The sequence below is a fragment of the Marmota flaviventris genome, chromosome 17, assembly GCF_047511675.1.
Source record: "Marmota flaviventris isolate mMarFla1 chromosome 17, mMarFla1.hap1, whole genome shotgun sequence".
NCBI lineage: Eukaryota > Metazoa > Chordata > Mammalia > Rodentia > Sciuridae > Marmota > Marmota flaviventris.
The window spans coordinates 7,743,641-7,815,729 of NC_092514.1; the positions used below are offsets into that span (position 1 = coordinate 7,743,641).

Consider the following 72,089-nt stretch of genomic DNA (forward strand, 5'->3'; position numbering starts at 1 on the left):
TCATTGATTTGAACTTTTTACAATAGTTAAAATGGTAGAGATGTTATATTTTACATTATGTGTATTTTCTTGCAATAATAAAAAATCACTCAGGAAAAAATACAGGAAGAAGGGGCAGGCTTATACAGGAAACCACAGTTTGTCTCGAGTGATATTTTTTATAAAGATAAGATCTCTTGAAGCAACAGGTCTCTATAGTTGATCATGGTGTCAAAATTTCTATTATATGCAACTTATTTCTAAATTGAAGTAACAACTACATCTAGAAGAAACTTTAAAATGTTTCCTGAACAAACTTAAAAATCTTTGGAAGAAGCAATACATTTAACTGCTTCCAATTCAGTGGATGTTAGTCTAATAGAGAATGATCAGTCTTTCAGAAGACCATGGGTGTAGACAGCTTCTCTCTTGAAGAAAGTTGGTCAAATTCTTCCAAGTCTGGAGCATCATGTGATGGCAGAGAGCAAGGTATTCCCTTGGATGGGCTCTGTACCTGGGGAGTTCTTGTCAACCACTGTAGAACATGGATATGAATAGCTGATGGAAATAAAAAAGAAATTGAAATTTAAAGACATTTTTGCACTTATATAAAATATCTGGAATAAGTATATTTTTAAAGATAGAAAATAGATGAGAAATTTCCCACAATTAGGAAACAGGACATGAGAAATTTTTGACTGGTGAAAACAGAATTTTTGTTAGCTGTATGATAAATTTTGTGAAAAAAAGATAGTGATAGTTATAGAATACTGGTAGGAAAATTAATGTCCTTGAACTTTATAGTTAAAAATGATAAAATAGTAAAATTTATTTATATGTATATATTACCACAATTTAAAAAAATGAGGATAGGTGCTGGGTGGGGTGGCTCACTTCTCTAATCCCAACAACTCAGGAAGCTGAGGCAGGAGGATCACAAGTTCAAAGTCAGCCTCAGCCACTTAGTGAGGCCCTAAGCAATTTTGTGACACTCAAAATTTAAAAAAATAAAACAGAAAGGGTTAGGAATGTGGCTCAATGATTGAGAGTTCCTGCATTCAATCCACAGTTTTGACCCCCTCAAAAAGAGAGAGAGAGAGAGAGAGAGAGAGGGAGGAATGGCACTGAAGGGTGGGTCTGCTTGATCTCATTTTGAAGTTCTAGACTGAACTCCCCTATCAGTCAATACTGGTTGTGGCTTCTTTCTTGCCTGGGATAGCAATGTATAGGTGCATTCTGCTCTTGCTTTTATGGATCCCATAGTCAATTAGATTATGAAATATATGAAACAATAGGAAAAAATATTATTCACTGAAGTGGGATGTGAAGTTTAAAAATATCATGTTTGAAATATTGCCTTAGATGGTAATGTCTACATGTTACTCAACTTGAAATACAGAATGTCAAATATGTTATTTTGATCTGAACCAGGATCAATTAAATGGGTAAGAAAACAACAACAACAACAACAACAAAACTTACCATTATTTTCTTTGAAAATTTATTTCTTTTCATTTTAATATTTTAAAGTAGTATATTCAGAGATTATTGTTCTGATACAGCATATTCACATGATCAGAGGAAGTTATTTTGTATGTAATACCCCAATGTTCACCCTGCACCCTTATTTTAGGTATGTATTGTGTATACCCATGCCTAAATATATATTTCATGTGGACAATTATGGTCCAGAAGAAATTCAATTTGTATGTTATCAACAAGTGGAAACTGAAGTGGAAAATTGAAGCTACTTTCTGAATAATTCAGTATTCACCACTTTCACTGAAAATATAGATATTTGATTTTAAAATGTAAATTTGTGTGCATGCCTTAAGAATTGATTAAATATATTTTATTTGGAAAATCACTTCATTCTTGAAACATGATTTTTATACATTATGTTTCTAAATAATCAATATTCCTAACATCTTGTGGTATTTTCAAATTTTCATGCATTATTATGAAAAAATAAATTACCAAACAGAATTATTCACATTTCCTTGTTCTCAATACACTGAGTTATTTAGCTATGGTCCAAAATTTAATTCCCATGTATTTACAGAAAAAATAAGGGGAGTCTTTGTGGTATTTCATTAACTAGAAATATTATTTATTACTGTTCACAGAAAACTTAGATTAGAAACATTCAATTTTGTTCAATTTTAAGATGTTAATTCTTTATGACCTAAGTTGTAAAGAAGAAAAATTAGTCATATTAAGCTATTGAATTAATTATCCAGATGATTTAGCCTCTCGAATACTTAAAAAATTGGGGCAAAAAAATTAGAGTATATCTACTTGCCTCCTTTCTACTTCCTTCAATAGACACTACAATTTATTCTTTTTTCTGTTCTTCCTTGCAACTTGGGTTGACTGAAGCCCATGAATCCAAATAAACCACACGCTAAAGCAAAAGGGCACAACCTGATGTTTCTGGGACTAATGCCTTTTTATTCCATTCCACATTCTACTGAAAGAATCCCCCAAAGCTCATTATGTGTTCATCATTATCATGGCGCAGAAGGTCAGGTCCACCCTCATTATTCACAGCAGAATTTTAGATGGGAGAAGAGAGAAAGATTTGCCCTGTCGCTCAGCACTGCATGACCCCCTGTGGAAAGGTCATCAGGACCTCTCACCAGGGGAGGTGCTCCTCTACTCTTTGCTGTGGCAAACCTTGTCATTTCTGTGTCATTCACAGCTGTAGCTTTATGAGCAGACATAACAGGTCTGCTCACATTTAAAAGCTTCACTAGGTAAATAAGATGAATTTTATTTTATTCTACTCTGCTACTGCCTAAAGTTTTGGCTTCAGCTGGCAGGGTCCAGTGGCCTACTTAGATATTCAGATTATTCAGATTAAAATAGCATCTAAATACTACAGAGACCTCTCTCAACTAGCACTGATATACATAACACACACACACACACACACACACACACATAAAAAAAAATCTTGTACATTGGGTTCTAATTCATCTTAACCTTGGCTCCCAGAAACTTGTTCAAACTGAATCGTATTCACAAATTGTCACCAAATACAAAAAAAAAGTTACTGCCTAAGTTTTTCAAGCTAAACAATAGCTGCATGTAGAGTAACAGGAAGTGCCTTCATCAGCTGGGTCTAGTGTAACAAAATAACAGACTGGGTGGCTTAAACAAGAATAATTGCAAACTGAGGAGAAAGAGTCAAATACAGGTAGTCTAAAATTCTCATTTTGCAACACTGATGAAATTGAGGGAGAGGGTGGTGAGACCTTAAAGACCACTGTCACATTATAGCCTTGCGATTGCTGTTATTGTGCTACCACAGAGGCTATGCATGGGGGTTATGTTGATAATGATTTAAGGACGTTCAGACCTGATGACTGTAATCCCAATTGAAATCACAATCTCATTTCTTAATAGAAATGTTCAATGTAGGTTAATGTGGTTTACTCATTAGCCATTCTCACCCCTGAGTTATTACCAGGCTTCTGAGAAAAACCATTCATCAAGATAATTATGCTTTGCAGTTTAGTGCAGGATTAAAACCAACTATCTGATTTTTTTAGGAAAAAAATAAGTTTTTCACTTTCAAGAACATTGACATAGTTATATATAGGGACTTGGACTCTAGTGTAATTAAAAAAATCAGATAGTATTTGTTTCAAATATTTAAAAACTTAGTGAAGCCTTTGTTGAAAGAGCAAGCTATTTCTCCTCTAGAAAACAGCAGAAAAAAAATTCAGAGGAAAAAATACATATTTTAAGTGAAGATGAGGAATCTCAATTAGAACACAAAATTTACCAAAAATCATTTAATACATGGGCTCTTGAAGTATTAACCTTGCTTTGCATGATGTCTTGGCACCTCCAGGGCTCCTCTTGATGTGAGTGTACAGCACCAATGGTGGGAATGGCATGCATGACATCAGGTATGTCCCTTTATTTTCTTTTTGTGTCAGTTGGATTTTTGTTGCTGTGATCAAGATACCTGGGAACGATTTAGAGAAAACAGGTTATTTTGGCTCATGGTTCAGAGGTTCGGTCCATGGTCAATGGGCTAAACTGCTCTGATCCCAAGGTGAGGGGAACATCAGAATGGAAGGAGGTGGTGGAGAATCTGTGCACACGAAGTCAGGAAGCAGAGGGAGAGAGGGAAAAGGACCACTGGGAAGATGCAGCCTCCCAGGGCATGTCCCAAGGACCCACCTCCTGCAGTCACAGTTACCATCCGCCTGCAGTTACCATCCAGTGAGTCCATTCAAACTACGATGGACCAATTAGGTTACAGCCCATATAATCTAATGATTTCACCTCCAAATATTCCTGCACTAACACAGGAACATTGCGGGGATTAACATCTTAGATCCAAACCATAATTCTCTTTATCTACCCCCATCCTTCCCTCTTTCTTTCCTTTCTTTCTCTCTTTTTCTTTTTCTCTTTATCTTCCTTTCTTTTCCCCTTTCTTTCCTTTGTCTTTCTCCCTCTCTCCCTCCCTCTCTCTCTTTCTCTTGCTTGCTTTCCATGCCAGAAATTGAACTGCAGCCTCAGACATCCCACGTCCCTGCTGTACATCTGAATTTTCTAATTTGTAACCTATGAAAATATTTATTTATCCTGAAAGGTTTTTTTTGGCATCATGAAAAATAAAAATATGATACTTTATTAGAAAGTATCTGAAATAAATTGTATCTCTTTCTATAATTAACTTCAGATAATGCTTTTGAATCTCCCCATTTGACATTGAAGTCCTTCATGAATTTATTTAGCCAACAAATAGCTCTTGATCATTGTCTATATTCCCGGGAGCTCTAGCATCACTGACTTGGCTCTCCTGTCTTACCTCCCAACACACTGGTCATTGTAACCAAGGCTTTCATATTCCTGTATTTAGGTCTTAACAAAAAGAAAGAGGATGCTCTTTTTTTAAGAGAGAAAGAGAGAGAAAAGAGAGACAGAGAGATAGAGAAAGAGAGAGAAAAAATTTTTTAATATTTTATTTTTCAGTTTTTGGTGGACACAACACCTTTATTTTATTTTTTTTAATGTAGTGCTGAGGATCAAACCCATCACCCCGCATATGCCAGGCAAGCGTGTTACCATCTGAGCCACATCCCCAGCCCAAGGATGCTGTTTTATTTGAATTCTCCTGTCATTTTTATATTAAATGGATGATGTATTCTAGAAACCTTGAATGCTTGTCCATGTTGATCTCTTCTCTGAGATGGCCTGTCTCCACACACATTGTATCTCTTACATATTTGTGAAGTCATTTTATGCCAGTTGCAATCTCTAAAGCAGATAAAGACCAGCTAGAAATGTCTTTTTTATTCCCAGGCTAGATTTCTTGTTATTGCTTTTGTTGTTTTTGCTGTTGTTGTTGTGGTTGTTGTTGCGGTTGTTATGTGGTATGCAGAATCCAACCCGGGGCTTTGTGAACACAGAGCAAGTGCTTTAGCAGAGAACTACATCCCCAGACCCTGTAAATCTTCCTAGCAGTGTGGAATCCATACCTCTGTTCTCAGAACAGTGATTAGGGTAGAACTACATATGTAGTACACATAGAAGCCCGGAGGATGGTCTGAAGGTAGACCTAAAAAATTATCTATACACTGTTTCCTTGTCTTTTAGTCATTCAGGGTTCCATATCGTCCCAAAGAAGATATAACTCCCCTGACAAAAGAGCCCATATCACAATCTTTACACATCAAAAATACCTGGAAGATGGCTAAATTGGCTCTGCTTAAATACATTTTGCAACCCTTTTATAAACCTAAATTTCTTTGTGTTTTAGAATGAATACCTATAAATAAATCAAAAGAATAATGTTTATAACAATAGGGCACAGCATGTTTAAATTCTACGTATTTATTAGATGACCTTATTTCCAATTATTTATTTACATTTTAGTAGCTTTCATGGGATCTTCTTCTTATCATGAAACATGATATTAAAATATAATCATATGTTATAAAATATATTAGGCCTGTAAATGAAGAATGTTAAGATTTTTCCAATTTCTGCTGGACTATACAAATAGTATTTGATATTTAAAACTATGTTTACCTGAGATTTTTCTGTTGTATTATTATCACTTTGAAACAATTTGAACACTGGCTTTCTTATTTATGATCTACACTAATGTGTCTGGGTATGTCTTTGAGCCTCAGTTTGTTAATATTTGTAACGGATTCTGCATTAGTATGTTCCTCCAAGGATTTTTTTATTGATTAATAACACATAAAGTGTTTTGAACCTGCTTGGTTTATGATAAGCAATATGCATATGACTATTAAATAATTGGACATCCACAGGTGACAGGGAGGCATTGGTTAGAACTGAGGTGCTGGGAATTTCAACAATGTTTTTTTAAGTTGACCTCTTGCAACTAGGGATCACAGTAGAAGTACTATAAACCACTAAATAGGTCTTCCCCAACTGACAAATGCCACATTTTCCAAAATTTCATTCAGTGATCCTTCAGTAGGAATCAAGAACACAGAAAATTGATGTAATGTAGATTGGTTCTAGAAAGTCTACTATTTATTTAACCACAGAAAATATGTTACAAAGAGCCAAGTAAAATTTTGAAAATTTACTTAGTATCATACATGCATGAACGAAAGACAAACAACACCCCCCCAAAAAAAAAGATTAAGTAAAATATGTCCCGCTATTGTTTAATCCATTTCATTAATCCCAGATATAATTTAAAGCTAGATAAATTCACCTCACATATCTTCCTTTGCTCTCTAAATATTGTTCCTTACCTTTCAGGTTCCCGGGGTAGCTGAAGTTTTTTATAAAACCTGAAACATTCCATTGCACTTTTCAAAGCCTGTTTTACAATTAAAGAGCATTTCTTTCTTTTAAAGTTATTCATTCCTTTCAAACTGGCATAATCAAAAAGGTGTCACTTTCTTTGCGTCCAGAGAAGTACAGTTTTTGAGTGCTCATCCTACTGAAGGCTGTTGACTTTTGAAAGTGAAAACAGGATAATCAAATGCCTTTCTCCATGGGGGGCTGGGAGTGGGGGGGATTGACACACAGTCCATAGCTAAAACCCTCACTCTTTGTCCAATAACAATTGATGTCTTTTAACTATGACACGGTAGCTACCGTTTCAACCCTTTTTTCATGTTTTAATTTATTATAGTTAATTATACATGATAGTAGAATATATTTTGATAAATTTTACATATATGGAGTATAATTTCCCATTCTTCTGGTTGTATATGATGTAGAATCACATTGGTTGTGAACTCATGTTTGCACATAGGATAGTGATGTCTATTTCATACTACTACCTTTCCTATTCCCATTCCCCTTCCCTTCCCTTCATTTCCTTTTGTCTAATCCAAAGTACTTTTAGTCTTCCCTAACACAACTCCTCTTATTGTGAAATTAGCATTGACATATCAGAAAAAAGACTTCGATTTTTTTGGGACTGGCTTATCTCACTTAGGATGATATTCTCCAGTTCCACCCATTTACTTGCAAATGTCATCATTGTATTATTACTTTTTTGTGGCTGATTAATATTCCATTCCATTTGCATGTTGAAGGGCATCTAGGTTGTTTCCTTAGTTTATCTCTTGTGATTTGAGCTGCTATAAACATTGATGTGACTGCATCACCATAATAATGATGATTTAAAGTTGTTTGGGTATAAACTGATGAGTGGGATAACTGAGTCAAATTGTGGTTTCATTCAAACTTTTCTGAGGAATCGTCATACTACTTTCCAGAGTGGTTGCACCAATTTGCAGTCCCGCCAGCAATGCATGAATGAACATTTTTTCCTACGTCCTCACCAACATCGATTGTTGCTTGCATTCTTGATAAATGATTTGCATTTCTCTAATTGCTAGAGATGTTGAATATGCTTTCATATTTTGTTGACCAATCATATTTCTTATTGGGGGAAGTACCTGTTCAGTTCCTTGGCCCATTTATTGAATTTTTTTTTTTGGTGTTAAATTTTCTGCGTTTTTATATATCCTGGAAATCAATGCTATATCTGAGGTACAGGTGACAAAGACTTTCTCCCATTTTGTAGACTCCCTCTTCACTTTATTGATTGTTTCCTTTGCTGTTAAGAGGCTTTTTAGTTTAACTCCATCACATTTATTAAGTCATGATGGAAATTTCTTGCAGAAAGGACTCTACCAAGGTGCCAGAGACCCTAAGGTGAAAGAGGTTCAGGATACTCTTGGGGGCAGAAGGTAGATTGTCTTTCTGTGTTCATCAACAGGTCACTGTATCGAAGCATTCAATAGCCTGGACTTCTTTTGTTAGGCTTGGCAGGAAAATCCAGAAAGAAGTTAGAATTTTTGTCCCAAACATTTGGTTAAAACTCTTTCTTAAAAGAATCAGTTGCTTTTTTGATATGGCAGTTAATTTTGCTAAAAGTAATTGCTGAATCCTCCTTCTGTGATTTGGTTTGACTCAACATCTTACTGTACAAGCCCATGTTTGAGGAATGAAAATCATCAGATTTCATAGGTACTGCCCTGAGGTATATTGTGGAATTATATATAGAGACAACCCTTAACTTCTCTTTTATTGTGAAATATCTTCAATTTATTAAATTAATTGATGAGGTGTAGAAATAATTTGGCTGAGGTTTTATGCTATAAATTTAGCTGTTAAAATATCTTGTTGAAAAAATGTTTATAAATCATTAACTACAATATTAATGTATAAAATTGCGTGCTTTTTTGATTGACTTTACAAGTGCAATGTTATCATTCTATTATTTCATTTTCCTTAGCTTATCAAATTGTAGCTAAATGCATTAAATTCTAGCAACCATTATATCATTAATCAAAATGCAAAATATGTTAAAATATGGTATAAATCTTTATGGAGCTAAAGTACAGATACTAAGGCACAGATCAAAAATATTTTCCCCAATTTAACAATGTCCAACTTTCTTTGAATTAATAATAAAACAACATTTTAGGGCACATTTTCAAAACAAGAAAGGAAATTATCCAATACAAATTTCCATTCTTTGTTTGAAAAAAAAAATTGGCATTAGTTTTGTCTAAAGCTTGTTAATAGTTTTTACAGAGAAAACATGTACTTTTTGTTTAGTTTTTACAATTATATTTTCCAAGATTTCAATGTGGCCTTATTTTTTTGTTACAGCAAAGAGAAGATATTAAATGCAAAATATTGTATTTAAATGCAAATGTTAGAATTGAATGTAACAGAAGGCCATAATTTGCCATGGGATCCTATGAATACTCATTAAACTGAAGAAGTGCTAGTTTATTATTTATGAATTCATTTTAAGAGTTGGTACAAATGGGAATATTCAGGTAGTTCACTGTCAGAAATATGTATTTGTATGAATGTACACATATTACGTATGTAATATATATGTATATACATATATATCTACTTATTGTCAAAGTATAGACAAAATAGCTTTACAGAAATGTAACAGTACACATAGTGAATATTTCAGCTTCATTTTCATATTCCAAGAAAAAAATTTATAGGTTAGAAAACTAAAAATAAGAAGATGGCATTTATATACTTTTTAATAAAATTCCTGAAACTAATATTAAATTTTATTTAAATCTTTCCAGAAAAGAGTCTTCAAAAGCCATTCCATCACACACTTAGGAAATTTCACTGACTCACAATTTGTCATGTCTTGATTTTTAGGGCCAACTCATCCCAGTCTTTTGCTCTCATAGTTGCTTGTTGAAAATCAAATATAATAACCTTGGACTCACCCTCTTTGCCTGACTTTCTTCTAGCCTCAGAGACCAAATCACTCATTTTCTTCTACATGGTTATGCTAAATCATTTTCAGACATCAAGGTGAAACTCGGGCTAGGAGGGTCATCATGAGATTGTGTGGGCAGGTAGGCAGCTTGGGCAAGTTTACCTCACATGAATATCTTCATTGCCTTGATCATAGTGATGAAAGCAGTTTTCTTAGGGTTCTGGGTTTCAGTTGTGATCCAGCTTCCCAAGGTTGCAGAGACCTGAAATATTCATCAATCCAAGGGTGTTGTGCACAAAAACAGGCTGCACCTGGGATATGAATTAATCCAGTCTTTCAAAATTATCAGATGTCTTTATATTGTTGTTATTTTCTTCTCTAACAATTAAATTCAAGTCACTGAGGTGTACAAACATGTAGACATATGTTCTTACAGATTCTTGATAAGATCAAATTTAAAAATTTGAAGCATGCTATACAAACACAGTGAAGCAAAAATAAGCATACTTTTCCACATGTGAAAATATTTGACCCACGTCTCTCTCTTCTCAGTCTATACCCAAGGACTTAAAAACAGCATACCAGAGAGACACAGCCACATTGATGTTTATAGCAGCACAACTCACAATAGATAAACTGTGGAACCAACCTAGATGCCCTTCAATAGATGAATGGATAAAAATAAATGTGGGTTATATACACAATGGAATATTACTCAGCAATAAAAGAGAATAAAATCATAGAGTTTGCAGGCAAATGGATGGAGTTAGAGAAGACAATGCTAAGTGATGTTAGCCAATCCCAAAATACCAAATGCCAAATGTTTTCTTTGATATAAGTAAGCTTATTCATAGTGGGACTGAGAGAGGGAGCATGAAAGGAATAAACAAACTCTAGATAGGGCAGAGGGGCTAGAGGGAAAGGAAGGGGCCTGGGGTTATTAAAAATGGTGGAATGTGATGATCATTATTATCCAAAGTACAGGTATGAAGACACAAATTGGTGTGAATATACATTGTATACAACCAGAGATATGAAAAATTGTGCTCTATATGTGTAATAAGAAGAGTAATGTATTCCGCTGTCATATATAAATTAAAAAATTTAAAAAGTAAATATCAAAGGACAACAATAACCAAAGAAGTAGAACATAGAATGTACTAGAAGCTTCTTATTATTTCTGTGCATTGGCTACTGCTCCACAAAGAGCTCTACCCTAATCTCTCATTCTGTTTTTTACTTTTGCTACTTTTCCAAATTCTTATATGTGAATTGTACAGAGCACGTTCTTCAGTTTCTAGATTTTGTTTCTTAAGATTTTTAATGAATTTTATTTATGTTACCACATGCAGAAAGCATTTGCTTATCCTCCTTATAGATTGATGCTCTGTTAAGTAAATATTCCACATCATAGTCAACCTATAAAAGTGTTCATATAACTAGATAAAATTGTTAAAAAGTAATAATTGCTTCTAATTTTGGCAGCTACAATTAGAACTCCTTGAGCATAAATATGATTTTTCATTGAATATGTACATAGAAGCGCTGCGACTTGGGATATACATGTGTTGGATTTACTAACTTTTGACAATAGGGCTTTTTCTCACATAGCTGAATCTATTTGCTCTCCTATGTGCAGAGTCCCTGAGTTCTTATGCAACATTCAAATAAAGACTTGGTTTTGTCTATACCATTTTAGCCATGCCACTGTATTTGCATCAGTATCCCATTGTGACATTCATATGCTTTTCTTTATTGTAAAGAATTACTTCTGGATAAATGTACTCATAATTTTGCATTATCTCTATTGGTTAATTGTCTTTCCACTATTATATTAGGTTGCTCTTATTTTTTATTTATTAGTTTATGCAAAGTTAAACTATATTTTAGGTATGAATTATTTAGGTACTTAGCATGTTGCAAATGGCTGTTCTGATTCTATTGCTCACAATTCTTTCCTTATTAATTTTGTCTTCTGGTGAACTTTCCACAAACTTTGAGAAAATCTTAAAAATTAAATGTAATAGATAATATTAACATGGTCTTTCATTTTTGACTAAAATTTAGGAAAAATATTGCACTAATATCTCAGCCTATTCACATAGTCAAAAGCATGCTGTTTTTCCTTCTATAAGATTTACAGTTTTGTCTTTTACATTAAAAAATTATTTAATTTTGTACTAAGCAATTTTTGTATATCATATGTTTGGCATTGAAATTCATTTTCCCATATAAAATTTTACTGATATAGAACCAATTTTGGAAAATAGGACCTTTCTGTGTTTGTTTCCATTTTTGTGTCCTGAATCAAGTCTCCACAAACCTGTACACCAGGATCTAAGATATCTATTCTTTACCATTTGTCCATATATGTATCCAGTACCACACTGTATTCATTACTATAGCTTTAACCATGAGTTATCTATATATAATTTTTGATATCTAGAGAGGTTGCATTGCAGTAATAAAACATGTATTTTGTGGTTTTAATTTGACTGAGGGTCACATTTTTATGTTTTTTATTTCTCCATATGTACTTTATTTTTAATATTTTAGTGCATAGTGGAAATTGTGGATGATACATTATAAACTGTTTTTTATTATGTTGCTCTGAAGTTTATCTTGGGTTTTGCCTTGGAGGGCAATTAAACTACCAGCAATTATTGTACATTTTGTGAAATTTTTGGTTTCGGATTTTTCAAAGTAAGTCTCTTTCCTTTTGAAGTTTTATCTTAGGCATATACCTTGGGTTCACTTGTGGCCCATATACCTATGTTCTGCCTCTTCTAGGCATTCAATTGAAAATTTATGAAGCCCCTCTTACTGGGCAGGATTAAATCCCAGAATATTTTTCTAATTTCTAGAAAGTTGCTTAAATCTTTTTAATTATAATTTTTAGTCTAATATTTGTTGTTTTACCTCTGATCTTCTTTGGAAAAATTGAGTTTAGACATCAGGCAATTTTATCAGATACTAGAATGAATATTTTGAGAATTTGTCTATGTTGCTTTCTCCTTTTTCCGGTGTTTCTTCTCTCAACTTTATTATTATTATTTTTTATGGAAGCTCTAACAATTCATGCAATTGCTGATCCTTGAAGCCAACAAATTTGCAACTTTGGGCTGCAATATGCTTATAAGTGTATGACTCTGTAGAGCTTTCTTCCTCTGGAACTTCTGCTGTCTTTGTCATGGCCCGATTTTCATACTCTCTTATTATTAGTATATGCCAATCACAGTCTGTAGCTGGTTCGTGTTTCCTGTTGTTTAGTCAGTTTAGATTCTTTACCTACACTTCAAATAAGCTTTCTTGGAGATAAGAATGATGTTAAGAATTATTTTTCTAACTCAGAGAGCAGTCCAGTTTCCTTTCCAAATTGTTACAAATACCCACTGTTATCTACAGTGACCATGCAGTCTGAACATGGGTGTTCATCCTGACTCAAACACTCATCATACCACACCTCTTTCAAATTCTTATTTCGTGAGTATGTACAGAATTTTGGTCCCTTAGCAAAACTGAATAGAGAACACACACTTGTTTATATATGGTTTAATGCTTCAATTAGTGGTATAATAATTTGAGCTGGACTTAACACTTTTCCTCAAGAATACTCTTTAGCCTTCTCATACTGATATTATCCATACTCCCTCTTCCCTTTATTGTAAGTAATCCTTGCTTTCCTGCTTCTCTAAATAAAGCTCTGCTCATGCCTCAAAAAAAAAAAAAAACAAACAAACAAACAACAACAAAAACACAAAACTTTGGAGCTTTCATAATTATTAACATGCACATTTCCTAAATACTAAAACCAAGGAGAAATATGCTATACCGAAGGCATGCATTTTCACTGAAAAAAAAATAGATTTAGATTGTATAAGTATGTTTTGAATATGCAATGATACCAACAAAAATATGGCAAAATCAAAATTGGAATATTGTCATAAATGTAAATTCCTGGATGGGATTCATAGTAGGAAGAGCAAAATGAAATTGTTGAAGATGATAAAATAATCAATCTTGATGCAAATTTGAAGAAACATGAATGAATTCATTAGAAAGGAAGTGAAAGCCATCTCTTTCTCAGTTGAATATTGAAGTAATTAATTTGTCTTCCTTTGATAAAGTGCATTTCCAGAATGGAGTCTAGTTAGTAAAGGGTGCAGCTTCTGCAGCTCTTTTTGCTCCTGAGATGCCACCAGGGCAGCAAATGGAAGAATTCCGGTGGTGTCCAGTGACTGAAGGCTCCACAATGAAGTCTACAGTTTGGTCAATCTAATCTCTGGTGAGCAGCTGCTTTTATGATCTTAGACTTGTCACTTCTGTCTGTTTTTTCTTTTATCTTCTCACAGAGCTATTCACAATTCTAATCACATGTGCCTATGTCATTGCAGCACCAGAAGATTAATTGCTAAATGTCTCCCTGGAGCTCAGGAGGAAAAGGACATTAATAAAAAAAAGAGCTGCCAAAAGTGTTGCACTGTCACATTTTTTTAATATCAGAATATCTAGTAGGCTCTTCCACACATTTTCATTTGTCAAAGTCTTGCTCATCTTCCAAGGCTAGCTTAAATTTCACCCTCCTTTGTGAGGATTTTCTTCATATTCAGTCAGAATAAATCAAAAGTAAAATCTCCTCAAAGCGCCCTAAAATTTAGTTTTCACTTTGGATCCAAAATTGTTCACAGTCCTTTTATACCATGAAAACACTTTGTTTCTATTTCAAATACTCTCTTAGGGTTCCCAGTTAGGTAAATAAGACATTTTAAAACATTCTTAGTTAAGTTTAGGGAAATTTTAGCTCCATTTGTCCTTTTGTGAATCCCATAGACCAAAAAAAGTGAAAGCATCGATTGCTAGAGTATCATCAACCCTGTGTCCTTCATCTACCTGCACTCTAAGATCAAACTAAGAAAAAAGTGAGGGTGAGAAAAACATCTGGCCAAAGAACAAAGAAAGAATTGCAAGGATTGAATAAGAACTTCCTTCATTGTGACTCATGTGGCAGAGGTGACCTTTGGCAGACATTTCCTTAGGAGTGAAGGTATTCTAAAGCTCCTCTTTGTTTAGTTTTGTTTTCTTAGTTGTAGTTGGACACAATACCTTTATTATATTTATTTATTTTTATGTGGTGCTGAGGATGGAGCCCAACACCTTGCACGTGTTAGGTGAACGCTGTAGTGCTAAGCCACAACCCCAGCCCCCCACACTTTGCTTATTACACCTTTTAACAAGGTTGTGTTGGGTAATGTTATGGTTTGGATGTGAAGTGTCCCCCAAAAGCTCCTATGTGAGAAAATGCTAGAAGGTTCAGAGGAGAAATGATCGGGCTCTAAGAGTCTTAACCCAATCAGTGATTTAATCCCCTGATAAGGATTAATGAGTGGTAGCTGAATTGGTGAGGTGTGGTTGGAGGAGGTGGGAATTGGACAGTGGCTTTAGGGTATATCTTTGTATCTGGCTAGTGGGCTCGCTCTCTCTCTCTCTCTCTCTCTCTCTCTCTCTCCTATCTGATCGTCATGTGAACCACTTCCCTATACCACACTCTTCTGCTATGACATCCTGCCTAACCTCAACCCGGAGGAATGGAGTAGGCCCTCTATGGACTAAGACCTCTGACACTGTGGCCGCCTAAATAAATCTTTCCTCCTCTACAGTTGTTCTGGTTGGGTCCTTTAGTAACAGGAGTGAAAAAGCTAACTAAAGCAGGTAACAATAATAAAAATAATGGTTAAAACTGGACTCGTAAAGTATTGGAATGAGTACATATGAAGGACCATTAGCAGTCATAAGCAGTGTCTATTCTGCTCCTTTGTGCAAAGATGCTCTATTAGAAAGTATATATTATTCTTAATGTTAATTTACTGCCCTGCCAAATCTCTAATATGGACTATGAGCATCTTCTTTTTCTCCAAATAAGTCTTTTCCAAAGCTACCTATTTTTTTTTTCCATTTTCAGGGAGCTTACTTGATATGCAAAGATTTTAGAAAATTTTGGAAGGGGAATAGAATTATTTTATGATAGTATACAATTCATCCATCAGTCCTTCAGAATAAGAAGGGTATAACATACATAAGTAGGTTCATAAAGTGCATTTTTTAAAATATCAGCTTTTCCATGACTAATTATTTATTCAAACACCAAATTCCCACATTACAAGTGAAATTAAACTAATAATTTTGTTTGAATAAAAATAGAAACCCAAAGGCAGTAATAGGACATAGACAAAACATTAAACATTCATAGAACTCTGATAAGGAATTATGAATGTCAATGAAGAATTAAAGATAATATTCAGAAGGAAGACATGCCAAATTATTTATTTATCAGTACTGGGGATTGAACCCAGGGGGATTTAACTGTTAAGCCACATTCCCAGCCCTTTTTATTTTTTATTTTGAGACAGGGTCTCACAAAGTTGTTTAGAGTATCACTAAATTGCTAAAGTTGTCTTTGAGCTTGCAATCTTCCTGTCTTAGCCTCCCAAGAAGCTAGGATTATAGGCATGCACCACCATACCTAGTAATACTTTAATGTAAATTATTGGAACAAAGTTTCCTGCCTTATGGAGAAATATTCTGATGTACTATGATGTGCTAACCTAGTCTGATTTACTTGAATTAATAAATCAGTATGCATGTGTATGTGTGGTTATGTATTCTTTTTGGATCTACATGATAGTAGCATATATTATATTATACATACATGGAGTATAACTTATTCTATTTAGGATCCCATTCTTGTTGAATATGATGTCAATTTACCCTAGTCATATATTTATATATAAACATAGGAATGTTATGTCTAATTCATTCTACTAAGACATTTTCTTAGAGCCATTTTATGTTCAAAGCAAAAAAGAAAGGTACAGCTGTTTCCTATGTATCCCTTGCTTCACACATGTGTAAGCTCTCTTATTAGCAATATCCCCTGCCAGAGTGATACATTTGTTACAACCAATGAATGTGCATTGAAAATTCAAGATCACCCAGACTCCAATTTACATTATGGTTCATTCTTTATGTTCTAGGTTCTATTAGCGTGTAATGACATTTATCAACTATTTTAATGTTATATATTTTTACTGCCCTAAAAATCTGTGTTCTGTGTCTTCATTTGTCTTCTACTCAAAGTCTCAGACCACCACTAATCATTTTTACTGTCTCATAGCTTTGTCTTTTATGAAATGTCGCATGTTTGGAATCATACAGTACACTACATTCTCAGGTTGTCTTTCACCTAATAATATGCTCCTAAGGTTTTCATGTCTTTTCCTGGCTTGATAGCTCATTCTTTTGTAGTGCTGAATGATGTCTATGATATCTTGTAGTCTAGATGAACCTCATTTTCTATCCATTTACATATGGAAGGACATCTGTTTCTTCCAAATCTTGGCAATTATGAAAGAAGTGCAGGTATTTGTGTGGCGATGTGGTTAAAACACTCTTGAGTAAATACTAAGGAGTGTGCTTGCTGGGTTGAATAGTGAAGGTGTGTTTCATTTTGTAAGAAACTGCCAGTCCTCCAAAGTGGCTCTGACTTTGTGTGTTCCACAGGCAATGAACACAAGTTCTTGTTGTCTCAGGTCCTCATCAGCATCCCTCTTGTTGGGGTTCTATATATTTTGACATTTTGATGAATGTGTAGTAGGCTCTGAGATTTGAATTTGCAATTTCTTGATGACTCATGATGTGGAGCATCTGTGTATCTTGTTTGGTGAAATATTCTTTCAGGTCTTTGGTTCTTTTCCTCATTAAATTGATATCTTATTGAGGAGTTTTAAGAGTTCGTTGTGTATTTGGAATACAGTCCTTCATTAGATGTGTGCTTTGCCGATATTTTGTCCCAGTTTCTGACTTGTATTCTCATTCTGTTGACATTAACTTTACAGAACAGTAGATTCATATTTTAACGAAGATGAGTTTGTCAGTTATTGTGGTGGATTGATCATGTCTTTGTGTCTTTGGTTTTTTACTTGATATTCATCACTATATCCAAGCTTTTAGTAAATATCTGCACATGGTTTTGGAGAGTTGAATGATCTTCTATGATACATTCCTAGGGGGAACTGGGATTCCTGGTAAATAATTTTGATTACTACATCCTTTCCCATATTTAAATGTTTAAGAAATATTTGGAGAGGTTTAATGATTTTCTAAATCTTGTCTCACTAATGAATGAGAGATAAAAATCACCTAGCCCATCAAATTAGACTTTAATGGTTTCCTTAGGTGAGGAAGAACACAAATAAAACAGTATAGAAAGTGTAAACTGACACCAACTTTGAGAAAACGAGCCAATTAAATAATTGGCCTATGATAGATTTTACTCCCTACTAATATTTGTGGTTATTTGGGAGCTTTGTTTTTTCTTAGCCTTTTCAGAAAGTGCCAGAAGAAAATATCTTGAAAAATAATCTACTAGTTATTGTTGCCTATTGTTATTAGAGGGCATGAGTATTATAATTATCAACAAAACTCTAGGGCATTCTAATGTAAGAATGCCTCAAACCAACTACACACACTTTATACATACATACAAATTGATTTTTTTTCCTCAATTAGTTTACCTGGACTTTTGAGTGACGTTTAATTTTACTTTCAAGTTAAATACAGAATTGATTCATAATAAACATAATCACATTTTCTAATTTAATTATGTTATTTATGTATAGCAACAGCAGTTAAAGAAAATGTAGTAACCAGGGGCTTGGTAATTATGGGGCATTAATTTTGGGATCTTACAAATAACACGCCTCGGGGAATATCTGAACCCATATTAAAGTTTCAGAAAGTCAATATTATAGTATAATTTATTTCCTTATATTGCCACTGGACTGAGTTTTGCCTGATTGCTCACAGACTGGTTCCCTCTTAACCAACTCTTTCCCACTCTTTTGGTAGGCAATGGAATGCACTGGGGCCAACTGAGGATGAAGGATGAGAGAAACACGCATCTTCTTCTCTGCTCCAGGAAGCAAGTTTGGAAGTAGCCAAGTCATATCTGCAGCTCTCATTTCCATCAGAAGCCTTGGATGCAGGCCCAGGACAACTCACCTCCCCCTAGAGGTGGCAACAGCTTCCTGTTATTGCTTACACTGGTTGCCACTGGATGTCTGCTGTCACATTTTCCATGTTTTCACTCCTCAATACTCTTCTGTTCTATTCTATTATTCAACAAATCTTTTATTTTTTTTCTGACTGGACTCTACCTGATACTTTGATTTACTAATTCAAGTTTTTTTTTAAATATAACATCATTGTATTTGCACGGTACCAACAAAGCCAGATGGGGTTGGAGTTTTCATAGTACAGACAGAAAAAAATAATAATATTCCATTTATTTGACACAAATTCAGCAATTTAAATTCCCAACTAAAATTATCAACCTAAAGCAAGCATAAATGTGTCTGAGCTCTTACAAGTTGAAATGATTTTCTTTGCTTTGTTCTGCAAGAATCATCTATGTTCACTCCAGTTTGCCTTGTGTTTTAAAATGAGATTTGGCTAGCTTTTTTGCAGTACTTCATCTGTAACAGAGTATTGAATTCAATGTCTGCAGGACATCAGTAAAACTATATGTATTGAATATGTGGGAAAAAGATTATCTTCTAGCACATCAATGCAATCTGGATTATTTTATTAAAGAAGAACAATCACATACCAATGAATTCTGAGATTCTTATTCCTTTCAAGGTTTCACAACAGATAACCATAGAAAAAAGAACTCTCACTCTCACCTAAGCCTGGAGGAGAGGCTTAACTTCAGGTACTTACTTTAATCAATTAGATAGAAAGAAATGCAAAGATCCCCAAAATATAATATAAAATGTTTTCATGCTTTAGTAATAAACTTAAATAAAATCACATCAAATATGCTTTTATTAGACAAAATGAATTAAAACCTTGAGATATCATTACTTACATATAGTTGGAAGACCTCAAAAACCTTCAACAAGGTATATTCAGTGGCAAAGCATTCCTGGGTTCATATATTCATATACTTGAATATATGAATAGAATCAGAATCACATTGAAAGGAAACTAAAGAGAAAAATAAAATAAGTGAATTCAAAACTAATTGAACCAGTTCAATAAATTAAATAATAACTGAAATCAACATTAGTTAGTTTAAAAATAAATTTGTAGAAATTATCTAGGACCCAGCACAAAAACATTAAGATTTTTTTTAAATTCAAGAACAATGAAAGTCAAAATGAGGAGAAAAACACACATCTAATCAGTATTCCTGAGAAAATAGAGAATAGGGAAGAGGAAGAGGCAAAGTTGGAGACATGACAGAATATTCCAGAAATAATTGGAAGTGCAAGAATAACAAGTAGGATAAATAAAGAGAATGCCTGGCCCGAGTATGTCAGAGTGAAAATAGAGATTATCAATGAGAAAACTCAGCTTTACAAAAAGAGCAAAGGCAGAGTATCTTGAAAGACAGGAGAATCGTCCTGCTGCTCACTTCTCCAACACAGGAACAAAACTCAGTGGACTGTGGGAAAAACTGTCTTAAATAGCTTACACTGTGGAAAACGAAAACAGAGCTTACAGATATGTCAACTGGAAGTATCACAGATGATAGCAGTGCAAAGATATTTTCAGGCAAAATGCTCAGATTTCACACCACAGCCACTCTTTAAAGCAAATATTTAAAATTTTTCTGAAAAGCAAAATTAAATTGATCTCACATGGAATTTATGGAATGAAAAAAGGGAGAGGTGAACAGAAAAGGTGGCAAACATTGGCAAATCTGAATGAGCAGACTGGAAAACATAGGCAGGTACTGATCAGTTACAAGCCAAGAGGTTGTGGATGAACTTATGCTAGTATGAATAAGTAATTTTAATTAGCAAAAAGCATCATTAGGAATAAAAGAAATCAGTGCTTAAGTTAGTTTCAACTCAGGGCTGGGGTTGTGGCTCAGCAGTAAAGAGCTCACCTAACACATGCGAGTTGCTGGGTTTGATCCTCAGCACCATGTAAAAATAAATAAATAAAATAAAGAAGGTATTGTGTCTAACTACAACTTAAAAAAAATGAATGTTCCAACTCATCAGAAACAGAGTTAAGTTGATGTACCTAACTACATAGAAAGCAAATTTTTTCAGAAAAAAACACATTAATAAGATAGTAAAAAATTCACAATCACAGTGGGGGTTTTCGATAGACTTTTAAAAAATTTATTTATTTATTTATTTGTTTTAATTAATTATGTATGACAGCAGAATGCACTTTGATTCAGAGCACCAAATGGAGCACAATTTCTTATGTCTTTGTTTGTACACAGAGTCACACCATATCCATACATGTACTTAGGGTAATGATGTCCATCTCTTTCCACCATCTTTCCTACCCCATGCCCCCTCCCTTCTCCTCCCTCTCCTTTGCCCTATCCAAAGTATTGGCTAGACTTTCTTAATAGTTGTAAAACAAATAAAACTGAAAATATCAGTAGGGTCACAAAGGATTTCAATAAACCAATACAAAAGTTAGATCAAGTGTTACAACCATAAAATATGAAGTTTGTGTGGGAATTGGGACACAAAACAACTCTCAAATATTTTCAAAGCAAAATGAAATGTTCTGTGATTATAATGAGTTTGAGTTTAAAGTGAGAGAGATAGAGATCTAGAAAAATCATGTTTGGATACTAGAAAAATAAGCCAATGATCAATAATTTCGGGATAAAGTAATGGAAACTAGGTGACTAGACATAAAAGACAAAATTCTGCTTGTCAAAACCAGCACCTTTAGAGATGCAGCTAAAGCAACATTTATATGTAAATTCATAGTTTGAAATAATTAAATTGGAAAAGAAAGGCTGAGCATTAATGAGTCAAGAACGTAACTTTAGATGTTATAAAGGAAAAGAAAGAGAATAAATCCAAATAAATTAGGATTACATAAATAATGTGAATCTGTGATGCCATGGCCTGTCCTAAGCAGTTTGTCCAGTTTAGTTCAATCAGGACTAGGGTTCTGTGAAGGCTGCCTCTATACTCTGTCCTGTTCACTTTTATTCTGTTCTCTCTTCATCAGTGGAGAAACAGAGAAAGATAGCAATGAGATAGAAAGCAATGTTAAAATAAGGTCAAATTCATCAGTAACTTTGCCAAGTACGTCAGGATTATAAACTGCTTGATAGGATTCAATACTTATGGTTGTCCAGTGTCCTCTTGAAAATTGTGAGGGGGCGGGTGGCTAAATCTTGAAGAGCAATAAAATGTAAAAATTCAGATGTCAAACCATCTGGTAATCACAACTGTACAGGTGGGGTAATAATTACAGAACTTAATGTTTTGTTGCTTTGAGGATTAAAAGAGAGAGTTTCTGTTACATATCCGCCATGTTCATTCACTACTTTTAAATGGGCAGTACTGTGCTTGCCACAAACGGCTTATGGGATGGACCAAAACTCTTTGTAATTTGGCATTCTAATCCTAATCACTTCCTTTGATTTCTCTTTAATTTTTCCATTTTAAGATACTTCTTTTTTTTCCAAGTTGTAATGAAGTCATTAAATTTTCATCTAACAAATGAATTCATTGATAAAGGCAGAACTGACAAATCCTTAACCTTTTAGGGCCAGCATCTTGACTTCTTCATTTTCCTCATAGTGGTGATCATATCAGAGTTCACATTCTTTAAAATCTAATTTAAAGAGTTCTAAAAGGTCTATGATTCTAATGAGCTCTACAACACCAATCTACCTCATAGTGCTTTTGAGTTCTAATTACTTTTAGCCCCAGCAGACTCTTAACTTTGAATATAACTTACACCATTCACTGAAAGAGTTTGCCAAACTCTATTAATGCTTTTTCACATGTTTCTATGATTCTAAATGGAAATTACTCTCACAATTTGTCCAGTGTATAAATTAGCCCACATTGTCCTGGCTGCTAGTAAAACTCTCCAAGATTTGACCAGGAGTAAATTAGCATTTTTGATTAACATGCAAGAGGTTATTTTGTGCCATATATTTTTTAGGGTGACCCTTTATGTTGTTGCAATAGATATGATCTTTTTCTATAATAAGGGCTAGCATATCTGCATCAAAATTCACCCTTTCTAGTATATTATTCTGTGATTTAAAATATGTGTATACAAGTTATACAATCACTACCACAGTCAAAATATTGAACAATAACACATTATCTAAATAGTGCTCTAGTTCTATTTGTAAAAATTTCTCTGGTAACATCTGACTTGCTTTGTGTCTGAATGAGTTTGTCTGAGAATTCAAATAAATTTAAGTACACCAGCTAGCTTTCAAATTTGACTTTGTTGCTAAATGCAATGCATTTGTGTTTTATCATTGTGTGTTTGTCAGAAGCTCATTTCTTATGACTGTCAAATGTTATTTTATTCGACAAATTAACCACAGTTGATAAATTTTCTAGTTCATATAACAGTCATCCCTTGTGTTTGTGGCAATGACAAATAAAGCTACTATAAAACACTATTCTTATCAATTACTATTCTCATATCAGCATTTGTGTTAACAGAATTAATTCTACTTGGGAAATGGTGAGTGTTTACTTAAATTTTTTTAAATGCAGTTTTATTTTGAAGCAGTTTTAGATTAATAGAAAAATTGAAAATAGTTACAGAGATTTCCCATATACTTGAACCTGTTTCCCATATTATTAACATCTTAATTTAGTATTATACATTTGCACAATTAATGTATCAATATTCATATCATATTTTTAACTAAATCACATATTTTATTGAGATTTCTTCATTCCTTTTTAATATTTGTTTTAATTAGTTATACATGACTCATTTCTAATACTTTTCTTTTTAAGAGATCAATAAAAAGTACAAAAATTATACACACGTATGTGGTACTTGAATAAAAATCGTATACATTTACATGATGTTTTGATAATGTATATATTATATAATATTTATGATTAAACATTTCTGTATATTTCAACATTTTCCATTTCTTTATGATGAAAATATTCAAAACCTTTTTTCTAGTTTTTTGAAGCATATTTTCATTATATACAATCAGCCTGCTGTGCAATAGATTGTCAGAACATTTTATTTCTTTTAAACTCTAAGTTAATAGCCATTGGTCAACCTCTCCCCATCTGGCCTTCCTCCCATTCTCCCCAGCCCCTGAGAATCATTGCTCCACTGTCTCCATGAGATCATAATTTTAGATTCTCCATGAGTGAGATTATGTGATGTGCTTGTCTTTCTGTGCCTATCTGGCTTCATTCAACATAATTATCTCCAGTTCTAGCCACTCTGGCAAAAATGACACAGTTTCATTTCTGTGGATGAACAAAATTCCACTGGGTACATGTACCACAGTTTAGACTTTAGACTCTGATGGACACTTAGGTTGTTTCCATTTCTTGATTATTTTGACTAGTATTCCAATGAACATGGCAGGGTATGTGTCTCTCTGACATACTGATTTCATTTTCTTTGGATACATTCCCAGTAGTGAATTGCCCGATCACAACAGTAGTTTTGTTTTTAATTCTTTAGAGAAACTCCATATCGCTTTTGTTCTATAATGTGCAAGAGTCCCCTTTTTCTCCCTAACCTCGACAGCACCTGTTATCTTTAGTTGTTTTGATAATAGTCATTCTTAATTAGGTGAGAGGAGAGGATAGCTCAGCACAGTTTTTATTTGCATTGCCCTAATGATTAGTGGTGCTCAGAATTTTTTTGTTGTTGCTTTTGTTTGTGATGCTAGGGATTGAAACCAGGGCCTTGTGCATGCACTCTGCTAACTGAGCTATATCCCCAGCCCCAGTGCTCAGAATTTTTTCCTGTAACTCTATGTCATTTATGTGTCTTCTTTTAAGAAATACATAATTTAAATGTATTGCTTTTGTATCTTGGACATTATTTCCTTGTCAGATGTACAGTTTGCAAATATTTTCCCCATTCTGTAGGTTGTTTATTCATTCTCTTGATTGTGTCCTTTGTGGAAGAGAATCTTACCAATTTAATGTAGTAATCCCATTTGTTTGTTTATCTGTTTGTTTCCTGTACTTTTTGGATCTTGTCAAAATATCTTTATCCATTCCAATGTCCTGAGATGTTTATATAGCTTCAGGTCTTACACTGAACTCTTCAATCCATTTTGAGCTGTTTTTTTTCTAACTGGCAAGAGACACAGGACATTTGTCCTTACTGTGTTCTCCTGTTACAGCATCTCATTCAGGCTGCCTCCTTCCACATAGCACAGGAGGCATCCCAAGCTCCTCCTAGCTATGAGGTTTCTCCCACTTTTCTCACTGTTACGATTTGGTGGTTTTGAGCAGTAATGGACAGGTATTACATAGTCTGACCCTTAAATATCATAATTCAGATATTTTTTTCTCATGAATTGACTTGTGTTTTATGTTCTTGGAAGGAAGACCATAGTGATGAGGGACCATTTTCATTGCATCATAAATGTGACACCACAATACACTGTATCACAAAGGCAATCAATGAAATGTATTTTCTAGCATATTTACTTAATTATATTTTCACTGACATTCCATGATACTTATGAGTAATAAGCTAAATGCTGTTTTTATTCATATGCAATTACCACTTTAGGATTCAAATTGCCTTTCTTTAAATTTAAAGTCTCTATGTGATGATAAGCATGCAATGTCATCTTCCAGTTTTGTGTTTATAATTTTTAAACACTATTATTGTGAAAGGAGAGAATGCTGCGTCCGGCTAACGGAGCCCAGTCCTGCGAGGGACGGCGGGGTTAAAAATACACAGGACACCAAGGTTCTTCATCCAGGAGGGAGCGTGTGCACGCTTTATTGCCAGATTTGTTCTCCTTATATATCTTTTTAACAACTGCGGGAAATTACTCAAAAGTGAGGAGGGAAGAGTGTGGTGAGCCGCTTCTGCCGTTTCTGCAGACTATGGTCGCCATTACGAGATGGCGCTGGCTCCGCTGTGGTATGTGACAAACAACTCCTTATCTGAGAGAGTTGGCACATGATTTTCACCACCCTGTGAGAAAGCTCCACGCGGCAGCTTTGTATTGGGGCTTGGGATGCTTTATTAAGGCTGGGAGGGCATCCGGGGGAGAGAGAAGAGGAGAAGAAGAAAGAATAAGAAATATCAAGGGACCTGAATAAACTGCTGAGAGAAGATTCCTGAGTGTTGCGTCTTCCTTGCGGGCAAGGGGTCGCGACAAGTGGTGCCGTGACTCGGATACCAGAACTTTCAGCAGTCAGGGGTGGTGCACCGGTTAGTCCCAGGTAAGTGGGATCCGCGACCAAAGCGGGGTTAATCCCAGGTAAGTGGGATCCGCGACCAAAGCGGGGTTAGTCCCTAGTAAATGGGATCCGCGACCAAAGCGGGGCAGCTCCTCTGTAAACACAGAGAGAGCCTTACATTTTATTGCAGCTGCACTGTGTACTTTCGCTTCTACTTTCGCTTTTGTTTTTTGTGCTTCTTTTGTTGTTGTGTCATGGGTGCCGCATCTTCAAGTCCGCTTCTCCTGGCCCTAGATGGCCTGTTACGTTCCAAGGGCCTGGAAGTGAAACATAGTACTTTACAGAGATTTTTACAGAAGATAGATATCGCTGCACCGTGGTTTGCATTTTCGGGCAGCCTTACTGTACCTAGTTGGGATAAATTAGGCAAAGATCTTGACTTTGCTTCTGAGCAGGGCATATTAGAGGGTGGGGTGATACCCCTTTTGAACATGGTCCGTAGTTGCCTTACAGATGGTAAATGCCAAGAAGCTGTGAGTGAGGGTCAGGCCGTTCTTGAACAACTACATGAGGAAAAATCTGAAGGATCACATAGTGAAGTGGCAGAGAGTATCAAAAGTAACAGTAGTGAGAAGGCAAAAGAGCCTGAAGATAAAAATAGGAGAAGGCTCTATCCAGACTTGACCGAATTCAAAACATCTGAGGACACAAGCGGCTCAGAGTGTTCTGAGGACCTTGATATATTGTTGCAACAACTACATAAGATAAAAATGAAAAGAAGAAAAAGGAGACACAAGACGCGCATGCCTACTGTAAGAAGGGGGAGGGATCTAATATTGGTCAACAGAATTCTGAGGAGGAGGAGGTTGAAAATTTAGAAGAAGATATGATGCCTGTTGCCCCACCCCCGTATGTGGGGGGGAGCCAAGGTTCCGGGAGATCTTTTCATGCACAAGTTTGGAGGACAGTTAATACAGATATGGGACTTGCGTACCCGGTGTTTCAGGACAATAATAGAGGAAGATATCATGAGCCTTTAGACTTTAAGATAATTAAAACCTTGGCAGAATCTGTCCGCACTTATGGCATAGATGCCGCTTTCACTCTCACTCAAGTGGAGGGACTTACTAGATTTTGCATGACTCCCTCAGATTGGGCTAGTCTGGTGCGCGCTTGTGTCTCCCCAGGCAAATACTTGGACTGGAGAGCATTTATGCTAGAGGGCGCGGTAGAGCAGGCTGCACAAAATCATGCAGCAGGACACCCTGCCTGGGATAAGGATATGCTTTTTATCTAATGCTACTTTGCCCTCCGCAGCAGTCTGTCTCCAATCTCCGTTCCTGTTTCTTTTGGCTAATGTTACATTACAGGGGATGCTTAATTGTTCTAATGTTACTTGCTACTTGTCTGAGTGTTGGAATGGCTCCTGGACTATGGCAGTGATTATGAAAATTCCAACCTTTGTCCCGATCCCAGTTACTGCAGATCCAGAATCCTTTCCTATTGTTGAATTGATTAGAGCCCGTAGAGATTTTGGAATTACGGCAGCTATAGTGACAGCTGTGGCGGTATCTGCTGCTGCAGCAGTTACAGCTGGAGTAGCCATGGCCAGTCAAGGACAAACTGCTGCCACTATTAATCAAGTTGTTCAACAAACTTCCACCATACTTGAATCCCAAAATACAATTAATCAACATATTTTGTCAGGGATTTTAGCTGCCAACCAAAGAATAGATTTACTCCAAGCTCAGGTAGAAGAATTGGCCGACTTGGTGCTTTTGGGTTGTGTTGACCAACGTGCACATTTATGTATAACCTCTGTCAGATTTAATGATTCCAGGAATGCCTCCCGCATCATTGGCGAATATTTGGCTGGAAATTGGTCCATGGCAGCGGAAGACATGATCCAGTCTCAACTAACCCAGATAGCTGTCTTGAACAGTACCTGTGTCGAACCAGTGACTTTGGGTCGATTCACCGATTGGATATCTTCTGCTTTTTCCTTCTTCAAAGAGTGGGTGGGAGTAGGCATTTTTGGTGCAATGTGTTGCTTCAGTGTTATACTTTGTTTGTGGTTTCTCTGTCGCCTTAAAACTCGCCATGCACAAGAAAAGGCTATGATCATACAAGCTCTTGCAGCTTTAGAAAATGGCAACTCACCTCAAGTCTGGCTTGCGCATCTTAAACAGTAAACCTTTGTCATGGTCGTTGCACCCCAAGTTATTATAACATTGCACTGGGATCGACATGACTTTCCTTGTTATTCTCTTAGTGTTGGAAAGCCCTTGCACTCTGCTGGTCTTGCTGCCATTGCACGCAGATGGGTTTCCACACTAGTGCTTTTCTATCGCTTTAAAGTCCGTGCCTTTCTTTCAGGGTGCTGTCAACTTGTTTGTCATTAATACAGCCACAGTTCAGCCTCAGCTATCCCCCTTCGTCCACCATCGTCACGATACAGGATGCGAGGCAAGGCACTGCACTTGAGTGATCCTTGACGTGGACCTCAAGGAGAGCATGTCCTATTGCATGCGGGTTAGACGCGTCCACGCCCCGCCCCACGAAAAAAGGCGTTGGCTGATATGGCCTCAGATCTGGGGAAGGGCCCTCCTTAGGACTGAGCCATACTATGCAGCCACTTCTGCACAGTGGGATAGGACCTCTACTCTCGCCTGTATTGTTTTAATAAAACAGAAAGGGGGAACTGTGGTGAGCCGCTTCTGCCATTTCTGCAGACTATGGTCGCCATTACGAGATGGCGCTGGCTCCGCTGTGGTATGTGACAAACAACTCCTTATCTGAGAGAGTTGGCACATGATTTTCACCACCCTGTGAGAAAGCTCCACGCGGCAGCTTTGTATTGGGGCTTGGGATGCTTTATTAAGGCTGGGAGGGCATCCGGGGGAGAGAGAAGAGGAGAAGAAGAAAGAATAAGAAATATCAAGGGACCTGAATAAACTGCTGAGAGAAGATTCCTGAGTGTTGCGTCTTCCTTGCGGGCAAGGGGTCGCGACAGAAGAGTAATAACTGCGTCCTTGGGTTACCGTCAAGTCACCGTCCCCTATCAGGAGGCTCGAACAGGTCAAGATGTTCCCGAGAGACACATATGTGCGAGGCAGATAAACAGGGAACCGCAAGCCTGCGTCATGGCCTTGTGAGCTGGCCACATTGACATGCATAACAAAGAACTGGGGGTTGAGTCCCCAGGGGCCAGGGCGGGCCTGCTATCAGCAAGAGAAGACATTTTTATTCTTAGCTCATTGTAATGTTAGATACCCAAACTTGCATTATTAACTTAGCTTGTCTGAGAGTCATTTTTATACTTGCCAAACTTGTCAGAAAATATAAATAGCCACTTTAATGTCTAATACTAGTAATGAAAATGCAGTGAAAAAATGATTGGTAAAATACAGTTTAACATAGATAATACTGTAAAGATATATAATTGTTTTCACCAAAATTGGGGAATACACTCTGCCTTATGTAAGACATAGCACTCACAGTGGAAAAATTATTTTGCATATGGATTTATGGAATATGTTTAGATTTATATAACTCTTGAAGTTACCTTCCCAGGCATAATGATGGTTTGATGGAGAAATTAGATGCAACAGAAATTTTTCATTCACTTCAAGGATGAATGGAAGAAGATGAGTGTGTTCACAGAGGAGACTGAGAAACTGCTGCCTAGGGGGGGGGGTGCTCCACGAAAATTCACTTACAGTTTGCATCAAGAGTGTCAGGTTCCAGGGGAAAGTTCAGATGAAGAGTGTGGGAAGGGTGCCAGGCTGTAAGTCTGGGGAGCTTGGAGCTAGTGGTCCTGAAGTAACACAGAGAGGGAAGAGAAGATGGAAAAGCACAGACTGTAGGCCACATATATCTTCAAAGGTAGGTTTCTAAGCAGGCATACTCTGCATGTAGCTCTCATTGAACATTTAAGTTTTTAATAGAATTTCCTTTTAGGGTGTCATAAACCTCATTTTCTCTCCCAAGTCCTTTGAAATATTTATGTGGCAACAATGCTTCCAGTAACACGGTGCCCGCTCTCCAAAGCCTGTGTATTGACAAACATTACATTTGCCTGAAGCCAATGAACACTCCAGGTGATATGGCAGTGTCCAGCTGAAATGGTCAAAGTGAAAATTTTCATACTTTAAGTGGCTTAAATCCACCCCCTTCTATTGCTTACTGAGAATTTATCTGTGAAATCGCTCAATTTGACAATTTTGTCTCTTCATAAGAGGTTTCCAACACCTCTGACTAATATCTCTTAAGTCTTCAAACACTATCCAGGGGGCAATTTACTGTGATCTCTTTTATGCTGAATGTTAATTTATCCTTTACTAAGCCCAGTCATGAATGTAAGCAGAAGTCAAACTCCCTGTAGGATCTCACTCAATCAAGGAAATCAAAGCTGGAGTTAAAAATCATAATTTGAAATTACCCAAATAAGATGAATATGGATGATTATAAATTGAGATAATGTTATATTTAGATATGGGGTGCCCCTTCCAAAATTTTTTGTGAGACAATTCAAGAATGTTCAGAGGTGAAATGATTAGGTTATGAGAGCCTTAACCTAATTAGTGTATTACTGCTCTGATATGGGTTAACTGGGCAGGAGTTGTAGGCAGGTAGTGTGTAGTTGGAAGAAGTAGGTCATTTTAGGTGTACCTGTGGGTTTATATTTTGTCTCTGGTGAGCAGAGTGCTTTCTCTCTGCTTCCTGGGGCCATGAGCTCAACTGCTTTCCTCCACCATTCCCTTCCACCATGATATCCTGCCTCATTTTGAGCCCAGGGCTATGGAGTCTGCTGTCTGGACTGAGACTTCTGAAACCATTAGCAAAGTAAACTTTTCCTCCTCTCATCATTCTTCTCAGGTCTTTTGGACACATCAGTGAAAAAGTTGACTGAAACAAATACGCTGCCCTTACCATGCAGGTAGAAGGCAATGCCCCCGATCCTCCATGCTGGGACAGTGAGCACAATTGTCATCCTGTCCCCTTGATGCATGTTCTTATTGCTTTTAAATAAAATGAGAAAAAAGAAGCTGTAGATTGTTTTAAAAAATCTGTTAATATGCTTGATATTGAAATTTGAGAAGGAAAAATTACATTGTAAACGTTTTATAGGTAAAACAGTATCCAACCCAGTGTTCTTGGGCTCATATTGTCAAAACAAAAGAATTGCTATTGCTGACCAGTTTTCTTTATTTTATTGGTATTACTTCAGCAATTTTTTAAGTACAGTACATGAGTAGGTAAACACTGACAGATGGTTTGGACCATGGCAGATTTTAGTGACAGGAAAAAAACTTGTTCTCCTGAATAATGCACCATCAAAACAGCCTGAGGCTCCTGCACATGTTCATGTTATTTGATAGCATTCATAATTTGTTTTATCTTACATAAGGTGAGCCAAATGTAACAAAGATATTTTGTGACACATGAGCCTGAATATTGTCTTTAATATTTAAAGGGTTTTTTTCTCTTTCTCTTTCTATTCCTTTTTTCCTTCCTTCCTTCCTTCCTTCCTTCCTTCCTTCCTCTTTTCTTCCTCCCTTCCTACTTCTCTCTCTCTCTCTCTCTCTCTCTCTCTCTCTCTCTCTCTTCTTGATGTGCTAAGGATTGAACCAGACACCTTGCACTTGCTAGGCAAGCGATGACAAGTGTTCTCCTACTGACTACTTCCCCAACTATTTTCTCCCATCTCAATTATTCTGTTTTGACACATGGTCTTGCTAAGATGCAGAGACTGGTCTTGGACTTGTGATTTTGCTGCCTCAGCCTCCAAAGTAGCTGGAATTACAGGTATGCAGCACCATGATAGTTTTTATTTAAAATAATTTTGTTTAGACAGAAAATAGGAAACTATAATGTTTTATCGCTTGCTTACTTTATTAATCAGGAATTCTGAACCTCCTGAGATGTTGAAAATAATTTCTTTTGTCAATTGGCAGAATTAGTAATTTTCTTTTTTTTTTCTGTTTAAAATTACAACCTGTAATAGCAACAACATTTTTAAAATGTCCTGCTTTGCCTTTCTTTGTAATTATAATATTTAACTTTGAAGGACAATACAAATTAGCATATATGAAGGAGGAGTGAAGGGATGGATTAAATTGTCAAAGTAAAAATAAACTCTCAAATTTGCACTCAAAGAAAATTTGATTTTTGTTCAAGGACAAGATTTTCAGAATTATTTACTAATCACCTAAAAGATTCATAAGAATAGATTGTTAATATTGTTTTTCAGTCGATAAATCCTTTTCAAAGACTTTCCTAGGAAATTTATCAAATGCTTAATGAATTTAAACTAATAAAAGAATTTATCTAATAAATGAATCTATCAAATGAGTTTTGCTAGAAATAAGAATAGGTGTTTAGCTTCTAAGTGACAATATTCTTCCTATTCCCAAATATAGTGTCCATAGTTGTCTATACTCATTTTTCTTCATCCAATGATATGGGGTATAATACTGTCCCTTTAACCATTTCTCCCCCAAACAACAAACAAAAATAAAACAAAAATGGACAAAAAATGAAATGGAAAAAAAAAGTTATCTAATCTTGTATATAATAAATAGATGTCAGTCCTTCAATCATACCTTATAATTGTATTCACAAAAAGTTAACATGGACTATATGTTTTGGAAGGGATCATTGGAATCTTTATCAGTAGCAGTCTTTTCCCCACATTTTCTTTGCTATATTATGAAGGTTTTACAATTCACTGCTCTTTTCTTTATCTTCAAAAACCGTATGTGGCTTCTTATATACTTGACTCATATACACATATAATATAGTATTGATGTTAACTATTAGTGTAGTGCCTCCTATGTCTTGCAGATATTAAAATTTGAGAACTTAAATTTGTAATATGCCAGAAAACAATGGTTTTCTAAAAATAAATCTGGCCAAATTATTATTAAAGTAGAATCACCCTGGAAACCATACCATTAGAGAAATAATATTACATTTAATTGTGTAAGTCTTAACATGCTGATCTTCCCTTGAAACTAATATAGAACTTCTAATTTGCTATCTGTATTACATTTAGTATACTAAGCTTACAAAGGGGAAGAAAAAGATTTATGCATTAATTACTGGAAATTGTAATAAGAAATATATTTAATATATTAATTCCAATGCTCTTAAATTTTTTGATCTCAGGATGCCTGTACACTATAAAATAATTATTGAGGTTTTTAAATAGCTTAAATATCTCTCTCATTATGCTATTGAAAATTAAACGTAATAAGTTTTTAAATAATATTTATTTGTATTTTATGATTTTATTATATGTTACTTATTATTTTATATATCAAGAAAACATATATCATGTTAATATAAATAACATATCTTTCACATAAACTATATTGTCAAAAAAATAACAGTGACAAGGAAGGCAGAATTATACTGCTGCAAATGTCTTTAATATCTGGAGTAATATAGAGCAATTGGAGTTGCTGATCTGGCACTGATTGTCTATTACTACTTTTACTTTTGGGGGCATGCATGGAATTCAGCCTTACACAGATAATGTATTTGGAACTTGCAGGAATGTTTGAAGTGCCTTTACAGGTAATTATGAACGTTTGTCTTTGATACTACAACAAAATTTGACGTGTTGCAGTTACTTAATGGTCATTTGCAGTTGTCTGAAACTGCATCAATTAGCTTCTCATACTTTGCTGTTTTAAGATTCACTGGATTATCCTGAACTCTGGATGAATCTTTCTCCTGTGCATGATTATCATGCATTTGGCATTTAGAAAGAATCAGTTCAATGAAGATGCAGATTTTCTGAATATTAATGTATCTCCTTTAAATGTTGATAGCCATCAAGCTCATGGTGACAGTTTTAAATCTTCAAAAATTCTAATCTTCATTAGGAAGTAGAAACATTGTCATTAAAAAGCAATATCATCATTTTTTTAGTGTTAAGCTCACTTTGACCATTTTCTTTTTAAAATTTTTTTGATAGACGAATTTCCTTTATTAGTCATTTTTATATATATTTTAATTAGTTATACATGATAGTAGAATACACTTTGAGACAGCATACATAAATGGAGTATAATTTCTCATTCTTCTGGTTGTACATGATGTAGAATCATACTTGTCATGTAGTTATATATGTACATAGGGTAATAATGTCTGATTTCCTCTCCCCACACCCTTCCCCTCCTGTCATTCCCCTCTGACTAATCCAAAATAACTCTATTCTTCCCTAGCACTCCCCCCCCAAATTGTGAATTGGGGGATTGGCCTATTTCACTTAGCGTAATATTCTCTAGCTCCATCCATTCACCAGCAAATGCCTTAATTTCATAATTTGTTCATTTTATTTTAAAATATCTTCTGAGAGTCTAAGCTGAATTATCATAGATTAGCTGTTAGTCTTCATTTCCAGCAAAGCTGGTACTGCTTAGAAAATGTGACTTGTTCAGTTCCAACTCAAACACTTATTTATGATGTTTACCCCAAGATCCATTGCACTTGAGAGGGCAACAGAATGCTATATGTGCACTTTGAACTTTATCATACTGAATGTCGAAAGGTAAATGTACTCTGACAAGTACGTTCTTAAGACATGCTTGTTATTTTTCCTTTTTCTTCTAAGTGAGGTTGTTCACCTAGATAGTAGTAAAGTAATAGTCACAAGGCAGTCAAGTGAGCTACTGACACCATGGATCTTAATAGTTCTATCTACTATTGATTTTGCACAATTAGTACAAGTTCAGAAAGATAGGAAAAGTCATATAATAACTTGTTTCCATTATGAAGAGAGTCTGGTCTTTGCCTTGCTAGTGCACTCAGCAGACACTTGTTTAAAACAGATTGGGTTTATCACTCCTCTTAGTGAAGAGCTTGGATGTCAGTAGGGGATCTTAGGAAAAGCTTTTTATTGGATGTGGCCTTGTGTTTGGTTTTTGGAAAGGTTTGAGGAAGTGAGGATTAGCTTTGCATTACTGTCAGGAATCATGGATAATTACTGTCAGGAATAACTTTGTATTTCTAAAGGGATGATTAGAGATGAATCAAAAGCTATAATTCACAAAGCACTAGTGGTCACTCAGCCAGGGTCAGGATATGGATACTGGTCATGCTTTGTTTGTTCAGGAGTGATTGCAAAGTGGAAATGCTCTTGTCTTCGACACATATGGTCCCTAAATGGTCCTGTCTATGGTTGATGTTCTTCAACGTTACATCCTACAGAGCACCGAGGCTGCCTGGGGTGGGAGGCCAGCTCCTGGCTCTTCAAGTTGCTCCTTTTTGCTTGGACATCATGCTCCTTGCCTTTGGGGTCTAAAGACCATATTTTCCTTCTCCCCTTGTTATTTACTTCTCCAGAGCCAACGGCTAGAATCCTTGTCTCCATTGTTTCAGGAGAAGAGTCATACAACAGAACAGAGGAAAAAAATAGCCTATGTTTGATGTTCAGTTCTTAAAGAATTAGTGCGAAAGACATGGATTTGGAAGAATTTATAAAGAGTCAGGTTGTCTTATCCACCACAATAGGTAGAGATTTCCTGATGTGCAAGTGAGGAGAGGTTCAAAGAGAAGCAAATTCAGATATCCTGGGGTCCCTGAGAAGCCTCAGGTTAAATCCCTTCTCAGCAGGAGGAAGAAAAATGTGCAGATAGATTTGGTTATTTGAGAGAAAATCTGACTCCTCCGGAATGCCCACTTGTAAGGTTCTAGAAAGTCTCACAGCTGGGTGAGACAGTAGAGGATATGTGTGTATCTAATGCAGCTATGTTTCTACTGTGGGGCAGACTGTGAGCAATGGCTAAAAATGTTCCATGCATGTCTGGAAATTTGTGTTCTTGATGTACATGTACTATATTTTATAAGATTTATATAAAATAGAATGTATTTATTATATAATTTTTGATATAAATTTCATCCATAATTATATATCTATACACACACATATATATCATATATACAATCTCTATACTATGTAAACCAGCATGTGACAATTACTTTTCAAGGGGTAGCAAAATTATTTGTTGCCAATATAATCTTTTTTTAATGTTTTATCTCTTCTTAGGATATTTAAATTGGCTACATTGTGAGAACTCTAAAGTATTCTTGAAAAATCTGAATTAAACATTAGAAGAGGATGAACAAATGGTTTTGATGCACAAACATTTGCAAAATTGAGAAGATTTACAAATTTGTAAGGAGCTTGAGATAGCAAGAGGATTTGAATACGAAGAAAGATGATTGGAACTGAATAGAATAATCCAGTGAAACAGACAAAAATGAAAATTAGATCTGGATACTAAATAATCTGAAATGAAAGGTCATAGGAAGAGAAACATGGGATTCTATGAGAACTGCAAAGGAGGCCAGTTGTGGCAAGACATAAATCATTTATGTAACTGGAACATTCCATTGAATGATGGAAATGCTTCAGTTGGCCCATCTCCTGAAATTCTAACTACATTCTGAAAACAGCTTAAAGCAATGTATAGGATTCTTTAAGCCACTGAATTAACATCACATGCAGTTTAATAATGCCTTGTATAATTTGGTGCCAATTTTGAGCCTACTCTAGATTGAGTCATGTGTTGGATGTAAACTGAATGGATAAATAAGCCAATTAAAGAAGTTACATTATTAATCTCTTTGCATACGGTGATATGTCATGTAGGGCACAATTTAAAGAGAGAAAATACATGTATGTTTTAAAAGCAGATTTCCTATTGACTATAATATGCAACATTCTTTCAAATGTCACATTTTTAAAAAATTGTAACTTTTACTTTTCTTTCTCTGTGAAATCACAATCAAAATGGCAGCCAGAATCTGGATATTTTTTTTTCCATTTCTTTTATGCTGCCTTCCACACCTGTGAACAAACTGCTATGCTTGTCAGAAACAATAAGGGAATACTTTCTTAAGTGCTGGGAACAGATCTATCCTCAGGACCATAGGGAATCCTTCCCAGAGACCAGCTGCTCTGGTTAAATCTATTTGGCACAACAAGCAAACCCCAACGAGCTTCTCTTAATGCTGTGCTTACATCATTCATTTTCAAAGAAGTTTCTTTTGTTAGATATAATAACACATGGCAACATTTCCAATTCAGTATTTACCATCATATTTATAGACGCTATAAATTTGTATTCATAAACTAAGCATCAAGAGAGACTGGGTTCCTGTCTGTGTATTTTAATCTCATTCTAAAATGAAATTTTTTCCCTTATATTAAGACCAAAGACTTTCAGTAAATATATGAAACCAAAGGTCCTGTTTCTTCCAGGTAGAAAGTTTGATCCTGACCCAAGTTTCAAAAGATCAAAACAAATACAGTTTTTGTCTGTGTATTGCAAATATCATTTGAAATTCAAATGGTCTTCATTCTAGGTAGAATTTGAGTATGTTCAAATTGACATGATTGAGTAATGTTACTATTTGAATAGAAAGTGGAGAAACAGAAAAATTGGTAGATTGCTATCCCTTAAAATGGGCCTTATTTGAAGACCCTGGAAGGTTGCTGGCTTATCACATTTATAATTATCATTCCTTGTATTTGACTCCAAAGGAGAGAAAATGAATTCAAAAATGATTGCTCTTTTATGTATTTTCATTTTTATTCTAACTCGTTATAGGATTGTGTTTTGCCTTTTTTTTTCCCCACACAGTCCCAGAAAATAATAAAAAGTATTGAAGGCTAAGTTGAAATTACTTTTGTATTTTATTTTACTTTTATTGGTATTGTTGGTTTATTCTCTTTGTAAATAATACTCCATTGTGTAAATATGCTGTCTCTTCCTGCAAATGATATGGCAAAGAAGTCATTCAATCCAATACTTTTGTTTTTTATTTAGAATTGACATCCGATTGAGAATTGACCAGAGAATTTTGTATATAGAGCATTCTTTTGTAAAATATATTACATAGGCCTGTTTATATAATTTTTCTTAGTAATATATTAATTATTACTTGTTAAAGTATAAATTCACTTTATAAATCTGTAAGAAAGCATCTCATGATATTTCATTTAACACTTTAAATTGCAGTGTTAAGATAGAAATTACTCAAAAATGAACAATTAAAAATGTGGTACTGTTTAAGAATGTGTAATTAATGATTTTGACATTCTCTTGTTTCAGTTTTTAAAAAAAATATACTAGCTGAAGTAATTAATTTGGCACCTAATGAAAAGAAACTATGAAGTATATCATGATTTCATAAATTATCGGTGGAGGACTAATTTGGGGAAAACATTCTTTGACAAAACCAATTCCCCTGGAAGGAAAGGACTCTAATTACCTCATGGTTATTGAATTTTGACCTTTTCATGAGGTTCCCTTGCTTCATAGTATACATTGGTTGGATACGTGTATAAAACACATAAAGGAAGACTATTTAAACAGGATCAACCAAGGAAAGTTCTCTCAGTTTGTAGCCTGGACCACAGAGACTGAGGGAGTTTAGCAGGGGAGGGACACCAATGTAACATTAGGACAGCATGGAAGGACGTGTTAAGATTCTGATTAACCAAAGAAACAGAGTTTTATAATGCAAGTTTTAGAAGATGAATTGACCACAATTGGATTTCTAAGAGTAAATTCAGTCTACAAATGGTGGTCACCAAGCAATTTAATATGGAAGAGTACAAGATCTGTTTCTCAGGAATAGACTCCTGTTTGTTTCTTTCCTTAACTTGTTTTCTGAACCTCCCTTCACTGCCAGCAGTGGTTCTATAGTTCTAAGAACAGACAGTTTTCTTAAGATTCATTGGAGCCTTCCCCAGAATTGGGACTCCATTGGGACTCCTTACACGACCTAAGTTACTGATTTCCAAAAACTTAGGGGTTCAATGTTTGTTACATTGTTTTTCCCAGTAAGTCCTGAGGGAATTCATGCAATGTGTTACCTGGGATAAGAGCAAATGTTACAAGAAAATACATGGGGACAGCAGAAAGCGTTACTTTGCTATGGTTCTGGTGAAATGATACAAGCGAGGCTGAGAAAATACTGGCAGCTTGGGATAAACACCGATGTTTCTAATGACAGGGGTGTCCTGGTTTATTCTGGTTTCGAAGTCATCATTCTCTTTTGGTTTTACTCATCCCAATTTTCTGATAATTAATTCATTTGCTCTTCTGTGGACATCTATTCTTCTGTGCAACTTCACATGTTTTTGTTGTAAATATCCAAATCATTTTTTTAAGAAGTTCTGCATCTTCTATTTTGCCTTTAAATCCATCTCCTTGTTTACTCCAGAGTGATGTTTCTACAGCCTGCATATGGATGGGTTGGAGGTTTCTGCAAGCCCTCAGTGACACAGCTAACTTGACAATGTCAAAAGCCCAGGGGGGACAATGATGGCCTTCCCTGAACTGGTTCTTGTCTCCTTCTCATTTCTGAACTCCCTGCCTGGAAACTGATGAATGAGCCAAGCTGGGTTATTTCTTCCTTCACTTTATTTTCCATGTTTCCTCTGAAAGGAATGCTCTATTGACCCTTCTACCATGACCTCAATAACCAATTCTAATTCCACTTCTCAGCTCCAGAATCCCCCCTGAGAATTTATCCATCTATGACTTTCCCCAGCTAAAAAGTGTATCCCGTTTCTCTGTCCTCATATCCACAAGAATAAAATTTTACCTTTTAATTTACAACATGGTTCTGTATTTTACAATATGTGTTCCATGGTGAGCTGTGGCCTGTTAGAGGGCATGAAGTGCATTTTTTATATACATGGCACCTAGTACTGAGGTTTGTTTTTAGGAATGTTAAAATTCTATTAGATTGAGTAAAGTGGAATCAATCTTTGATATTGCTTTGCTATTTAATAAATACTTCCAACTGCCTTCCTATTGCGTACTCTTCTTTATGTCCAAATATTGCTATGTCAAAATAAAAAATATAGAGATGAATATTCAGTAAAAGAACTTTCATTTGGCATTAAAGAAAAGGACTGTAATATGGGACACACATGCACGGGCTGAGGTGTCCACTAGTGTCTGGAGAACAAAGGAAGAAATGGGGGTTTTCTTAGAATAGGGGACTCTAGGTAAGTTTTTTTCTTTGTATTCCTGAGATGCGTGAACTTTTTTTAAAATTTGTTCTTTTTAGATATACATGACAGCATAGTGTATTTTGATATATGATACATACATCGAATACAACTTCCCATTCTTGTGGTTGTACATGATGTGGAGTTTCACTGTTCATGTATTATTGTAAGATCATAGGAAAGTTATAACCAATTCCTTCTACTGTTTCTAAGTAAGTTATTTTGAATGAAAGCTCATTGGCATATTCAGAATTTGCTAGAGCACACAAGCTCTGACTGGCAAATTACTATGCAATGTTAGTTAGTAAGGTCGTAGCTGGCTGCTCTAGGGCCAGTATCTATGTAAAAGTACTTTTAAGGATAAGTCAGCTTGCTTTGTTAGATGTGCTCATTGGTGACATAGTTCCTGGGGCAAGGATCCTCAAGTGTTTTGCTTTCTTTTTTCATTTTAATGGGGTGTGGCAAGAATGGCTCCATTTTGAAAAATGGCTTTTCAGAGCTGCTTCTCAAATGGATCCATGTTCCACCACATGAAAGAACCTGCATTTTTAAAAATACACTTATTTATTTATTTATTTATGTGGTGCTGAATATTGAACCCAGTGCCTTACATGTGCTAGGCAAGTGCTCTACCAGCCATAACCCCAGCCCCAAGAACCTGCATTTTTAATTCATGTCAGATTCCTGATTCCAACAGTCTTGAGTGTTACCTAATGTTCATTACCAATTCTGACATCTCCCTCTTGCTTCTCAGATGATGGAAGAATTTGTACTGAGTTCCAAATTATTTTTTTTTTATTTTTCCTCCACTTAAGGTATAATTGACAAATTAAAATCTCAGATATTCACGAGTATAACATGATTTTGATATATCTACACATTTTAAAATTATTTAATCTAGCTGATCCACAGAACTATCACCTCACCACTTAACAATTGTGTGTGTGCCTGTGCTGGGAGACTATTCAGGATCTACTACCTTAGCCATTTTCTATATACAATGCATTATTATTAGGTTTAGTCATTATGTTATATTATGAATCTCCAGAACTTACAGTAAATGAAACTTTTTTTGCTTTTGATAAAAATCATTCCATAGACCCCTGTCCTCAGCCTCTGGTAAACGTCACTCTATACTCAGCTTTTATGTGTTCAACTTTATATACTCATAGCTTATTTAACTTGACAAAGTGTCCTCCAGGTTCAAGAAAGTGGTTTCAAAAATTGTTTTCCTTTTTAGTTGTTGCAAAGACAGCCTTTGTTTTCAGGCTGAATAACATACCATTATATAAGAAAAATAAGGACATGTAGCTTAATCTCACATCTTGTTTATTGGGAATAATGCTACGTGAAACATGAAGATGCAGATAACTTCAAAATTCTAATTTTGTTTTCTAAAAGGTGAGATTGCTGAAAAATAGTGTACTTCTTATCTTTCTTCTTCTTTTTTTTTTGTGATCTCCGTGATGGCTATACTTATATTCATTCTTACCAACAGTGAACAAGATTTTCCTTTGCCTGCATCTTTACCATAATTTGTTATTTTATTTATTTTTTGGGGAGGGGGTGTACTGAAAATTGAACTCAGGGGCACTTGACCACTGAACCACATCCCCAGCCCTATTTTTCATTTTATTTAGAGACAGGGTCTCACTGAGTTGCTCAGTGCCTTGTTTTTGCTAAGGCTGGCTTTGAACTCGCAGTCCTCCTGCCTCAGCCTCCCAAGACATTAAGATTAAAGGCATGTGCCACTGCACCCGTCAATGTTTTTTTTTCTTTTATGATAATAGACACCAAATTGTTATTTCTAAAATCCTGTTTGTTTCCCTTCTGCTTTACCAACTAATACTATTGACTGATTTGCGTCTCCCCAATATCCACATGTGTTTTCTCTCCCTGTCCCCCAACTGGGCTGCACCTGGAAACTGGGTCTTCAGATGATGTTAAATGAGGTGCCTCAATCCAATAGAACTCTGGTCTGTAAGAAGAGAAAAAGAGTGAGCAATTTCTTCTCTTTCTTGTGTGTGAGGACACAATGAGAAGATGGCCATCTGCAAGCCAGGAACCTAACTATGCTGACACATGATTTTAAACTTTCAGCTATCAGAACACTGAAAAAAAAAATCTTTCCATTATTTAAACCAGCTAGACGAATGGCATTTTTGTATGGCAGCCTGAGCCTGCAAAGACAATTACTGATAGTAAAATATTATTTTAAATGCTACTCTATTGGTAGAAAATAGTATTGGCTTATGTTATGAACTGAATGTTTATGTTCACCTTCTAACACATATGTTGAAGTCCTGATCCCCAAAGTGATGGTATTTGGAAATGAGACTCCTGAGAGATAATTGGAGTTAGATGAATTTATAGGGTGGGATACTAGTGGTGGGATAGTGTCCTTGAGAGACACAGAGAGTGCCCTAATTGGACAGCACTCTGATTTTAGATTTTCTATACCCCAGAACTATGAAGTATATTTCTGAAGTTTAAGACACACAGTGTGTTGTTTTATTATACAAGATCTGGCAGACTAATCCAGATTATATATCCTTATGAAAGTTAACAAGGTTTTAGATTTGAAATAAAATGAAACTGAATTACTATTGCTCACCCTGCACGAATTTCAACTCAAAGGTGGATCAAGGACCTGGGAATTAGACCAGTCTCTGCACCTATTCGAAGAAAAAGTAGGGCCAAATGTTCAATATGTCCTCTTAGGAATTGACTTCCTCAATAAGATGCCTAAAGCGCAAGTGGTAAAATGAAGAATCCATAAACGGATGGTATCAAACTAAAAAGCTCCTTCTCAGCAAAGGAAACAATCAGAACGTGAACAGAGAGCCTACAGAATGGGAGAAAATCTTTACCACCTGCCCCTCAAATAGAACATTAATCTCTAGGATATACAAAATGACGCAAAAACCTTAACACCAAAGAACGAACAAACAAAACAAACAAATAATTCAGTCAATAAATGGGCTAAGGAACAGAACAGATACTTCAGAGAAGAAACAAAAATGGTCAAAAAGTATAGGAAAAAATGTTCAAAATCGTTAGAAATTGGAGAAATGCAAGTCAAAACTACACTGATATTCCATCTTACCACAGTCAGAAAGGCAATTATCAAAAATACAACTAACAATAAATGTTGATGAGGATGTGGGGAAAAGGGTGAAAACAGTATGGAGATTCTTTAAAGAACTTGGAATGGAACCACCATTTTACCCAGTTATCCCACTCCTTGGTTTATCCCCAAAGGACATATAACAGTGATTCAGTAGTATCAATGTTTATAGCAGCTCAATTTACAATAACTAAACTATGTACCCAACCTACATGTCCTTCAACAGATGAATGGATCAAAAAAGTGTCTCTTTAGATAACTATATCTTGATTTTTTAAAATTCCGATTTAACAGATTAGTTTAAATTTGGTTAAATTACACAACAATAATACAGGAAATGTGTTCTGTGCTCACTGAACTTCCTGGCTCTCCGTGCCTTGGGAGCCAGGTTCTGGAGGGAGGAACTCTGGTACAGGAGTTGCAGCATAAAGTGCTTGGAGCCCAGAGGAGGCATGGGGGGCCCTCTTCCCACTCCCCAGAAACCTTGGAGGCACAGGTTACCACCCTACAAAAGGAATGATGGCAACATTTTTTAATTGATTTTATTTTTTAAAATATATGACAGCGGAATGCATTGTAATTCTTATTACACATATAGAGCACAATTTTTCATATCTCTGATTGTATATAAAGTATGTTCATATCAATTTTTGTCTTCATACATGTACTTTGGATATTGATGTCCATCACATTCCACCTTCACTGCTAACCTCCTGCCCCCTCCCTTCCCCTCCCACCCCCTGCTCTATCTAGAGTTTGTCTATTCCTCCCATGCTCCCTTTCCCTACTTTAATATGAGTCAGTCTCCTTATATCAGAGAAAACATTTGGCATGTGTTTTTTTTAGGATTGGCTAACTTCACTTAGCATTATCTTCTCCAGCTCCATCCATTTATCTGCAAATGCCATGATTTTATTCTCTTTTATTGCTGAGTAATATTCCATTGTGTACATATACCACATTTACAGAATACAGGACACAGAGACTAACCCACAAAATTACAATTATCTTATATTAGACAAAAGTGACAAAAATATGCATTGGAGAAAAGATAGCCTCTTCAACAAATGGTGCTGGAAAAACTGGAAATCTATATGCAACAAATAAATTAAACCCCTATGTCTCACCATGCACAAAACTCAACTCAAGTGAATCAAGAACATAGGAATTAAACCAGAGACTCTGCATCGATTAGAAGAACAAGTAGACCCTAATTTTCAACATGTGGGATTAGGCCCCAATTTCCTTAATAAGATTCCTATAGTGTAAGAATTAAAACCAAGAATAAATAAATGGGATGGACTCAAACTAAAAAGTTTCTTCTCAGCAAAAGAAACAATCTGTGAGGTAAATAGAGAGCTTACAATTTAGGAGAAAATTTTTACCCCTCACACATCAGATAGAGCACTAATCTCTAGGGTATATAAAGATCTCAAAAGGCTAAGCATCAAAAAAACCCAAATAATCCAATCAACAAATGGGCCAAGGACATGAACAGACAATTCTCAGAAGAGAATATAAAATCGATCAACAAATGTATAAAAAAATGCTCATCATCTTTAGAAATTAGAGAAACACAAATCAAAACTACTCCAGGATATCATCTCACTCCAGTCAGAATGACAGCTATCATGAAGATAACAAGTGTTGGTAAGGATGTGGAGAAAAAGGCACACTCAAACATTGCTGGTTGGACTGCAAATTGGTGCAGTCATTATGAAAAGCACTATGGAGATTCCTTGGAAAACTTGGAATGGAACCACCATTTGACCCAGCTATCCCTCTCCTCAGACTATACCCAAAGGACATAAAAATATCATACTACAGGGACACAGCCACATCAATGTTCATAGCAACACAATTCACAATAGCCAAACTGTGGAGCCAACCTAGATGCCCTCCAGTAGATGAATGGATCACAAATGTGCCATATAAAGAGTCTGGATATTTTTAAAGGAGAGTTGACCTGGCCAGTGTGCAGCAGACTACACAGCTAAGAACAAAAAAAAAAAGACTCTTGTTGTGGCAAGCCACTGAGATGGGGCTCCCTTGGGGCACCTTTGGTGTCCACAGCATGGCATTCCCTGCCTAATATAAAGGGGTTGGGAGCTGGCATAATTGACTCCTGAAGACCATCAGATTCACTTGGTGGGAATAAACTTCCTCCATTAATAGAAACTTTCCCACCTACTCTGGATGTTAGCCAGCCTATTTTGTAGTAGGAATAAACCACCTTGAATAAGAGAGTTCTACTGTATGTCTAAGAGTATATATCACTAACTTAAGTGGCTTTGCCAATCATTGTGAATTTATAAGATTTAGCCTCTTCTTAACAGGATATTTCACACATATTCAATTGAATTACCTGGGATAATGTATTTTCCTTATTTCCTTGATGTAATAAAATTTTAAATTATGGTTTGCCACACGTTGTGAAAAGATTATTATTATAAGCAGCAGCAAATGAATGGAGGAATCCTACTTTTTAAAATCTAATTCAGCTGTGTGAGGTTTAATGACTGTTTGGAAAGCCCTAATGGTTTTATTATATCCCCTACAGCAAGGAATTAAGTATTAAGAATGAATAAAAGGAAACAATAACACATTTTAATAAAGAACATTAATTAACATATGTTGAATGTTAACGAATCTCTTACTCTTGGAGGCATTTTTTATCTGCCAGAGGGCAGTAGAATATAAAGGAAGCATATTCTGCCTCCACAGTGGTTGATGTGAAGAAGACAGACCGTGACAGACAGGCCATGTCAACACATTAATTTCTAAACTGAAATTATTCAGGCAGAGTAAGGTTTCACGTATTTACTTAAGGGGTGTTTCTCACCTTAACACAATTTAATGGATGATGACTAAAAATGGAATTACAACTGCCATATATCAGCGGTCTCTGCTGAATTCTACTTTATTAATGTGCATCATAATTCAGCACAATTTAGCTCCTGATATTCAGAAATCATGGCAGAATATCTGCTGATTAATATTTGCTGTAGAAATGGAAATGTCTGGTTATGACTTGGGTAAGAAATGAGCATGGCTGATTGACTGCACAAGTGTGGTAAGTAACTATTCCACTCAGCACCTCATCAAAATGATGAGTGATTCCGTGGAGACTTCACTAGTGAAAATTAATCAGTGAATGAAAAGTAGTCACCAAGTTTTAAAGACAAGTACATTAAGATTCCTCTATTTTTTTTTGTATTTCATTATTATTTATGATAAAGGTTTATGGTTTATATTTTTGTCCTCTGTGTTATTATAAGTATGTTATGCAGTATGTATCAATTTGAAGAATTAATTGTAAAATGTAGACAAAAAATTTATGAATTGCCTTTTATTTTTCAGATACCGTGTTAAAATATGAAAGATTCATAATATAGTGGGACTAGTGTTCAGATGTATAATTTCAACACACATAAGCACTTCCTAAATGCATGGTTTGTGATGTGTAAATATGGACACAACTATGGGGACAAGAATTTCCAGCATTTGGGGATTAAGAGTAATTTTAATTATTAAATGCACTAGAAAAGATTAAGAGATTGTGGGCATAATTCTAGTTGCAAAATGTGAAAGAGTTTTGTATTTTTCATCTCTATTTTCTCATTAAATTCTATTTTTCTCACATACATCAATATTGCAGTGAGATGCTAGAGAATGAAGGAAAACAATTTTCTCAATTAAGTTTTTCTTTGAGAGCTAAACTTAGTTCCCTTTGTTATATGACCCTGTAAGCCCCATATTCTATTGAGCTCTTTACCACAATAATTTTTATTACAATTGTTCACCTCATATGCATTTATTTAGACTCCATCTCCTAATGTAAGCTTTATGATAACAAGTATTCATTTCATTAGGTTTTATGGATTCCTTGTGAAATGTTATCAATTATGATCAATCTTCCTCAATCTTGGAGCCTCATAAATTTCATATCTCTAAGTATTACACTAGATTTGATCTTATGTGCAGCATAACTTCTACATATGTGCTATATGTGTGATGCTATATCAGAAAGTATTCTAAATAACAGGGTTTAATAAATCTTTGGAGGCTGCAAAAAATAAATGGTAAATATCCTCACAATATTGAATACAGATGAGACTCTCCGTTGTGAAGAATGATTGAATATTTTTCATAAGTAGCACAGGGAAGAACCAGAGGCAACTGAGTGGTACTTCAAAACCTATGCTCATCTACATAGTCTATTCTACTTTACAGACAATGTTCATCTCCTGTTGTTAGTTTTGAATTCTCTTTCCTGGTATACTTTTATTTCAGCAGTCATTTAAAATATTCTATCCACCAGTTCATCCCCAGTGGTTAACACATAGTATGATCATGATAAAAATTTGGTAAATAGATTAGCAAATTCCATTGGTGGCAAATAGTTTGTCCTCATTGTTTCTTCTTTGCTATCTGTTCATCACAGCATGGGAAATAACATTCTGTCATCAGGAATACCTCTGCTTTGTCATGATCTTCTCGAATAAAGGAAATAACCGGAAGTGTCCCCAGCATAGAGCATGCTTACTGGCAGTTGGTAGGTATACAGTCAACATGTATGGATTGGAGGATGTGTTCACAAATAGAATGAATCAGACCTAAGCAAATATTCAGGGATTTATTTTTTGCTCTATAATCCTATTGTAATTCAGGGAGTTCTATTTAACTACTCAGAAAATCCGGTGTCTGCTAAAAATAAGTGAATTCTGTCATTTTAATTTTCAATGTACACTATCACAGGCTGATACAATGCTTCTCACTCAACATACTTAAACTAAGCCCCCCCTTTTTTAAAAAAAATCTCAGTTCTTCAAGTCAAACTTTAAGTTGATTTTTTAAAATATTTGTTTTCCCCCTAAAGTGGAATTTCTGAATACACATATCATCTTAATATTTTACCATATTTTACATGGCTTAACACATTTATAAATGACAACCATAAAGCAGCTATAACTTAACTTAAAAAATACAGTTGGAAATGCTCTTCCTTCATGCCTTATTCATGACATGAAATTGTTGAGTTCCCATGTAAATGACCAATGCATGTTTATGCCTAGATATTGTTAATAAGAGGAATTTTCTTACCCCTCTCCTTTCTATGCTGCAGGTTATATGCTATTTTAAATGTAGTGCCTTATTCCTAAGGCAGACATAAATACACACAATCACCTTGTAGAGATAAGTGTCAACAGAGAATGCATTGTTGGGATTGCCACTCAGGCATGCCATACGTCTATCATCTTTCCTGGATTCAAATCTTTCCAAGTCTAGAAAATGACAAGAGCACTTTGGTTTTGGATAGTGGCTTCAACAATTGATTGGAATCAACCAAATAAAGGCAGTGTGCAGAAATCAACCTTATCAAACACTGATAGACACATAATTCAATAGCATTAAAACCACTGCATCTTGAGAGATCTGATTATGTTTGCTCTCTGGCAGGAAGTCAGTCATAAGTGAGGCTCACTGGTGTTTGGGTAGAGCAGAGTAGCAAATTTATATGAATACTGATAATGTTTTCTATAATAAATGACCAAACAGAATGACTGGGATAATAGGGCAAATCTGTCTCATGATGTCAAAGGGAGAAAAGGTGCATTAAATTTTTCTAATATTTTATGCCATATGAACCCCCTGTGTAGAGTCAACTTCATTACTAAAACCACTTGAAAACTCACTTGAACTAGTTTACAAAGTTCCATAATGTAGAGGTGGCACAAATAAATAAAAAATTGATACAAATGGAAAATAAACAAAGGAACTGATGATAAAGCCTAGGATAAAATTAAATTGGGATACTAATTATCCCTCAGTTCTTAGAAGTTGGTTATAAATTTATAAATCAAGATATATAGGTTACAGTAAAAAAAAGAAAGAAAAGTAAAGCCAATAATATTGAAATGGAATATAAACCAGTCAAGACACCTGAGGTCCTCAACCCACTCCCTAGGGATACTGAGTGAATGGAATGCACCATGAGGTTCTGGAAGAGATGCTTCAGCCATGCATTTTGTTACTGTAAACACTGAAATGTGGTTCTTTTTTTTATTATAGCTCTTAGACTTACACCTGTGCTATAGTAATATAACAAAATGCACAGTGGAAGTTGCCTGTGAAGGGCCAGAATGACAAAACCCATAGATGACATGGCATGAAGTAAGGAATGACAATTATCTATTTATAGAAAAATGAGGGATTTTGCCAACTTTTAGTTATATGTGGCATTGCACTTTGGACTGGATGTCAAATAGTAGCATAGACAACTTTGAAAAAAACCTTGAAGTGCTGATGAAGTCTTCAAGGGAACCAGAGGGTTACAACATGCTCAAAACCTGGGTAAGATCCCATTCAGGGTTAAATGAATGTAAAAAGAATGAATTGGAAAGTGGAGAAGAGAGGACCCTTGCTATCTTGTGATAATAGTTGGTAGCCTGCATTTGATGGAAAATAAGATATGTGCCTGATAAACTTGACAATTTACTAAGGAGATTCTCATGCAGCACTGACTATTTTCTGATGTGCAGGAATGAAACAGAAAGAGGTGATCTAAAGATAAATGAGCTAGGGCTTGCTGAATTGAAAAATAAAGTTCTTTCTCATCTCTACACTCTCCAGGTGACTGGCAACTCTCAAATAAAGACTTCCAAAATAAAGATGTAATTCAGCATGCTATCAGAAAAATGTAGTAAATATAAAGAATGTGATGCAGAACCACACATCAAGACCTCAGAAAGATCTGGGTTCTTCATTTGGAAGGCATGAATTACTTTTGTGCAGAATAGTAAAGATGATACAGGGCAGAGTCAAAAGTCACAAAGATCATCCACCAGGAAAAAGGACCAAGCCATGACTAATTGCAGCTGAATTCATGAGCCTGGCTTGATTTCAAGTTGTTTGTCAAAGATATTATTTCCCCTTAACTCCTCCTATGTAGAAATTTGGTCAGGCATGGAATTCTGCATTGATGGTCATTTTTCACTACTGTTAAGTACTTGCTGTTGTTGATAAAAAAAAGCTGTAAGTTGAACTTTGAACTCTCTACCTTATGAGCAGCACAACTTACAACTTCCAATACTGTCCATCCTTTCCTGCCTGTTCCTCCTGCCCATACCGTATGTTTGGCTTCTCTATTAATTCCCTTGACCACATTCAGAGTTTTTTGAGGTGTATCTTGTGGAGGGGGATGCTTTCCTGATCACCCTGAACAAAACTTTATTTACTGAACAATACCGTTATGTTTGAATCTCAGTTTCTATTCCTTTCTATTGCTTCGTTTGGCATCTGGTGACAAAAATACCTGAGATAAACAACTTGTACAGAGGAAAATTGTATTTCCACTCACAGTTTCAGAGCTTTCTTTGCATAGATCCAGGTCCCTGTTGCTTTGGACCTGTGCTGGCAGGAGCAAACTGGCCACCACCTTCCAGCAGCACCATGGACAGGAATCGAGTCTTCTACATGTGGGTCTTTGAGGAATACTCCAAGATCCTAACAATAGCACTAGTAACACGGTGGGCTTGGGAAGCCTGCTAATATTCTCTGTGCCTGTTTTCGTGTCTCCAAAAATTGTGAGTTTTATAGTTTATAGGAATAAGTGTTCAGAAAAAGTGAATCAAATCCAGTGTCACTGAAGTTTGTGTTATTATTTCTGTCATGGCAGTGTTATCATCACTGTTTGAAGTACCCAGGAAAAAGAGCTATATGGATGATACCAACCTGTGCTTTCGGAGTAAACTGACCTCTTACAAGGGCTGTGGAGTAAGATGCTATTGAAACATTCTTATAACAATGATTCTAGAGCCCAAGGCACTGGCTGGAGGAGTTAGCTCTTGAAAACTCTCCAGGTCCTCTTTGAAGGCTTCAGCTGTCTTAAAATGTTTTCCACTTCAAAACACTAAGAAAGGAGGAATTTTGGCAAAAGCTTTTTCCTTTTATATAGTAATGCATCAATTTTATTAGTTAAACTCTAAATGTAAAAGAGTAATCCTATTTAACCAAAATGTTGAGTTAAGGCCTTAAAAAGCCTCCTGCTTGGTATTGATGGGCACACTTCAGTCTTCTGGGGATTTATTTTCTTTAGAAAGGGAAAAGGCTGACAAGGAAATAGATTTCTGACATGTTTTCATGCTTTTTATTCCCCAAACAGCAGTCTCTGAAGTGATATGACAACCTGTTCCAATGGCATTGTGTGGCTCGCTTTTGTAGAACTCTACACCTAAAGAAATATCAGAGAAAAAGAGAGGGCTTCAGAAAAGAAGTCAATGCCAGGTATTGGAGAAGGAAATAAGTAAGAGATGACAGAATATTTTGTTTGGCAGAATCCTGTGTGCATTAGAAGTTTTAACTACTGCTTTAAAAATTGGATAAAGAAGTCAGTGAGGGAATGTCTTGACACAACCTGTTTTTAATCAGGAAAGCAACTGTGGAAATATAGGAATATTTGGGAAACCTTTACCTGGCCAAACTTGTGATGAACTGTGTCAACGGCTGTGTGTCTACGCGTTGGGGAGGTTTGTGTTTGCAAATGAAGAGTCCCTGACTTGTGGACACTGGACTACCCTTTACTCATACAGTCCCACAGATTTTGTGAGTCACAAAGAGAAGCACATACTCAAGTTATGTTGGGAGTGTAACTTGTCTATAGATTAAGAGAATCATTACTACGCTTGGAAGATGAATCATGACAAAATTCCATGAAATGCTGTCTCAGCAGTTCTCCAGATGTCCTAGACATTATGGGAAAGGAAAGAAGGAAAAAGTTCTGATGGTTCTGGGGATTCTCTAGGGTGATGTTTTGGTATTGCTCTTCTGGATGCCCTTTATCAGCCTGAGTCCTGTTTTCTTGCAGAAGTGCTCTGGCAAAACAAAATCTGCTGCCCTCATGTGGAATGATATACAGAGTGTAACTCTGACCCTCTGTCCTTCACAGACCTCCCCAGAAGACACACTGGTGACAAGCACAGGTCTTAGACTCTGGCAAGTCCTGTCCTGCTGTGTGGCCCAGTTCATCTCTGAGCTTTTTCTGTGATCTGGCTGACTTCGGCTTGGGTGATTTTTTCTTCCCTATCTGAGCTTACTCTGTCCCTGCTAAGAAAACCCCCTCAATTATTTGAACAAGAATCTCTATCTCTTTCTTCCTAGAGAGTTGACCAAAGAAAGTAGCTTAAATCAAAGAGCAGTAGCACACATCTATGATCCCAGATACTCAGCAGCCTGAGGCAGAAGGAAAGCAAGTTTCTGGCTAAATTAGGAAGACCCTGTTTCAAAAGAAAAGAAAATAGAAGAACTGGGGATGTATCTCAGTAGAGTGATTGTCTAGCAAGTATATGGTCCAGGATTCCATTCCTGGTACCAGAAAAAAAAAGTATTTCAGAAAAGTTACAATTATTACTCATTCTTAGTGAGAATGATCATTTTACAACTTTACATTTATTTATCATTTTTACTGACATGTAAGGATCATACATATTTATGGAGTAAAATGGGTTGTTTTGATACATATATACATTGGGAAATAAACAAGCATGGTAATTGGCAAATCTAACATCTTAAACACTTATCATTTCTTTGCTGTTGAGAGCAACCAAAATGCCCTACTCTACCATGTGAAATATCCATCCCAGTTATCCATAGTCTGGAACATTCTGCCTGTGACCAACTTCTTAGCCATCCCCTCGCACCATTCCCCTGGCTAAGATGTAGTTTGGCATCTCTTCTTACCAAGTTAACAATTTATTAGAACCAAATGTGGGAAAGAAAGATTTTTTTTCCATGAACAAAGTCCAGACATATGAGAAGAAAACATATGATAAAAGGACCTTTATTTTTCAATAGAAATAATCATAATTTGGGTGAGGCAGTTGGCTTCTTTTTTCTCCTGAATAGCCAGGTTGCACTGTTTCTTTCATTGTGAGATGGGTCTGGGTATCACAGAATCAATGATTTCAGTAAACAAAGGACTAGGTTAACACTAAGAATTTCCCTTGTTTCTCCCTTTGGTTTTCTTACGGGCACAAAATTATTCATTAAATCATTTTGTGGTCCTTTTTTGTTGCCTGAATAATATGTAGGATTCTTCCACATGTCTATTGTTAATTTGTCCATTATCTTTTATTTTTTCCTGATTAATATCACCAGGGATTGAGCAGATTCTTATTCTTTAGCATCACAACTTTGCCTTTGTCAATATTAAGTCCATTATTTCATTAATATGTTTGCATTTATTATTTGCTCCTTTATATCTGTGTATCATTTACTATTCCACTTCTAATCCTGTGGGTTTATCTTCAGTCATTGATCACATGCCTCCTTCCTCCTAAAAGCAGCTAAATTTACATATCTTATTAAGCACAAGTTTATCTGTCCTCATATGCATTACTGTGTCACATTTTTATTAATAATCAACTAAAATAGCTTTGCATCTGTATGAGAATTTTAAATCTGGGATACACTGTGTTGGTTTATTTTTGGTGTCAATTTGACTGGTCCGAGGGGTGACCATGTCTGATAAAATATTTCTGGGTGAATCTGTGAGGATGTTTTTGGAAGCGATTAGCAATTGAGTCATTTCCTGAGTAAAGTTTGGATCTACACTGCCCAATGTGAGTGGGCATCATCCAATTTGTGAAGGCCTGAATAGAACAAAAACATGGAGAAAACGAGAACTTGCTTTCTCTTCTGGAGCTGAAACCTCCATCATTACCTTCCCCAGGGACCTTGGTTCTCAGCTTTTCAGACTCAGACTGAATGTATTACTGGCTCTCCTGGTTTTATAGCTTGCTGAGCTCATACCATGAGATTCTTGGCCTCCATAGTCAGGCAAACTTTCTTAAAATAAATCCTAAATTAAATCTACCCCCCCACACACAGGTTTTTAGGGTTCCTGTGAACCTATAAACCTTTTTTTTGTGTGTGTGTGTTATCTTTTGTGTGCATATATTTGCTTAGCTTTGATTATGTGACTACTGACTGAATATTTCTTTTACAAAATTTCTTGTTAAAATAATGCTACAGTGCAAAAGATACTTTGTTCCTATTAAAAGGAGTTACATTTATTGCTGGGAGAAAACAGAGCACACACACTCTCTGGGGTAGCAATGTACTGTGATGGGGTGGTTGGGGAGGTTTGGTAAGAGAAGAGTGGTGCAGTTTCAGAACACTCTTTAAAGGGTGCAGTCTTCTGAATCACCACCAAAAGCAAGGCACTGCCCCTCGCTGTATATCAAGCTCCAGCTTTAGTTCCCCAACCCTTTGAGAAAGTTATTGAAACTTTAGCCTGTTAACTTCTCAGGAATGGCTGTGACATCAGCAACTAGCTGTGGGGAAAAAAGTGTTGTTATGGTTTGGATACTTGCAGTCCCCAGAAAGCACATGTGTGAGATAATGCAGGAATGTTCAGAGGTAAAGTGATTAAAATATGAGAGCTATAACCTGATGAGTGGATTCATCTATTTGATGGATTAATAATTGAGAGGACTATTGTACTACGTGGTAAACATAGGCAGGGTGGTACGTGGCTGGAGGAAGTAGATCACTGGTGACATGCCTGGGGATTATATATATTTGTGTCTCCTGCTGTCTCTCTACTCCCTGGCTACCAATGAAGTGAGCATTTTTCATCCACCATACACATTTATCATGATACTCTGAGCAATGAAGTTGGCCAACTGTGGACTGAGACCTGTGAAACCAAAAGTTCAAAATAAAAGTTTGCTCTTCTAAGTTGTTCTTGCCAGGTATTTTGGTCAAGATGGAGAAAACCTCAGCAGGACAGGAACCATAAACTCACTGCATATTATTTTCCAGTTCCTGGTCAGTAATTCTTCATTCTTCTGTTAAGGTTTGAACACCACTTTATAGATTTTGGTGTTTTTCAAGTTATGCTCAGTGGAATGGATGGATAGGCTATAATCACTGTTCCTGAATATGGAAAAGTCCATCATAATTTTTAAAGAACACTTTTATTTTACACAGTTTTTGATTTATGTGGAAAAACAAGGTTGTTATGGTTTAGATTTTAGATGTTCAGCAAAAGCTCATATGTGAGACAATGCAGGAGAATTCAGAGGTGAAATGATTGCTCTATGATAGTCTTAACTTAATCTGTGTATTAATCCACTGGTACCAATTAACTGGGTGGTAGCTGTAGTGTGTACTGAAGGAGGTGGGTCATTGGAGCAGGTGTGCCTCTAGGATTATATTTTGTCCTTGTTGAGCAGAACTCTCTCTGCTTCCTGTTCTGAGCTGCTTCCTCTGCCATGCTCTCTGCCATGATGTTTTTCCTCGCCTCTGACCCAGAGCGATGGAGCTGGCAATCTATGGACTGAGACCTCTGAAACCTTGGGCTCCAAATAAACTTTTCCTTCTCTAAAATTGTTTGTGTCAGGTCTTTTGGTCACAGTGGTGAAAGCACTGGCTAAAACAAGTGTTAAGTCAGTAACAAAATGTCATACACTGAATGGATTATGAATAACAGGAATTTATTTCCTATGATTAGGGGATTCTAGAAGTCCAAACTGAGGTGCCCCACAGAATTACTGTTTTCTTTTTCTTTTCTTTTCTTTTTTAATTAGGACCCTCTTTAGGTTTCAAACTCTCAACCTCCCATAGTGTCCTCACCTGGTGGCAGGAGGTAAGATGGACCTCTGATATTCCTTTTATAAAGATACTAAATCCATTCAGGAGAGCTCTACCTTCATGACCTCATTACCTCCCTGAAACCCCTTCCTAGTACCATCAACTTGGGGTTAGAATTTTAATTTATTGACCACTTGGCTGAGCTGGCACTTCTCAGATTTCTATATTGTGTTCTTAGGCTTTTTCTTCCTTTTCACACTGTATTCTTTGGAAGGAAGTCAATATTCACAACTCACAGGTTTAACTTTGGAAGCTTATGGTCCACCCTTCTTGAGAATGAAGCAAGTACATATAGTATCTGGAATTCTTTTGCATGAGAAGCTGTCTGGTTTTATTATTTATTTAGTATTTTATTCATATCAGAGTGGAATCATGGTTTTTGTATTTATTATTGCTTTAGTGATTTGGTTGCTCAAATATTCGATCTTTGACCATAAGAAAAACTCTCTGTTGTCTTCAGGGGCCCTCAGTTGTTAGAGCAAGGAAATATGTAAGTATACTAAGCTATACTCTATTGAAAACATGTCTATATGCATCCATCAGTATCTGTATTATGGTAACATCAGTTCATGCTAACTCTGACTCTAATCCATCCCTACATGGATCACGCTGCCTTCTTTCCATGGCTTGTCTGTCATCTCTTATTTCAGGAGCGAGGGTTCTGGCTTCCATCACCTACATTCTTTTAATTAGTTGTTTGGTTCCACCTTGCATAAGCTATCATGAGAATAGTTCATTCATACCCTCATGGCAGACAATAATCACTGGATTGACATCAGTTTCTTTGACCTATAGTTCTATAGAATACTATGGTTACTCCCAAACTTACTCAGATTCAGCACATTTTCCCCAACCTACTTCAATGAAATGGATTCATATGTTTCTAACACAGTTTGACAGATTCGTCACATTACTCATTCCATCCAGGGAATTCCCTGACCTCCTAGATAATATTTTTTGGAAAATTTGCACTCAAGATTTTGACTTATAGAGTTCTATGGATTTTGACAAATGAATAGTGTTATGTATACAAAATTATAGCAACATAAAGAATATTTTCTACTCTAAAAAATGTCCTGTGGCTCACTTTCAATCTCCGCTTCTTCAGAAGGACTCTACTGATATTTAATTGTTTCTAAACATTTGCCTTTTCTCAGATGCTAAATAATGTCAATTATATAGTTTTTAGCATGTCCAGACTGTTTTTTTTTTGTTTGTCTGTCTGTTTGTTTTCAACTTGGAACCATGTATTTAAACTTCGTCCACGTGGTTTTGTGGCTTCATATTTTTTTTTTCTTTTTTCTGTTGAGTGCAACATTGTTGGATGTATATTTGGATTATACTTTCTTCCATATCTATTGCTTCCAGTTTGGGACAATTATGAATAAAGGTTTTATAAATACTTTCATGAACACTTGGTGGGGCCACAAATTTTTAATTATATAGGTAAATGTGTAGGCACAAGATTTCTGGATGTTATGATAAAACAATGCTTAGATTTGCAAAAAGACCACTCCCCGCAAACAAACAACAAAGGACTACTGCTGAACTGTCTTGGGAGGGGTTGTGCATTCCCACCAGCAGTGAGTGAAAGCTATAGTTGCTCTGTGAACAGCTGTAATTTCAGTTTTGCAATGTTAACTATCCTAGGAGGTACCAGAGGTATTTCCTCACACTAACTTAAACATCCTCCCATATGCTTGCTGCTGTCTCTTTAACATCCATGGTGAAGTCTTTTGTTTAGATCATTTGCTCATTTTTAAATTGGATTGTTTGTTTTCTTACTAAGTTTAAAGAGTTCTTTTCATATTTTGCAAACAATTTCTATACCAGATTTTTGTTTTGTAAATGCTTTCTAAATTGTTTTTCATCATTTTCCTGTCTTTCTTAGAAAAGAAGCTTTTAACTTTAATTAAATTCAACTTACAATGTCTTTCCTTTCATGCACTAATGATTTGGTATTGATTCGAAAATCTCATCATTAACCCAAGGGCACACCGATTTTCTCCACATTCCCTTCTAGAAGTTGCATAGCTTTGCATTTTACTTTTAGGTCTACAATCCTTTTAAGATCCCTGCCTCACAGTGAAAGATGTAAATTCTCTGACCAGGTTGACTTTCTGTATGTGGATATCAAGATTTTCAAGTTGTTTTAAAGACTATCATTTCTTTTATTAATTCCCTTTGATAATTTTTCAAAGATCCATTGATGGTGCAAGTCTACTTCTGGACTGCATATTTTCTGGCATTGATCTCTGTGTCTCATTTCCCTAGCGTAACCCTCTTTTGATTACTGCAATTTATAAACTTAAAATTGGGTAGTGGGAGTCCTTTCACTTTCTGTTTTTCTTCAGTACTGTTTTGGCTTTTTTTTGGCCTTTGCCTTTCCACATTGTGTTAGTCAGGATTCTCAAGGTGTACAAAGCCATGAGAGCTATTAGAGTGCCCTACATGATTACAGGTTGGAGAGTCCCACGCTGGCCGTCTGCAGGATGGAGAGTCAGGGAAACCAATGGTTATGAGTCATGGAAACTGGAATCCTCAGAATTAGAAGAATCAATCATGCACCTGCTGAAAGCCTGGAAGCTCCTTGGAGAGACCCTGGTGTTTGTCCTGGAGTCTGATGCCCATGAGTAATGGTGGCAGTAAAAGAAACACCTGCTAAGGAGGAGTGGAGCTTTCATGCTTGTGTATCACCACCCTCCTCTTTTTTTTTTTCCTGCTGTTTTGTTCTATCCAGGAACCCCGCCTATGGGTTGGTACTGTCCAGGATTATTGTGGAACTTCTCTCAGCTCACTGAACTACAGGCCATCATCTAGAAATGCCCTCAAAGACACACCAGGAGTGTGCTTTGTAAGTTTCCAGGCATCTCTTAATCCAGGGAAGTTGACAATCATGATTAACCATCACACATTCGCACTGCAGAATCATTTCCTATCATCTACAAATTAGTCTCCTAAGTGTTTCACTGTGATTGTGCTGGACACAGATCCAGTTGTGAGCAATTTCATCACGTCACTATTATGACCCAAGAAAGCTAAACAGTACTCCATTTATTCACATATTTTATTTCTCTCATCACATTTGTTTGTTTCCCATGTATAAATACTTTACGTATCTGTGAGATGTATAACTAGGCATTTCATTTTGGAGAGTGTTTTTTTTTTTTTTCTTAATTTCAAAATCAGATAATTAATTTCTGGGACATAGAGAACGAATTTAATTTTGTATATTTATCATTGAAGTGGAAGCTTGCTATACTTATTCCATTTAGTATTTCTTAAATTTGTTCTTTGGGGACTTTTAAAAATGGACAATTATGTTATCTGTATATAAAAAGGGGAATTCTTTTGTGCTTATAGTCTATATATTTTTTTAAGAAGTTAAAACATCTTCAACTCAAATTTTTGATTTTCATTAAATCATAATATATACAGTCTTGCTTTTTCCCAGATATGTTGTTAAGATATATCCAGAGCTACACAACCTTTATTTATTATTTGTAATGAAATTTTATACCAGTGTAATGGTTATTGACCTTCAGTTATTATTCATCTTTCTTTAGTTTAAATTATCTTTATACTACTATTTCTTTGGGGTATAACTTCAAGATAATTTCTGTTGAAGGAAAGATTTTAAACTATTATTTAGAAAGAAATATAAAAATATACAGTTTTTTGAATGATTATGAAATTTTTGAAATATTTTTCTTTCGTTTATATCAACACATCCATTTAGTTACTAGATTGCTAGATTTTAATCCTTATCCATAATCATCCTCTCAAAAGATTTTAATTTGGTAAAATTATGTAGCTTAATTGTGACCCACACACCCCCAATGTTACCTTGTCTTATTCTTATTGTATTTATCTTTCTTTCTTTTTTTCTTTTTTTTAGACAGCATCTTGGTTAGTTGCTCAGGCTGGTCTAGAACTTAAGATCTTCCTACCTCAGTCTCCTGAGTTGCTGGCAATGCAGACATGCACCAAGGTACCTGGTTTCATCTTATACTTCTAAAAATAACTTCCTAAATTTCAACTATCTGCAGGTAAAACCAGAAAAGTTTTAATTAATTTAATTATTTAATTTCTGTCCCAAAGACTGCCTTATGGAATATCATGTGACTGCCAAAATTTAAAGAGTTGTTATCTAGAGGGACAATGGCAAGATCAGAAAAGTCATTCTATAAGCAGAAACTTTCAAATATAAGTCTTTCTTGATCTTATCTTCATGCTTTATGAAAATTTACAAAAGACAAAAGCTTATAAGCACTTGTCTAATTCATATGTCTTATTCTTTGTCTGAAGAGTTCCTTGATAATTCAACATATCAGACACAAATAAAGAGGTAAAGAGATTGTAATAAGAAAGAATGTGCCACACATATTCTATTTAAATCCAATGTATGCTTTTCAAAATGTGACACACTGTATTTTTATTCAGATGCAGAATTGGTTCTCCTTGGAAAAAAAGAAATGTAAGAACTCTTTTTTCTTATATTTTTCTAATCTCTTAATCCTGATAATAAAAATATTTGCTATGACATTCTCATAATGAAATGGAAATAGTTGTGTCAATGTCTAAAAACCATTATACAAATACAATACTCTTATCAAACTATAAACCTGTTATACAATACAATGATCTTATTAATGCTACTGTTATTAAAAACAGCTAACAAAAACAAATAACCACCAATAACACTATTTATATAATATTTTATAGACAACTCTACTAAGGCTTCGTTATGTTCTTGTAATCTTTTTTAATATTTAATTTTTAGTTGTAGATGGACACAATATCTTTATTTCATTTTTTTATGTAGTGCTGAGGATGGAACCCAATGACTCATGTGTGCTAGGCAAGTGTTCTATCACTGAGCCACAACCTCAGCACCATGTTGTTGTAATCCTAATTGAGCAATTTAGAATGAGACATGTATAGAATGCTTCAATTGTTAATTTAACTCTTTGGCCCTGGGATCAGAAGGAGGTTCCATTTATTTTCCCCACTTTCTTTAAGGTCTCCACTATGGAATCACCAAAGAACATGTATTTTGCATCATGGACTCTGCTCCTCCACAGTGGGAATTCTTAGGGGCCTCCACAGTTGGAGTCATGGCTTATTGTTCTTACCTGTTTCTGCTACCAGTGACCTAGAATCCTTTTTGATTCTCTAACCCTATGGGTGCTTTGGGACATCATAAGTTGGTAATCATTCTTTGAAAATCTGCATGCAGTTAGACTTTTACTCTCACTGGAGGAGGGAGAGCAACCAGAGGCTGACCTGGTGCACATTTTCACTCAAGCAAATGAGATATTTATGTGCTTTTATGCATATGGGCACTACAGTTTCAAAATTATGCACAAATAGACTGTTATATATAACAGAGGCAATTGCATTGTGATTAATGTCAAAAAAAATCACTGTTTATTGTGCATCCACTGTACTTTATCCATATATTCTCTACATCAGAAAAATCTAGGCTGTCTGCATATCCCTGAGGCTCTCATTAATGTTGAGATTTTGGGACTTTTTTAAATGGATAATTTTAAAATGGACAATGCTAAATATCTTTGTATATGATGCTTTATGGATTTATATGGAAATTTCTCAGGAATTACTCAAATGGGTGTTTAGAGGGCAAAAGAATTCAATTTTAGTGAAAAATTCCAAAATATTTTTAGAGTAAAGAGCCCTTTTCCTACCACTTTTATAGACGTGCAATTGCTGCTTGGAATGTGTTGACATGTTCATAATTAAAATATCACCACGCAAAGACCTTAGCATGAGGACACATAAGCCACCTTTCAAAGAGGCTGCCAGAGCAGAAAATTCCATTCTAAATCTCAAAGTTTCATAATGTGCAGATGGCTGTTTTACTCAAACCTGTTCATGTGCCAGTCTCACATTAACTCCTACCCCACAAATGTGTCATTGCGTATCTTAGTTTTGCAATTCTGTATTATTTATTATATAGCATTTTGCACCATGAGAAGTGAGAAGGTGTCTAGTTTTAAGTGAAACACTAATCTGCCCCCAAGATAGACACCAGAAATCATTTTTCCCCTAAAATTGAGGCATCTTTTCCTATTTAAAAGCTGCTTTGGGCTCACCCATGCAGGACCACCAGGTGCCGTGCCTGAGCAGGACCACCGGCACTAACAAGCACATGGGACCCCTAGCCACCCACCAGCACAAAATACCAGGCCACTGCCCACATGGAGGACCTCCAGCCACCACTACCATGTGAACCCCCATCTACCAACGTGGGGCTCCCCTGGTGGCCTCCATCTTGACAGACTGCAACCACTGACACAGTCCCCTATAGGCAGTAGCCTGCATCTGGGGACATAAGACAGCATCTGGAGACAGTTGCCAGCCACAACACTGCATGCCACAGAGCTGCACTCGGTCCCATCTGACTGGACACCCCATCTATGAAAGCAGTCGCCTCCATCTTGGGACACCTTTGTCACCATCTTTACTTGGGGCAACTCCAACCTTGGGATAGCAGCTCTGGCTTAGAAGCAATATCAAGGTACCTATAGTTCCCAATTCCTCCCTCTACCAGGCAGCTGCTAACCTAGTACAGTGCTTGTGGCTACATGGCCACTTCCTAGCTTGCAAAGCCTGGCCCTGAACTGCCCAATACAAAACAGCTCTCTGCATAGGTGTGCAGACTGCAGAGTGCAACCCACAAGACCTCCAGAAAGAGGTTCCTGACTGGGAAGTAGAAAGGGAGGGGGTGAGTGAGATACAGCTTAGAGACTAAATTAGAGACCAGGAATTGTGAGGTCTATAGGTGATAAAATGAGATAAGACCTGGCACCCACATCACATGAGCAGGCCCCAAAGGAGACCCGTGTTGTGCAGTCTCACATCAGGATGGCAAGTGCTGTACCCCACTTCCAGGATCTCTGCCTCCAAGACCAACTCACCCACCCTAATAACCTTCACCATCTTGAGGGTGGAGATACAGCAAACAACAGACAACCCCACCTGTTGGATGAGAAGGGAAGCGGGAAAGATACTGATCTCCAACAAAAACAATCCTTGTATCTTCCTTGGAGATCTCTCTCTCTCTCTCTCTCTCTCTCTCTCTCTCTCTCTCTCTCTCTCTCTTCAACTGTCTTCATATTCTCAACATTTATGAATCCAGGTACTATTCATTAATTAGGCTAGTGAGGACTGGGATGTCTGAATAGTATATTACAGTTGTGTTGTATATTCCTTTATCTCCTAATTTATTTATTTATATATATATATATATATATATATATATATATATATATATATATATATATATATATATATTTAATTTTTATGTTTGTCTGGTTTTTGTACTCTCTTCTCACTTACTTATCTCCCCCAAATCGCTTTCTTTCTTTTCTCTTGCTGCAAGCAATTTGTTTAGATTCTTCTTTCAAGCTTTGTAAGATCTAATAACTCTATATCCTCATCTCCTAACTCCTTAACATCTCATCTTATACCCCACCCCTAGTTCTGTCTTTGTTCACCATCAGAAAGTGTAGACCTTCTTGCAAACCTACTGTTTATATTTTAGATAATAATTGGACTCAACATATCTGTGTATTGTGACAAAAGTGTAAACTTCTTAATAGCAGGTATTTGATTTAAGGTATATATTGTTTGTATTGGGATCTGTTACCCCTTAAAGGAGAGAGATTGGAACCCTACATGGACACTATAAGCTGATAGGGTAAAAACTGTAACACCTTGGATTCTGAGTGCATAAAGAAAAGACACACAAACTACATGAAAAAACAAGGGAGGAAAGTGCCCCAAACAAACCACGATATGAAGTTATTAGAATCCATGACAAGAAATTACAGAGAAGAAGTTCAGGATGTGCATAATTAAAATGTTCTGTGAATTAAAAGATGATAAAAGAGAGGAAATACAGGCAGCCAAAGTTCATTTTGATGAAGAGCTATATAAGCAAAAGATTATTTTAATAAGGAGATAAGAGGTTCTGAAAAAAACAAAACAATCAGAAATCCTTGAAATGAAAGAAACAATAAACCAAATTAAAATCTCAATAGAAAGCATCACTCATAGATTAGATCACTTGGAATACAGAACCTCAGACAATGAAGACAAAATATATAATCTTGAAAATAAAGTTGACCACACGGTACAGATGGTAAGAAGCCATCAGCAGAAAATTCAAGAATTATAAGAAAACATAAAAAGACTAAAATTTAAAACTATTAAGATATAGGAAGGCATAGAGTTACAAACTAAAGGAATGAACAATCTATTTAATGAAATAATATCAGAAATTTTTTCCCAAACATGAAGAATGAATTGGAAAATCAAATACAAGAGGCTTGCATGATACCAAATATACAAAATCACAACAGATCTACACCAAGGCACATTATGGTAAACATGCCTAGCATACAGTATAAGAAGATAATTTTAAAAGCCAAAAGAGAAAGAAATAAGATTATATATATGGGGAAATAAATTAGAATTTCTGCAGATTTTTTAACCTAAACCCTCAAAGCTAGAAGATCCTGGAACAACATAGACCAAGCTCTAAAAGAAAATGGATGCCAGCCAAGAATCTTACATTCTGCAAAATTAAGCTTTAGATTTGATGATGAAATAAAAAGAAATTCATGATAAACAAAAGTTAAAAGAATTTACAACTAGAAAGCCTGCAATACAGAACATCCTCGACAAAATATTCCATGAGGAGGAAAAGAAAAAAAAATGAAAATCAGCAAAAGGACATATTACACTAAGGAAAGGCAGATCAAAGGAGAAGCCAAGACAAGTTAAATTGACAAAAATAAATAAAAATTATCAGAAATACAAATTATGTCTCAATAATAGCTCTGAATGTCAATGGTTTAAACTCACCAACCAAAGACATAGACTGGCAGATTGAATTAAAAAAAAAAGACCCAACAACATGCTGCCTTCAAGAGACCCATTTCACACAAAAAAAGACACCTATAGACTGAAGGTAAATAGTTAGGAAGAAAACATACCACTCACATGGATTTCAGAAACAAGCAGGGGCTTCCATCCTCATATCAAATAAAGTAGACTTCAAGTGAAAGTTAATCAAAAGGGATAAAGAAAGATATAAGGGAATCATATATTGATAAGACTTAATAATTATTAGCTTATATGCCCAAAATATTGGAGGATCTAAGTTCAGCAAACAGACTCTTCTCAATTTCAAGAGTCAAATAGACCACAACACCATAATTTTAGGTGACTTTAATACACCTCTTTCCCCACTGGATAGATCTTCCAAACAAATGCTAAACCAAGAAACTATAGAACTCAATAATACAATCCATAATTTAGATTTAACTGACATAAAAAGAATATTTTAGCCATCAACAAGTTAATACACTTTATTCTCAGAAGCACATGCATCCTTCTCTAAAAGAGACCATATATTATGCCACAAAGCAACTCTTAGCAAAGATGAAAAAGTAGCAATACTACTTTGCATTCTATTTATCATAATGAAATAAAATTATAAATCAATGATAAAATAAAAAACAAAAGCTACTCCATCACTTGTAACCTAAATAATATGCTATTGAAAGAATAATGGATTACAGAAGACATTAAGGAAGAGATTAAAAATTCTTAGAGGTAAATGAGAACAAGAAAGATACAACATATCAAATCTCTGGGATTCTATGAAGGCAGAACTAAGAGAAAAATTTCATTGCAAGGAGTTTATTCTTTAAAAGATGAAAAAGTCAATAAATAAATGACCTAACATTACAAGTCAAAGCCCTAGAAAAAGAAGAAAAAAAAATCAACCCCCAAAGCAGTAGTAGACAGGAAATAATTAAAATCAGAGCTGAAACCAATGAATTTGAAATAAAAGAAACAATTGAAAAAACTGACAAAACAAAAGATTTGTGCTTTGAATAAATGAATAAAATTGATAAGCCCTTAGCCATGATAATGAAAATAAGGAGAAAGAAAACTCAAATTACTAATATCCATGCTGAAAAAAGGAACTATCATGATGGACACTACAGAAATACAGAATATAATTAGAAATTATATTGAAAATTTGTACTCCAATAAAATAAAAAATATTGAAGGCATAGACAAATTTCTAGAGTCATATACTTTACCCAAACTGAATCAGGATGATATACACAAGTTAAACTGATCAATTTCAAGAAATGAAATAGAAGATGCCATCAGAAGCTACCAACCAAGAAAAGTCCAGGACCAGATGGATACACAGCTGAGTCCTACAAGACTTTCAAAGAAGAACTAATACCAATATTCCTCAAATTATTCCAGGATTTAGAAAAAGAGGGAACACTTCTAAACTCATTCTATGAGGCCAATAGCACCCTGATCCCCAAATCAGACAAAGACACATTAAAGAAAGAAAATGTCAGACCAATATATATAATAAAAACAGCTGCAAAAATTCTCAATAGAATTTCTGGCAAATCTAATACAAAAACATACCAAAAAATATTGCACCATGATCAAGTGGGGTTCATCCCAGGGATGCAAGTTTGGCTCAACATGTAGAACAAAAAAATGTAATTCAGCACATCAATAGACTTAAAGATAAGAATCATATGATAATCTCAATAGATGCAGAGAAAGCATTCAACAAAATGCAGCACCTCTTCATGTTTAAAACACTAGTAAAACTTCTGATAACAGGAACATATCTCAACATTTAAAAGCTATCAATGTTAAGCACCAGGCCAACATCATTTTCTTTTTTTTTTAATTTATTTTTTATTGGTTGTTCAAAACATTATAAAGCTATTGACATATCATATTTCATACAATAGATTCAAGTTGGTTATGAACTCCCAATTTTACACCAAATACAGATTGCAGAATCACATCGGTTACACATCCACATTTTTACATAATGCCCTATTAGTAACTGTTGTATTCTGCTACCTTTCCTATCCTCTACTATCCCCCCTCTCTCCCCTCCCGTCTTCTCTCACTACCCCATCCACTGTAATTCATTTCTCTCCTTGTTTATTTTCCCATTCCCCTCACAACCTCTTATATGTAATTTTGTATAACAATGAGGGTCTCCCTCCATTACCATGCAATTTCCCTTTCTCTCCCTTTCCATCCCACCTCATGTATCTGTTTAATGTTAATCTTTTCTTCCTGCTCTTCCTCCCAGCTCTGTTCTTAGTTGCTCTCATTATATCAAAGAAGACATTTAGTATTTGTTTTTTAGGGATTGGCTAGCTTCACTAAGCATGATCTGCTCTAGTGCCATCCATTTCCCTGCAAATTCTATGATTTTGTCATTTTTTAGTGCTGCGTAGTACTCCATGGTGTATAAATGCCACATTTTTTTATCCATTCATCTATTGAAGGGCATCTGGGTTGGTTCCACAGTCTAGCAATTGTGAATTGTGCTGCTATGAACATCGATGTGGCAGTATCCCTGTAGTACGCTCTTTTAAGGTCTTCAGGGAATAGTCCGAGAAGGGCAATAGCTGGGTCAAATGGTGGTTCCATTCCCAGCTTTCCCAGGAATCTCCATACTGCTTTCCAGATTGGCCACACCAGTTTGCAGTCCCACCAGCAATGTACAAGAGTACCCTTTTCCCCACATCCTCTCCAGCACTCATTTTCAATGGAGAACATCATTTTCAATGGAGAAAAATTGAAACTATTTTCTCTAAAAACTGGAAGAAAACAGGAATGCCCTCTTTCACCACTTCTATTTAACATAATTCTTGAAACTCTATCCAGAGCAATTAGACAGATGAAAGAAATTAAAGGGATACAGATAGGAAAAGAAGAACTCAAACTATCAATATTTGCTGACTACATGATTCTATGCCTAGAGTATTCAAAAAATTCCACCAGAAAACTTATAGAAATAATAAATGAATTCAGCATAGTACAAGGATATAATATCAAATCGAAGGCATTTCTGTACATTAGTGTCAAATCCTCTGAAAGAGAAACTAGGAAAACTACCCCATTTACAATAGCCTCAAAAAACATAAAATACTTGGGAATCAACAAAAGAGTGAAAGACCTCTATAATGAAAACTACAGAACACTAGAGAAACTAAAGAAGATCTTAGAAGGGGTGTGTTCATGGCTTAGTGGTAGAGCACGCAATTATCATGTATGAGGCACTGGGTTAGATCCTCAGCACCACATGAAAATATATAAAGAAGATGTACTGTGTCCATCTACAACTAAATAAAAAATCATTGAAAATAAAAAGGAAGACCTTAGAAGATGAAAAGATCTCCCTAGTTCTTGTATAGAAAGAATTAATATTGTCAAAATCCCAATGACTTTCCTCATAGAAATAGAAAAAGCAATCATGAAATTCATCTGAAAAAATAAGAGAACCAGAATAGCCAAAGCAATCCTCAGCAAGAAAAGTAAAGAAGGCGGCATCACTATTCCAGATCTTACACTGTACTACAGAGCAATAGAAAAAAAAATGGCATGGCACTGGCACCAAAATAGACTTGTAGACCAATGGTACAGAATAGAGGACACAGAGACTAACCCACATGAATGCTGTTATCTCATACTAGACAAAGGTGCCAAAGACATATATTGGAGAAAAGATAGCCTCTTCAACAAATGATGCTAAGAGAACTGGAAATCCATATGCAACAAAATGAAATTAAACCCTTATCTCTCACCATGCACAAAATTCAACTCAAGTGAATCAAGGGCCTAGGAATAAAACTAGAAACCTCGTGCCTAATAGAATAAGAAGTAGGCCCAAATCTTCCTCAAGTTGGATTAGGTCCTGACTTCCTTAATAAGACTCCTATAATGCAAGAAATAAGATCAAGAATCAATAAATGGGATGGATTCAAACTGAAAAGCTTCTTCTCAGCAAAGAAATAATCAGCGTGGTGAAGAGACAGCCTACAGAACGAGAACAAATTTTTACCAGTTGCACATCAGATAGAGCACCTACTTTAGGATGTATAAAGAACTCAAATAATTTAACATAAAAAGAAATGACCCAATCAATAAATGGGCCAAGGAAATGAACAGACACTTCTCAGAAAATAATGTATAATCAATCAACAAATATATGAAGAAATGTTCAACATCTCTAGCAATTAAAGAAATGCAAGTGAAAATTTTTCTAAGATTTCATCTCACTCCAGTCAGAATGGCAGCTATTAAGAACACAAACAACATTAAGTGTTAGCAATGATGTAGAGAAAAAGGCACACTCATATATTGCTGGTGGGACTGCAATCTGGTGCAAGCAATCTGGAAAGCAGTGTGGAGATTCCATGGAAAACTTGGAATGGAACCACCATTTGGCCCAGCTGTCCCACTCCTCTACACCCAAAGGACTTTAAAACAGCATACTTCAGGGATGCAGCCCCATCAATTTATAGCAGCACAATTCACAATAGCTAAATTGTGTAACCAACCTAGATGCCCTTCAGGAGATGGATGGATAAAGAAAATGTGGTCTGTATGCAAATTGGAATATTACTCACTATTAAAAGAGAATAAAATCATAGCATTTTCAGGTACATGGATAGAGTTGAAGAATCTCATGCTAAGTGAAGTAAGCCAATCCCCAAAACCAAAGAAGAAATATTTTCTCTGATATGTGGATATTGATCCATAATTGTGTGTGTATGTGTGTGTGTGTGTGTTGCAGGGGGGTGCTGAGAGCATGGGAGGAATGGAGGAAATTTAGATAGGGCAAAGGGGAGGGAGGGGAAGGTAGGGGAGATGGGGGTAGGGAAGATGGTGGAATGAGATGGACATCATTACTCTATGTGCATGTATGAAGACACAAATGGTGTAACTCTACTTTGTGTACAAGCAGAGACATGAAAAATTGTGTTCTACATGTGTGGTATGAATTGAAATGCATTCTGTCATGTATGACAAATTGGAATAAATAAATGAATAAATTTTTAAAAATTAAAGCTGTTTTGACAAAATTCCAAGGTTTGATGGTGTGCATTCTTCCTGTGTTCTACAAGTCTGAGCACTTCCATCAGTATTATCTCTGGTACTACTGTTGCTTCCCATCTTCATCATTCAGAGCGGTCGTTTCCTGATGCTTTGTGTGCAGCGAGAATCTCAATGCTCAGTTCACGAATCTGGGTGCCTGTGGGCACTGTCAACACCATCATGTGTCCTATAGGGTCTGTCTCAGAGTGTAAAGAATAATAATAAAGAGGAGACACAGACACAAGGTGCAGGGGCAGGGAAGGTGGCAGAGTGGCTCTTTGTCCAAGCAGCCGCATTTATTTACACCATCAGGTCATTAGTACCATAACCACATTATGGTTCAGAGTATCAGTAAGGTTGCTTCTTCTGCAGTTACATTTCATTGTTAAAATATGAAATGTTAGAAGCTTTGCACTGTTCTCCAGGAAGTCCATTGTGTGAAGTTACTGTTAGGTAGGCAGCTCCAGGAGCTCTGGGGCTTGGTGAAACATTGCAGTTATCAAGCAAGCAACTTCCTTTATTCCCAGGAGTTATGTGCCTAAGATTAAGGTCGAAGCTGATTAAGACTCTAGCATGCAGGGCATTACCATAGCAACTGGGCATCCTATGCTTTTGCAGAGAAACTTTCCCAGGTACCAAGCATGCCACAGCCATGAAGTCAACAGGGACCCCAATCCCAAACACAGAATACCTACATCAGAGTCTGTGTCTCCCACTCTGCTTTAAACACTGTATCTATTCCTCCCACTACCAAAATTAGGTGCAGAAAGAAAAATATAGAGACTTTATTTAGTTGCTGTGCCAAACTGACACATTACTGATAATTGTGGATTTGTCAAAAATATGTTCAGGAGCATATAATAAGAAACAACTGAAATAAAGTATTTCAAGTGAAGTAACAAATAAGTGTCAATAACTGGAGTTTTTTCACAATGAAAAATGGAGAAAAATTACTTTTGTAAACTAATTTTCTTAGATGTATAAGGTGAGTAACACTGAAGATTGTAGCAAAGATTTGTCAGCCTCGGTGAGGCATAGAGCCTCTTATTGTGCTTAAATCACAATAAGTGATTTGGAAACACAGTGTTCTCCCAGAATGCTCTCCAAAATAACTTGTGCAGACTTAGGCATGAAATGGAACAAGGTGTAGTTTGGTAAATCTATCCAAGGAGCAAACAGGAGAATGTCAGACTCCCTATGTAGCAAGGCAGTTGGAGTTGAGCCATACTGATTTTTCAGACCATGCATTTTTTCTATGTATTGTATTTCATTTTTGAAGCTGTTCATTAAGACAGTTTAACTGCCCATGGTTGCAAAAGTTACTGAACTTTTCACTGCCCTTTCTGCAACCCCTAAACACAGTATAGTCATGTTATGGGTTTGTGGACAATATGTTCAGAATCTGTCACTGAAGTTTATCTTTCTGCTGCACAGCTTATTCCAGCTGCTGACTTTGCTTTGATTGGTTGTGCTAAATGTTCTGGATCCAACAGCTGCTGACTTACCCTTCTAATCACTGATCTTCCACTGCTTTGAGTCAGGTTACCATGGGTACTCAGCCCAGTACTTTGCCTCTGGCGAGACCACCTCTGCTTTCCTCAATTTGAATGTGCACCAGAGTTTCTGTCAACGTAAGTTTATTATTTTAACACAGCTCTTTTTTTAGGGGCAAGACATCATTACTATTGTTTGTGAAGAAAGCAAAAATGAAACCAAAATCTTGAACTAAAATTATTTCCCTAGAGTGCTCACCAAGAAAAACCATTATATTACTAAATGTGGATGATATGAGTTATATTTTTAATTTGGTTCATAACTAAGAGATGACACATGCAACTTCCTGGTACCAAGCCTCTGTTTTCTTTCCTCTCCCCTGCTAGCTTAATCTCTATATTTAGGTCTGATTCTCCACTCACAGTAAATATTTGAAGAAATTTAACTTTGATTATCTATTTCAGTAAGATTGTAAATCAAACCTTCAATTTTGTAACTAGTGTTCTGTTTCACCAAATTTTTTCTTTCTTTTTAAGACTTCTCACAGTTTTAAACATTTATTTATATTTTTATTTGTTCTTTTTAGAGATGTATAACAGTATAGTGCATTTTAACATATACCTACATGGAGTATAACTTATTCTAATTAGGATCTCATTCTTGTAGTTGGACTTGATGTGGAGTTTCACTCGTTGTGCATTTACATATGAACATTAGAATGTTATGTCAGATTCATTCTACTGTCTGACTTTTCACATTTCTGAGCACCTGTTCTAATAAGTAATAACCTTATATTAAATTACAACTTCACATTTGGGCAGCTGCTATCTGTAGATATTTCTGAGATATATCACATCTATATGCTTAAATCATTCTGGA

The 72,089-nt window shown here is 35.8% G+C and overlaps 1 long non-coding RNA gene across 1 annotated transcript; it reads left to right on the top strand.

Moving 5' to 3' along the window:
* Positions 1–3,094: 3,094 nt before the first annotated feature.
* LOC139702445 (uncharacterized) lies at positions 3,095–18,828 on the top strand. Its single transcript, XR_011705062.1, has 3 exons — positions 3,095–3,178; positions 3,839–3,896; positions 18,614–18,828. It is a non-coding gene; the product is annotated as an uncharacterized lncRNA (long non-coding RNA).
* Positions 18,829–72,089: the final 53,261 nt, after the last annotated feature.